Below are 72,089 nucleotides of genomic sequence, written 5' to 3' on the forward strand. Positions count from 1 at the left end.
CCAATAGATAGCTTTATTTTCTTTGTTTACTAAAATATTGAATGCTTATGTCTTATAAATTTAGTAGGAAAGTATTCTAATGTTTTGCTTATGACACCCCATAGAATATATTCTGTTTAGTACCTTGGACACTGTAGCTTATTCACTTAAATCTCTGATAAATTGTGCATCTGGTATGCACAGTCTGGTTAGCACAGTTAGTAAGATGTTGGTTTTTTTTCACTATCAAATTAAAGCTGTCATTGGTTCGAATCCCATGTTATCATGTTTTTATTTTACTAGTGTGGTTTGTGGCTCTATAATATGAATGCCTATGTCTTTTAACAACAATAGTCAAGTCTTCCAATGGACTTTTTAGTGAAACCCAATAGATAGCTTTATTTTCTCTTTGTTTACTCAAATATTGAATGCTTATGTCTTGTAAATTTAGTAGGAAAGTATTCTAATGACTTGCTTATGACACCCCATAGAATATATTATGTTTAGTACCTTGGTTACTGTAGCTTATTCACTTAAATCTCTGATAAATTGTGCTTCTGGTATGCACACTCTGGTTAGCACAGTTAGTAAGGTGTTGGGTTTGCACTATAAAATTAAGACTGTCATTGGTTCGAATCCCATGTTACCATGTTTTTATTTTACTAGTGTGGTTTGTGGCTCTATAATATGAATGCCTATGTCTTTTAACAACAATAGTCAAGTCTTCCAATGGACTTTTTAGTGAAACCCAATAGATAGCTTTATTTTCTCTTTGTTTACTAAAATATTGAATGCTTATGTCTTATAAATTTAGTAGGAAAGTATTCTAATGACTTGCTTATGACACCCCATAGAATATATTATGTTTAGTACCTTGGACACTGTAGCTTATTCACTTAAATCTCTGATAAATTGTGTGTCTGGTATGCACAGTCTGGTTTGCACAGTTAGTAAGGTGTTGGGTTTGCACTATCAAATTACGACTGTCATTGGTTTGAATCCCATGTTATCATGTTTTTATTTTACTAGTGTGGTTTGTGGCTCTATAATATGAATGCCTATGTCTTTTAACAACAATAGTCAAGTCTTCCAATGGACTTTTTAGTGAAACCCAATAGATAGCTTTATTTTCTCTTTGTTTACTCAAATATTGAATGCTTATGTCTTATAAATTTAGTAGGAAAGTATTCTAATGACTTGCTTATGACACCCCATAGAATATATTATGTTTAGTACCTTGGACACTGTAGCTTATTCACTTAAATCTCTGATAAATTGTTAGTCTGGTATGCACAGTCTGGATAGCACAGTTAGTAAGGTTTTGGGTTTGCACTATCAAATTAAGACTGTCATTGGTTCAATTCCCATGTTATCATGTTTTTATTTTACTAGTGTGGTTTGTATCTCTATAATATGAATGCCTATGTCTTTTAACAACAATAGTCAAGTCTTCCAATGGACTTTTTAGTGAAACCCAATAGATAGCTTTATTTTCTCTTTGTTTACTCAAATATTGAATGCTTATGTCTTATAAATTTAGTAGGAAAGTATTCTAATGACTTGCTTATGACACCTCAAAGAATATATTATGTTTAGTACCTTGGTTACTGTAGCTTATTCACTAAAATCTCTGATAAATTGTGTGTCTGGTATGCACAGTCTGGTTAGCACAGTTAGTATGGTGTTAGGTTTGCACTATGAAATTAAGACTGTCATTGGTTCGAATCCCATGTTATCATGTTTTTATTTTACTAGTGTGGTTTGTGGCTCTATAATATGAATGCCTAAGTCTTTTAACAACAATAGTCAAGTCTTCCAATGGACTTTTTAGTGAAACCCAATAGATAGCTTTATTTTCTCTTTGTTTACTAAAATATTGAATGCTTATGTCTTATAAATTTAGTAGCAAAGTATTCTAATAACTTGCTTATGACACCTCAAAGAATATATTATGTTTAGTACCTTGGACACTGTAGCTTATTCACTTAAATCTCTGAATAATTGGGGGCCTGGTATGCACAGTCTGGTTAGCACATTTAGTAAAGTGTTGGGTTTGCACTATCAAATTAAGACAGTCATTGGTTCGAATCCCATGTTATCATGTTTTTATTTTACTAGTGTGGTTTGTATCTCTATAATATGAATGCCTATGTCTTTTAACAACAATAATCAAGTCTTCCAATGGACTTTTTAGTGAAACCCAATAGATAGCTTTATTTTCTCTTTGTTTACTAAAATATTGAATGCTTATGTCTTATAAATTTAGTAGGAAAGTATTCTAATGACTTGCTTATGACACCCCATAGAATATATTATGTTTAGTACCTTGGACACTGTAGCTTATTCACTTAAATCTCTGATAAATTGTGTGTCTGGTATGCACAGTCTGGTTTGCACAGTTAGTAAGGTGTTGGGTTTGCACTATCAAATTACGACTGTCATTGGTTTGAATCCCATGTTATCATGTTTTTATTTTACTAGTGTGGTTTGTGGCTCTATAATATGAATGCCTATGTTTTTTAACAACAATAGTCAAGTCTTCCAATGGACTTTTTAGTGAAACCCAATAGATAGCTTTATTTTCTCTTTGTTTACTCAAATATTGAATGCTTATGTCTTGTAAATTTAGTAGGAAAGTATTCTAATGACTTGCTTATGACACCCCATAGAATATATTATGTTTAGTACCTTGGTTACTGTAGCTTATTCACTTAAATCTCTGATAAATTGTGCATCTGGTATGCACACTCTGGTTAGCACAGTTAGTATGGTGTTGGGTTTGCACTATAAAATTAAGACTGTCATTGGTTCGAATCCCATTTTATCATGTTTTTATTTTACTAGTGTGGTTTGTGGCTCTATAATATGAATGCCTATGTCTTTTAACAACAATAGTCAAGTCTTCCAATGGACTTTTTAGTGAAACCCAATAGATAGCTTTATTTTCTCTTTGTTTACTAAAATATTGAATGCTTATGTCTTATAAATTTAGTAGGAAAGTATTCTAATGACTTGCTTATGACACCCCATAGAATATATTATGTTTAGTACCTTGGACACTGTAGCTTATTCACTTAAATCTCTGATAAATTGTGTGTCTGGTATGCACAGTCTGGTTAGCACAGTTAGTAAGGTGTTGGGTTTGCACTATCAAATTACGACTGTCATTGGTTCGAATCCCATGTTATCATGTTTTTATTTTACTAGTGTGGTTTGTGGCTCTATAATATGAATGCCTATGTCTTTTAACAACAATAGTCAAGTCTTCCAATGGACTTTTTAGTGAAACCCAATAGATAGCTTTATTTTCTCTTTGTTTACTCAAATATTGAATGCTTATGTCTTATAAATTTAGTAGGAAAGTATTCTATGGACTTGATTATGACACCCCATAGAATATATTATGTTTAGTACCTTGGACACTGCAGCTTATTCACTTAAATCTCTGATAAATTGTGTGTCTGGTATGCACAGTCTGGTTAGCACAGTTAGTATGGTGTTGGGTTTGCACTATGAAATTAAGACTGTCATTGGTTCGAACCCCATGTTATCATGTTTTTATTTTACTAGTGTGGTTTGTGGCTCTATAATATGAATGCCTATGTCTTTTAACAACAATAGTCAAGTCTTCCAATGGACTTTTTAGTGAAACCCAATAGATAGCTTTATTTTCTCTTTGTTTACTAAAATATTGAATGCTTATGTCTTATAAATTTAGTAGGTAAGTATTCTAATGTTTTGCTTATGACACCCCATAGAATATATTCTGTTTAGTACCTTGGACACTGTAGCTTGTTCACTTAAATCTCTGATAAATTGGGTGTCTGATATGCACAGTCTGGTTAGCACAGTTAGTAATTTGTTGGGTTTGCACTATCAAATTAAGACTGTCAGTGGTTCAAATCCCATGTTATCATGTTTTTATTTTAATAAAGTGTGGTTTGTGACTCTATAATATGAATACCTATGTCTTTTAACAACAATAGTCAAGTCTTCCAATGGACTTTTTAGTGAAACCCAATAGATAGCTTTATTTTCTCTTTGTTTACTAAAATATTGAATGCTTATGTCTTGTAAATTTAGTAGGAAAGTATTCCAATGACTTGCTTATGACATCCCATAGAATATATTATGTTTAGTACCTTGGACACTGTAGCTTATTCACTTAAATCTCTGATAAATTGTGAGTATGGTATGCACAGTCTGGATAGCACAGTTAGTAAGGTGTTGGGTTTGCACTATCAAATTAAGGGTGTCATTGGTTCGAATCCCATATGATCATGTTTTTATTTTACTAGGGTGGTTTGTGGCTCTATAATATGAATGCCTATGTCTTTTAACAACAATAGTCAAGTCTTCCAAAGGACTTTTTAGTGAAACCCAATAGATAGCTTTATTTTCTCTTTGTTTACTAAAATATTGAATGCTTATGTCTTATAAATTTAGTAGGAAAGTATTCTAATAACTTGCTTATGACACCTCATAGAATATATTATGTTTAGTACCTTGGACACTGTAGCTTATTTACTTAAATCTCTGATAAATTGGGTGTCTGGTATGCACAGTCTGGTTAGCACAGTTAGTAATTTGTTGGGTTTGCACTATCAAATTAAGACTGTCATTGGTACGAGTCCCATGTTATCATGTTTTTATTTTACTAGTGTGGTTTGTATCTCTATAATATGAATGCCTATGTCTTTTAACAACAATAGTCAAGTCTTCCAATGGACTTTTTAGTGAAACCCAATAGATAACTTTATTTTCTCTTTGTTTACTAAAATATTGAATGCTTATGTCTTATAAATTTAGTAGGAAAGTATTCTAATGACTTGCTTATGACACCCCATAGAATATATTATGTTTAGTACCTTGGACACTGTAGCTTATTCACTTAAATCTCTGATAAATTGTGTGTCTGGTATGCACAGTCTGGTTTGCACAGTTAGTAAGGTGTTGGGTTTGCACTATCAAATTACGACTGTCATTGGTTTGAATCCCATGTTATCATGTTTTTATTTTACTAGTGTGGTTTGTGGCTCTATAATATGAATGCCTATGTCTTTTAACAACAATAGTCAAGTCTTCCAATGGACTTTTTAGTGAAACCCAATAGATAGCTTTATTTTCTCTTTGTTTACTCAAATATTGAATGCTTATGTCTTATAAATTTAGTAGGAAAGTATTCTAATGACTTGCTTATGACACCCCATAGAATATATTATGTTTAGTACCTTGGACACTGTAGCTTATTCACTTAAATCTCTGATAAATTGTGTGTCTGGTATGCACAGTCTGGTTAGCACAGTTAGTAAGGTGTTGGGTTTGCACTATCAAATTACGACTGTCATTGGTTCGAATCCCATGTTATCATGTTTTTATTTTACTAGTGTGGTTTGTGGCTCTATAATATGAATGCCTATGTCTTTTAACAACAATAGTCAAGTCTTCCAATGGACTTTTTAGTGAAACCCAATAGATAGCTTTATTTTCTCTTTGTTTACTCAAATATTGAATGCTTATGTCTTATAAATTTAGTAGGAAAGTATTCTATGGACTTGATTATGACACCCCATAGAATATATTATGTTTAGTACCTTGGACACTGCAGCTTATTCACTTAAATCTCTGATAAATTGTGTGTCTGGTATGCACAGTCTGGTTAGCACAGTTAGTATGGTGTTGGGTTTGCACTATGAAATTAAGACTGTCATTGGTTCGAACCCCATGTTATCATGTTTTTATTTTACTAGTGTGGTTTGTGGCTCTATAATATGAATGCCTATGTCTTTTAACAACAATAGTCAAGTCTTCCAATGGACTTTTTAGTGAAACCCAATAGATAGCTTTATTTTCTCTTTGTTTACTAAAATATTGAATGCTTATGTCTTATAAATTTAGTAGGTAAGTATTCTAATGTTTTGCTTATGACACCCCATAGAATATATTCTGTTTAGTACCTTGGACACTGTAGCTTGTTCACTTAAATCTCTGATAAATTGGGTGTCTGATATGCACAGTCTGGTTAGCACAGTTAGTAATTTGTTGGGTTTGCACTATCAAATTAAGACTGTCAGTGGTTCAAATCCCATGTTATCATGTTTTTATTTTAATAAAGTGTGGTTTGTGACTCTATAATATGAATACCTATGTCTTTTAACAACAATAGTCAAGTCTTCCAATGGACTTTTTAGTGAAACCCAATAGATAGCTTTATTTTCTCTTTGTTTACTAAAATATTGAATGCTTATGTCTTGTAAATTTAGTAGGAAAGTATTCCAATGACTTGCTTATGACATCCCATAGAATATATTATGTTTAGTACCTTGGACACTGTAGCTTATTCACTTAAATCTCTGATAAATTGTGAGTATGGTATACACAGTCTGGATAGCACAGTTAGTAAGGTGTTGGGTTTGCACTATCAAATTAAGGGTGTCATTGGTTCGAATCCCATATGATCATGTTTTTATTTTACTAGGGTGGTTTGTGGCTCTATAATATGAATGCCTATGTCTTTTAACAACAATAGTCAAGTCTTCCAAAGGACTTTTTAGTGAAACCCAATAGATAGCTTTATTTTCTCTTTGTTTACTAAAATATTGAATGCTTATGTCTTATAAATTTAGTAGGAAAGTATTCTAATAACTTGCTTATGACACCTCATAGAATATATTATGTTTAGTACCTTGGACACTGTAGCTTATTTACTTAAATCTCTGATAAATTGGGTGTCTGGTATGCACAGTCTGGTTAGCACAGTTAGTAATTTGTTGGGTTTGCACTATCAAATTAAGACTGTCATTGGTACGAGTCCCATGTTATCATGTTTTTATTTTACTAGTGTGGTTTGTATCTCTATAATATGAATGCCTATGTCTTTTAACAACAATAGTCAAGTCTTCCAATGGACTTTTTAGTGAAACCCAATAGATAGCTTTATTTTCTCTTTGTTTACTAAAATATTGAATGCTTATGTCTTATAAATTTAGTAGGAAAGTATTCTAATGACTTGCTTATGACACCCCATAGAATATATTATGTTTAGTACCTTGGACACTGTAGCTTATTCACTTAAATCTCTGATAAATTGTGTGTCTGGTATGCACAGTCTGGTTTGCACAGTTAGTAAGGTGTTGGGTTTGCACTATCAAATTACGACTGTCATTGGTTTGAATCCCATGTTATCATGTTTTTATTTTACTAGTGTGGTTTGTGGCTCTATAATATGAATGCCTATGTCTTTTAACAACAATAGTCAAGTCTTCCAATGGACTTTTTAGTGAAACCCAATAGATAGCTTTATTTTCTCTTTGTTTACTCAAATATTGAATGCTTATGTCTTATAAATTTAGTAGGAAAGTATTCTAATGACTTGCTTATGACACCCCATAGAATATATTATGTTTAGTACCTTGGACACTGTAGCTTATTCACTTAAATCTCTGATAAATTGTTAGTCTGGTATGCACAGTCTGGATAGCACAGTTAGTAAGGTTTTGGGTTTGCACTATCAAATTAAGACTGTCATTGGTTCAATTCCCATGTTATCATGTTTTTATTTTACTAGTGTGGTTTGTATCTCTATAATATGAATGCCTATGTCTTTTAACAACAATAGTCAAGTCTTCCAATGGACTTTTTAGTGAAACCCAATAGATAGCTTTATTTTCTCTTTGTTTACTCAAATATTGAATGCTTATGTCTTATAAATTTAGTAGGAAAGTATTCTAATGACTTGCTTATGACACCTCAAAGAATATATTATGTTTAGTACCTTGGTTACTGTAGCTTATTCACTAAAATCTCTGATAAATTGTGTGTCTGGTATGCACAGTCTGGTTAGCACAGTTAGTATGGTGTTAGGTTTGCACTATGAAATTAAGACTGTCATTGGTTCGAATCCCATGTTATCATGTTTTTATTTTACTAGTGTGGTTTGTGGCTCTATAATATGAATGCCTAAGTCTTTTAACAACAATAGTCAAGTCTTCCAATGGACTTTTTAGTGAAACCCAATAGATAGCTTTATTTTCTCTTTGTTTACTAAAATATTGAATGCTTATGTCTTATAAATTTAGTAGCAAAGTATTCTAATAACTTGCTTATGACACCTCAAAGAATATATTATGTTTAGTACCTTGGACACTGTAGCTTATTCACTTAAATCTCTGAATAATTGGGGGCCTGGTATGCACAGTCTGGTTAGCACATTTAGTAAAGTGTTGGGTTTGCACTATCAAATTAAGACAGTCATTGGTTCGAATCCCATGTTATCATGTTTTTATTTTACTAGTGTGGTTTGTATCTCTATAATATGAATGCCTATGTCTTTTAACAACAATAATCAAGTCTTCCAATGGACTTTTTAGTGAAACCCAATAGATAGCTTTATTTTCTCTTTGTTTACTAAAATATTGAATGCTTATGTCTTATAAATTTAGTAGGAAAGTATTCTAATGACTTGCTTATGACACCCCATAGAATATATTATGTTTAGTACCTTGGACACTGTAGCTTATTCACTTAAATCTCTGATAAATTGTGTGTCTGGTATGCACAGTCTGGTTTGCACAGTTAGTAAGGTGTTGGGTTTGCACTATCAAATTACGACTGTCATTGGTTTGAATCCCATGTTATCATGTTTTTATTTTACTAGTGTGGTTTGTGGCTCTATAATATGAATGCCTATGTTTTTTAACAACAATAGTCAAGTCTTCCAATGGACTTTTTAGTGAAACCCAATAGATAGCTTTATTTTCTCTTTGTTTACTCAAATATTGAATGCTTATGTCTTGTAAATTTAGTAGGAAAGTATTCTAATGACTTGCTTATGACACCCCATAGAATATATTATGTTTAGTACCTTGGTTACTGTAGCTTATTCACTTAAATCTCTGATAAATTGTGCATCTGGTATGCACACTCTGGTTAGCACAGTTAGTATGGTGTTGGGTTTGCACTATAAAATTAAGACTGTCATTGGTTCGAATCCCATTTTATCATGTTTTTATTTTACTAGTGTGGTTTGTGGCTCTATAATATGAATGCCTATGTCTTTTAACAACAATAGTCAAGTCTTCCAATGGACTTTTTAGTGAAACCCAATAGATAGCTTTATTTTCTCTTTGTTTACTAAAATATTGAATGCTTATGTCTTATAAATTTAGTAGGAAAGTATTCTAATGACTTGCTTATGACACCCCATAGAATATATTATGTTTAGTACCTTGGACACTGTAGCTTATTCACTTAAATCTCTGATAAATTGTGTGTCTGGTATGCACAGTCTGGTTAGCACAGTTAGTAAGGTGTTGGGTTTGCACTATCAAATTACGACTGTCATTGGTTCGAATCCCATGTTATCATGTTTTTATTTTACTAGTGTGGTTTGTGGCTCTATAATATGAATGCCTATGTCTTTTAACAACAATAGTCAAGTCTTCCAATGGACTTTTTAGTGAAACCCAATAGATAGCTTTATTTTCTCTTTGTTTACTCAAATATTGAATGCTTATGTCTTATAAATTTAGTAGGAAAGTATTCTATGGACTTGATTATGACACCCCATAGAATATATTATGTTTAGTACCTTGGACACTGCAGCTTATTCACTTAAATCTCTGATAAATTGTGTGTCTGGTATGCACAGTCTGGTTAGCACAGTTAGTATGGTGTTGGGTTTGCACTATGAAATTAAGACTGTCATTGGTTCGAACCCCATGTTATCATGTTTTTATTTTACTAGTGTGGTTTGTGGCTCTATAATATGAATGCCTATGTCTTTTAACAACAATAGTCAAGTCTTCCAATGGACTTTTTAGTGAAACCCAATAGATAGCTTTATTTTCTCTTTGTTTACTAAAATATTGAATGCTTATGTCTTATAAATTTAGTAGGTAAGTATTCTAATGTTTTGCTTATGACACCCCATAGAATATATTCTGTTTAGTACCTTGGACACTGTAGCTTGTTCACTTAAATCTCTGATAAATTGGGTGTCTGATATGCACAGTCTGGTTAGCACAGTTAGTAATTTGTTGGGTTTGCACTATCAAATTAAGACTGTCAGTGGTTCAAATCCCATGTTATCATGTTTTTATTTTAATAAAGTGTGGTTTGTGACTCTATAATATGAATACCTATGTCTTTTAACAACAATAGTCAAGTCTTCCAATGGACTTTTTAGTGAAACCCAATAGATAGCTTTATTTTCTCTTTGTTTACTAAAATATTGAATGCTTATGTCTTGTAAATTTAGTAGGAAAGTATTCCAATGACTTGCTTATGACATCCCATAGAATATATTATGTTTAGTACCTTGGACACTGTAGCTTATTCACTTAAATCTCTGATAAATTGTGAGTATGGTATGCACAGTCTGGATAGCACAGTTAGTAAGGTGTTGGGTTTGCACTATCAAATTAAGGGTGTCATTGGTTCGAATCCCATATGATCATGTTTTTATTTTACTAGGGTGGTTTGTGGCTCTATAATATGAATGCCTATGTCTTTTAACAACAATAGTCAAGTCTTCCAAAGGACTTTTTAGTGAAACCCAATAGATAGCTTTATTTTCTCTTTGTTTACTAAAATATTGAATGCTTATGTCTTATAAATTTAGTAGGAAAGTATTCTAATAACTTGCTTATGACACCTCATAGAATATATTATGTTTAGTACCTTGGACACTGTAGCTTATTTACTTAAATCTCTGATAAATTGGGTGTCTGGTATGCACAGTCTGGTTAGCACAGTTAGTAATTTGTTGGGTTTGCACTATCAAATTAAGACTGTCATTGGTACGAGTCCCATGTTATCATGTTTTTATTTTACTAGTGTGGTTTGTATCTCTATAATATGAATGCCTATGTCTTTTAACAACAATAGTCAAGTCTTCCAATGGACTTTTTAGTGAAACCCAATAGATAGCTTTATTTTCTCTTTGTTTACTAAAATATTGAATGCTTATGTCTTGTAAATTTAGTAGGAAAGTATTCTAATGACTTGCTTATGACATCCCGTAGAATATATTATGTTTAGTACCTTGGACACTGTAGCTTATTCACTTAAATCTCTGATAAATTGTGCATCTGATATGCACAGTCTGGTTAGCACAGTTAGTAAGGTGTTGGGTTTGCACTATAAAATTAAGACTGTCATTGGTTCGAATCCCATGTTACCATGTTTTTATTTTACTAGTGTGGTTTGTGGCTCAATAATATGAATGCCTATGTCTTTTAACAACAATAGTCAAGTCTTCCAATGGACTTTTTAGTGAAACCCAATAGATAGCTTTATTTTCTCTTTGTTTACTAAAATATTGAATGCTTATGTCTTATAAATTTAGTAGGAAAGTATTCTAATGACTTGCTTATGACACCCCATAGAATATATTATGTTTAGTACCTTGGACACTGTAGCTTATTCACTTAAATCTCTGATAAATTGTGTGTCTGGTATGCACAGTCTGGTTTGCACAGTTAGTAAGGTGTTGGGTTTGCACTATCAAATTACGACTGTCATTGGTTTGAATCCCATGTTATCATGTTTTTATTTTACTAGTGTGGTTTGTGGCTCTATAATATGAATGCCTATGTTTTTTAACAACAATAGTCAAGTCTTCCAATGGACTTTTTAGTGAAACCCAATAGATAGCTTTATTTTCTCTTTGTTTACTCAAATATTGAATGCTTATGTCTTGTAAATTTAGTAGGAAAGTATTCTAATGACTTGCTTATGACACCCCATAGAATATATTATGTTTAGTACCTTGGTTACTGTAGCTTATTCACTTAAATCTCTGATAAATTGTGCATCTGGTATGCACACTCTGGTTAGCACAGTTAGTATGGTGTTGGGTTTGCACTATAAAATTAAGACTGTCATTGGTTCGAATCCCATTTTATCATGTTTTTATTTTACTAGTGTGGTTTGTGGCTCTATAATATGAATGCCTATGTCTTTTAACAACAATAGTCAAGTCTTCCAATGGACTTTTTAGTGAAACCCAATAGATAGCTTTATTTTCTCTTTGTTTACTAAAATATTGAATGCTTATGTCTTATAAATTTAGTAGGAAAGTATTCTAATGACTTGCTTATGACACCCCATAGAATATATTATGTTTAGTACCTTGGACACTGTAGCTTATTCACTTAAATCTCTGATAAATTGTGTGTCTGGTATGCACAGTCTGGTTAGCACAGTTAGTAAGGTGTTGGGTTTGCACTATCAAATTACGACTGTCATTGGTTCGAATCCCATGTTATCATGTTTTTATTTTACTAGTGTGGTTTGTGGCTCTATAATATGAATGCCTATGTCTTTTAACAACAATAGTCAAGTCTTCCAATGGACTTTTTAGTGAAACCCAATAGATAGCTTTATTTTCTCTTTGTTTACTCAAATATTGAATGCTTATGTCTTATAAATTTAGTAGGAAAGTATTCTATGGACTTGATTATGACACCCCATAGAATATATTATGTTTAGTACCTTGGACACTGCAGCTTATTCACTTAAATCTCTGATAAATTGTGTGTCTGGTATGCACAGTCTGGTTAGCACAGTTAGTATGGTGTTGGGTTTGCACTATGAAATTAAGACTGTCATTGGTTCGAACCCCATGTTATCATGTTTTTATTTTACTAGTGTGGTTTGTGGCTCTATAATATGAATGCCTATGTCTTTTAACAACAATAGTCAAGTCTTCCAATGGACTTTTTAGTGAAACCCAATAGATAGCTTTATTTTCTCTTTGTTTACTCAAATATTGAATGCTTATGTCTTGTAAATTTAGTAGGAAAGTATTCTAATGACTTGCTTATGACACCCCATAGAATATATTATGTTTAGTACCTTGGTTACTGTAGCTTATTCACTTAAATCTCTGATAAATTGTGCATCTGGTATGCACACTCTGGTTAGCACAGTTAGTATGGTGTTGGGTTTGCACTATAAAATTAAGACTGTCATTGGTTCGAATCCCATTTTATCATGTTTTTATTTTACTAGTGTGGTTTGTGGCTCTATAATATGAATGCCTATGTCTTTTAACAACAATAGTCAAGTCTTCCAATGGACTTTTTAGTGAAACCCAATAGATAGCTTTATTTTCTCTTTGTTTACTAAAATATTGAATGCTTATGTCTTATAAATTTAGTAGGAAAGTATTCTAATGACTTGCTTATGACACCCCATAGAATATATTATGTTTAGTACCTTGGACACTGTAGCTTATTCACTTAAATCTCTGATAAATTGTGTGTCTGGTATGCACAGTCTGGTTAGCACAGTTAGTAAGGTGTTGGGTTTGCACTATCAAATTACGACTGTCATTGGTTCGAATCCCATGTTATCATGTTTTTATTTTACTAGTGTGGTTTGTGGCTCTATAATATGAATGCCTATGTCTTTTAACAACAATAGTCAAGTCTTCCAATGGACTTTTTAGTGAAACCCAATAGATAGCTTTATTTTCTCTTTGTTTACTCAAATATTGAATGCTTATGTCTTATAAATTTAGTAGGAAAGTATTCTATGGACTTGATTATGACACCCCATAGAATATATTATGTTTAGTACCTTGGACACTGCAGCTTATTCACTTAAATCTCTGATAAATTGTGTGTCTGGTATGCACAGTCTGGTTAGCACAGTTAGTATGGTGTTGGGTTTGCACTATGAAATTAAGACTGTCATTGGTTCGAACCCCATGTTATCATGTTTTTATTTTACTAGTGTGGTTTGTGGCTCTATAATATGAATGCCTATGTCTTTTAACAACAATAGTCAAGTCTTCCAATGGACTTTTTAGTGAAACCCAATAGATAGCTTTATTTTCTCTTTGTTTACTAAAATATTGAATGCTTATGTCTTATAAATTTAGTAGGTAAGTATTCTAATGTTTTGCTTATGACACCCCATAGAATATATTCTGTTTAGTACCTTGGACACTGTAGCTTGTTCACTTAAATCTCTGATAAATTGGGTGTCTGATATGCACAGTCTGGTTAGCACAGTTAGTAATTTGTTGGGTTTGCACTATCAAATTAAGACTGTCAGTGGTTCAAATCCCATGTTATCATGTTTTTATTTTAATAAAGTGTGGTTTGTGACTCTATAATATGAATACCTATGTCTTTTAACAACAATAGTCAAGTCTTCCAATGGACTTTTTAGTGAAACCCAATAGATAGCTTTATTTTCTCTTTGTTTACTAAAATATTGAATGCTTATGTCTTGTAAATTTAGTAGGAAAGTATTCCAATGACTTGCTTATGACATCCCATAGAATATATTATGTTTAGTACCTTGGACACTGTAGCTTATTCACTTAAATCTCTGATAAATTGTGAGTATGGTATGCACAGTCTGGATAGCACAGTTAGTAAGGTGTTGGGTTTGCACTATCAAATTAAGGGTGTCATTGGTTCGAATCCCATATGATCATGTTTTTATTTTACTAGGGTGGTTTGTGGCTCTATAATATGAATGCCTATGTCTTTTAACAACAATAGTCAAGTCTTCCAAAGGACTTTTTAGTGAAACCCAATAGATAGCTTTATTTTCTCTTTGTTTACTAAAATATTGAATGCTTATGTCTTATAAATTTAGTAGGAAAGTATTCTAATAACTTGCTTATGACACCTCATAGAATATATTATGTTTAGTACCTTGGACACTGTAGCTTATTTACTTAAATCTCTGATAAATTGGGTGTCTGGTATGCACAGTCTGGTTAGCACAGTTAGTAATTTGTTGGGTTTGCACTATCAAATTAAGACTGTCATTGGTACGAGTCCCATGTTATCATGTTTTTATTTTACTAGTGTGGTTTGTATCTCTATAATATGAATGCCTATGTCTTTTAACAACAATAGTCAAGTCTTCCAATGGACTTTTTAGTGAAACCCAATAGATAGCTTTATTTTCTCTTTGTTTACTAAAATATTGAATGCTTATGTCTTGTAAATTTAGTAGGAAAGTATTCTAATGACTTGCTTATGACATCCCGTAGAATATATTATGTTTAGTACCTTGGACACTGTAGCTTATTCACTTAAATCTCTGATAAATTGTGTGTCTGGTATGCACAGTCTGGTTAGCCCAGTTAGTAAGGTGTTGGGTTTGCACTATCAAATTAAGACTGTCATTGGTTTGAATCCCATGTTATCATGTTTTTATTTTACTAGTGTGGTTTGTGGCTCTATAATATGAATGCCTATGTCTTTTAACAACAATAGTCAATTCTTCCAATGGACTTTTTAGTGAAACCCAATAGATAGCTTTATTTTCTCTTTGTTTACTCAAATATTGAATGCTTATGTCTTGTAAATTTAGTAGGAAAGTATTCTAATGACTTGCTTATGACACCCCATAGAATATATTATGTTTAGTACCTTGGTTACTGTAGCAGATTCACTTAAATCTCTGATAAATTGTGCTTCTGGTATGCACACTCTGGTTAGCACAGTTAGTAAGGTGTTGGGTTTGCACTATAAAATTAAGACTGTCATTGGTTCGAATCCCATGTTACCATGTTTTTATTTTACTAGTGTGGTTTGTGGCTCTATAATATGAATGCCTATGTCTTTTAACAACAATAGTCAAGTCTTCCAATGGACTTTTTAGTGAAACCCAATAGATAGCTTTATTTTCTCTTTGTTTACTAAAATATTGAATGCTTATGTCTTATAAATTTAGTAGGAAAGTATTCTAATGACTTGCTTATGACACCCCATAGAATATATTATGTTTAGTACCTTGGACACTGTAGCTTATTCACTTAAATCTCTGATAAATTGGTAGTCTGGTATGCACAGTCTGGATAGCACAGTTAGAAAGGTTTTGGGTTTGCACTATCAAATTAAGACTGTCATTGGTTCAAATCCCATGTTATCATGTTTTTATTTTACTAGTGTGGTTTGTATCTCTATAATATGAATGCCTATGTCTTTTAACAACAATAGTCAAGTCTTCCAATGGACTTTTTAGTGAAACCCAATAGATAGCTTTATTTTCTCTTTGTTTACTCAAATATTGAATGCTTATGTCTTATAAATTTAGTAGGAAAGTATTCTAATGACTTGCTTATGACACCCCATAGAATATATTATGTTTAGTACCTTGGACACTGTAGCTTATTCACTTAAATCTCTGATAAATTGTGTGTCTGGTATGCACAGTCTGGTTAGCACAGTTAGTAAGGTGTTGGGTTTGCACTATCAAATTACGACTGTCATTGGTTCGAATCCCATGTTATCATGTTTTTATTTTACTAGTGTGGTTTGTGGCTCTATAATATGAATGCCTATGTCTTTTAACAACAATAGTCAAGTCTTCCAATGGACTTTTTAGTGAAACCCAATAGATAGCTTTATTTTCTCTTTGTTTACTCAAATATTGAATGCTTATGTCTTATAAATTTAGTAGGAAAGTATTCTATGGACTTGATTATGACACCCCATAGAATATATTATGTTTAGTACCTTGGACACTGCAGCTTATTCACTTAAATCTCTGATAAATTGTGTGTCTGGTATGCACAGTCTGGTTAGCACAGTTAGTATGGTGTTGGGTTTGCACTATGAAATTAAGACTGTCATTGGTTCGAACCCCATGTTATCATGTTTTTATTTTACTAGTGTGGTTTGTGGCTCTATAATATGAATGCCTATGTCTTTTAACAACAATAGTCAAGTCTTCCAATGGACTTTTTAGTGAAACCCAATAGATAGCTTTATTTTCTCTTTGTTTACTAAAATATTGAATGCTTATGTCTTATAAATTTAGTAGGTAAGTATTCTAATGTTTTGCTTATGACACCCCATAGAATATATTCTGTTTAGTACCTTGGACACTGTAGCTTGTTCACTTAAATCTCTGATAAATTGGGTGTCTGATATGCACAGTCTGGTTAGCACAGTTAGTAATTTGTTGGGTTTGCACTATCAAATTAAGACTGTCAGTGGTTCAAATCCCATGTTATCATGTTTTTATTTTAATAAAGTGTGGTTTGTGACTCTATAATATGAATACCTATGTCTTTTAACAACAATAGTCAAGTCTTCCAATGGACTTTTTAGTGAAACCCAATAGATAGCTTTATTTTCTCTTTGTTTACTAAAATATTGAATGCTTATGTCTTGTAAATTTAGTAGGAAAGTATTCCAATGACTTGCTTATGACATCCCATAGAATATATTATGTTTAGTACCTTGGACACTGTAGCTTATTCACTTAAATCTCTGATAAATTGTGAGTATGGTATGCACAGTCTGGATAGCACAGTTAGTAAGGTGTTGGGTTTGCACTATCAAATTAAGGGTGTCATTGGTTCGAATCCCATATGATCATGTTTTTATTTTACTAGGGTGGTTTGTGGCTCTATAATATGAATGCCTATGTCTTTTAACAACAATAGTCAAGTCTTCCAAAGGACTTTTTAGTGAAACCCAATAGATAGCTTTATTTTCTCTTTGTTTACTAAAATATTGAATGCTTATGTCTTATAAATTTAGTAGGAAAGTATTCTAATAACTTGCTTATGACACCTCATAGAATATATTATGTTTAGTACCTTGGACACTGTAGCTTATTTACTTAAATCTCTGATAAATTGGGTGTCTGGTATGCACAGTCTGGTTAGCACAGTTAGTAATTTGTTGGGTTTGCACTATCAAATTAAGACTGTCATTGGTACGAGTCCCATGTTATCATGTTTTTATTTTACTAGTGTGGTTTGTATCTCTATAATATGAATGCCTATGTCTTTTAACAACAATAGTCAAGTCTTCCAATGGACTTTTTAGTGAAACCCAATAGATAGCTTTATTTTCTCTTTGTTTACTAAAATATTGAATGCTTATGTCTTGTAAATTTAGTAGGAAAGTATTCTAATGACTTGCTTATGACATCCCGTAGAATATATTATGTTTAGTACCTTGGACACTGTAGCTTATTCACTTAAATCTCTGATAAATTGTGTGTCTGGTATGCACAGTCTGGTTAGCCCAGTTAGTAAGGTGTTGGGTTTGCACTATCAAATTAAGACTGTCATTGGTTTGAATCCCATGTTATCATGTTTTTATTTTACTAGTGTGGTTTGTGGCTCTATAATATGAATGCCTATGTCTTTTAACAACAATAGTCAATTCTTCCAATGGACTTTTTAGTGAAACCCAATAGATAGCTTTATTTTCTCTTTGTTTACTCAAATATTGAATGCTTATGTCTTGTAAATTTAGTAGGAAAGTATTCTAATGACTTGCTTATGACACCCCATAGAATATATTATGTTTAGTACCTTGGTTACTGTAGCAGATTCACTTAAATCTCTGTTAAATTGTGCTTCTGGTATGCACACTCTGGTTAGCACAGTTAGTAAGGTGTTGGGTTTGCACTATAAAATTAAGACTGTCATTGGTTCGAATCCCATGTTACCATGTTTTTATTTTACTAGTGTGGTTTGTGGCTCTATAATATGAATGCCTATGTCTTTTAACAACAATAGTCAAGTCTTCCAATGGACTTTTTAGTGAAACCCAATAGATAGCTTTATTTTCTCTTTGTTTACTAAAATATTGAATGCTTATGTCTTATAAATTTAGTAGGAAAGTATTCTAATGACTTGCTTATGACACCCCATAGAATATATTATGTTTAGTACCTTGGACACTGTAGCTTATTCACTTAAATCTCTGATAAATTGGTAGTCTGGTATGCACAGTCTGGATAGCACAGTTAGAAAGGTTTTGGGTTTGCACTATCAAATTAAGACTGTCATTGGTTCAAATCCCATGTTATCATGTTTTTATTTTACTAGTGTGGTTTGTATCTCTATAATATGAATGCCTATGTCTTTTAACAACAATAGTCAAGTCTTCCAATGGACTTTTTAGTGAAACCCAATAGATAGCTTTATTTTCTCTTTGTTTACTCAAATATTGAATGCTTATGTCTTATAAATTTAGTAGGAAAGTATTCTAATGACTTGCTTATGACACCTCAAAGAATATATTATGTTTAGTACCTTGGTTACTGTAGCTTATTCACTTAAATCTCTGATAAATTGTGTGTCTGGTATGCACAGTCTGGTTAGCACAGTTAGTATGGTGTTAGGTTTGCACTATGAAATTAAGACTGTCATTGGTTCGAATCCCATGTTATCATGTTTTTATTTTACTAGTGTGGTTTGTGGCTCTATAATATGAATGCCTAAGTCTTTTAACAACAATAGTCAAGTCTTCCAATGGACTTTTTAGTGAAACCCAATAGATAGCTTTATTTTCTCTTTGTTTACTAAAATATTGAATGCTTATGTCTTATAAATTTAGTAGCAAAGTATTCTAATAACTTGCTTATGACACCTCAAAGAATATATTATGTTTAGTACCTTGGACACTGTAGCTTATTCACTTAAATCTCTGAATAATTGGGGGTCTGGTATGCACAGTCTGGTTAGCACATTTAGTAAAGTGTTGGGTTTGTACTATCAAATTAAGACAGTCATTGGTTCGAATCCCATGTTATCATGTTTTTATTTTACTAGTGTGGTTTGTATCTCTATAATATGAATGCCTATGTCTTTTAACAACAATAATCAAGTCTTCCAATGGACTTTTTAGTGAAACCCAATAGATAGCTTTATTTTCTCTTTGTTTACTAAAATATTGAATGCTTATGTCTTATAAATTTAGTAGGAAAGTATTCTAATGTTTTGCTTATGACACCCCATAGAATATATTCTGTTTAGTACCTTGGACACTGTAGCTTATTCACTTAAATCTCTGATAAATTGTGCATCTGGTATGCACAGTCTGGTTAGCACAGTTAGTAAGATGTTGGTTTTTTTTCACTATCAAATTAAAGCTGTCATTGGTTCGAATCCCATGTTATCATGTTTTTATTTTACTAGTGTGGTTTGTGGCTCTATAATATGAATGCCTATGTCTTTTAACAACAATAGTCAAGTCTTCCAATGGACTTTTTAGTGAAACCCAATAGATAGCTTTATTTTCTCTTTGTTTACTAAAATATTGAATGCTTATGTCTTATAAATTTAGTAGGAAAGTATTCTAATGACTTGCTTATGACACCCCATAGAATATATTATGTTTAGTACCTTGGACACTGTAGATTATTCACTTAAATCTCTGATAAATTGTGTGTCTGGTATGCACAGTCAGGTTAGCACAGTTAGTAAGGTGTTGGGTTTGCACTATCATATTAAGACTGTCATTGGTTCGAATATCATGTTTTTATTTTACTAGTGTGGTTTGTGGCTCTATAATATGAATGCCTATGTCTTTTAACAACAATAGTCAAGTCTTCCAATGGACTTTTTAGTGAAACCCAATAGATAGCTTTATTTTCTCTTTGTTTACTCAAATATTGAATGCTTATGTCTTATAAATTTAGTAGGAAAGTATTCTAATGACTTGCTTATGACACCCCATAGAATATATTATGTTTAGTACCTTGGACACTGTAGCTTATTCACTTAAATCTCTGATAAATTGTGTGTCTGGTATGCACAGTCTGGTTAGCACAGTTAGTATTGTGTTGGTTTTGCACTATCAAATTAAGACTGTCATTGGTTCAAATCCCATGTTATCATGTTTTTATTTTAATAAAGTGTGGTTTGTGGCTCTATAATATGAATGCCTATGTCTTTTAACAACAATAGTCAAGTCTTCCAATGGACTTTTTAGTGAAACCCAATAGATAGCTTTATTTTCTCTTTGTTTACTAAAATATTGAATGCTTATGTCTTATAAATTTAGTAGGAAAGTATTCTAATGACTTGCTTATGACATCCCATAGAATATATTATGTTTAGTGCCTTGGACACTGTAGCTTATTCACTTAAATCTCTGATAAATTGTGAGTATGGTATGCACAGTCTGGATAGCACAGTTAGTAAGGTGTTGGGTTTGCACTATCAAATTAAGACTGTCATTGGTACGAATCCCATGTTATCATGTTTTTATTTTACTAGTGTGGTTTGTATCTCTATAATATGAATGCCTATGTCTTTTAACAACAATAGTCAAGTCTTCCAATGGACTTTATAGTGAAACCCAATAGATAGCTTTAATTTCTCTTTGTTTACTCAAATATTGAATGCTTATGTCTTATAAATTTAGTAGGAAAGTATTCTAATGACTTGCTTATGACACCTCAAAGAATAAATTATGTTTTGTACCTTGGACACTGTAGCTTATTCACTTAAATCTCTGATAAATTGCATGTCTGGTATGCACAGTCTGGTGAGCACAGTTAGTAAGGTGTTGGGTTTGCACTATCAAACTAAGACTGTCATTGGTTCGAATCCCATATGATCATGTTTTTATTTTATTAGGGTGGTTTGTGGCTCTATAATATGAATGCCTATGTCTTTTAACAACAATAGTCAAGTCTTCCAATTGACTATTTAGTGAAACCCAATAGATAGCTTTATTTTCTCTTTGTTTACTAAAATATTGAATGCTTATGTCTTATAAATTTAGTAGGAAAGTATTCTAATAACTTGCTTATGACACCTCATAGAATATATTATGTTTAGTACCTTGGACACTGTAGCTTATTCACTTAAATCTCTGAAAAATTGGGTGTCTGGTATGCACAGTCTGGTTAGCACAGTTAGTAATTTGTTGGGTTTGCACTATCAAATTAAGACTGTCATTGGTACGAATCCCATGTTATCATGTTTTTATTTTACTAGTGTGGTTTGTATCTCTATAATATGAATGCCTATGTCTTTTAACAACAATAGTCAAGTCTTCCAATGGACTTTTTAGTGAAACCCAATAGATAGCTTTATTTTCTCTTTGTTTACTAAAATATTGAATGCTTATGTCTTGTAAATTTAGTAGGAAAGTATTCTAATGACTTGCTTATGACATCCCATAGAATATATTATGTTTAGTACCTTGGACACTGTAGCTTATTCACTTAAATCTCTGATAAATTGTGCATCTGGTATGCACACTCTGGTTAGCACAGTTAGAAAGGTGTTGGGTTTGCACTATAAAATTAAGACTGTCATTGGTTCGAATCCCATGTTATCATGTTTTTATTTTACTAGTGTGGTTTGTGGCTCTATAATATGAATGCCTATGTCTTTTAACAACAATAGTCAAGTCTTCCAATGGACTTTTTAGTGAAACCCAATAGATAGCTTTATTTTCTCTTTGTTTACTAAAATATTGAATGCTTATGTCTTATAAATTTAGTAGGAAAGTATTCTAATGACTTGCTTATGACACCCCATAGAATATATTATGTTTAGTACCTTGGACACTGTAGCTTATTCACTTAAATCTCTGATAAATTGTGTGTCTGGTATGCACAGTCTGGTTAGCACAGTTAGTAAGGTGTTGGGTTTGCACTATCAAATTACGACTGTCATTGGTTCGAATCCCATGTTATCATGTTTTTATTTTACTAGTGTGGTTTGTGGCTCTATAATATGAATGCCTATGTCTTTTAACAACAATAGTCAAGTCTTCCAATGGACTTTTTAGTGAAACCCAATAGATAGCTTTATTTTCTCTTTGTTTACTCAAATATTGAATGCTTATGTCTTATAAATTTAGTAGGAAAGTATTCTAATGACTTGCTTATGACACCCCATAGAATATATTATGTTTAGTACCTTGGACACTGTAGCTTATTCACTTAAATCTCTGATAAATTGTGTGTCTGGTATGCACAGTCTGGTTAGCACAGTTAGTAATTTGTTGGGTTTGCACTATCAAATTAAGACTGTCATTGGTACGAATCCCATGTTATCATGTTTTTATTTTACTAGTGTGGTTTGTATCTCTATAATATGAATGCCTATGTCTTTTAACAACAATAGTCAAGTCTTCCAATGGACTTTTTAGTGAAACCCAATAGATAGCTTTATTTTCTCTTTGTTTACTAAAATATTGAATGCTTATGTCTTGTAAATTTAGTAGGAAAGTATTCTAATGACTTGCTTATGACATCCCATAGAATATATTATGTTTAGTACCTTGGACACTGTAGCTTATTCACTTAAATCTCTGATAAATTGTGTGTCTGGTATGCACAGTCTGGTTAGCACAGTTAGTAAGGTGTTGGGTTTGCACTTTCAAATTAAGACTGTCATTGGTTCGAATCCCATGTTATCATGTTTTTATTTTACTAGTGTGGTTTGTGGCTCTATAATATGAATGCCTATGTCTTTTAACAACAATAGTCAAGTCTTCCAATGGACTTTTTAGTGAAACCCAATAGATAGCTTTATTTTCTCTTTGTTTACTCAAATATTGAATGCTTATGTCTTGTAAATTTAGTAGGAAAGTATTCTAATGACTTGCTTATGACACCCCATAGAATATATTATGTTTAGTACCTTGGTTACTGTAGCTTATTCACTTAAATCTCTGATAAATTGTGCATCTGGTATGCACACTCTGGTTAGCACAGTTAGAAAGGTGTTGGGTTTGCACTATAAAATTAAGACTGTCATTGGTTCGAATCCCATTTTATCATGTTTTTATTTTACTAGTGTGGTTTGTGGCTCTATAATATGAATGCCTATGTCTTTTAACAACAATAGTCAAGTCTTCCAATGGACTTTTTAGTGAAACCCAATAGATAGCTTTATTTTCTCTTTGTTTACTAAAATATTGTATGCTTATGTCTTATAAATTTAGTAGGAAAGTATTCTAATGACTTGCTTATGACACCCCATAGAATATATTATGTTTAGTACCTTGGACACTGTAGCTTATTCACTTAAATCTCTGATAAATTGTGTGTCTGGTATGCACAGTCTGGTTAGCACAGTTAGTAAGGTGTTGAGTTTGCACTATCAAATTACGACTGTCATTGGTTCGAATCCCATGTTATCATGTTTTTATTTTACTAGTGTGGTTTGTGGCTCTATAATATGAATGCCTATGTCTTTTAACAACAATAGTCAAGTCTTCCAATGGACTTTTTAGTGAAACCCAATAGATAGCTTTATTTTCTCTTTGTTTACTCAAATATTGAATGCTTATGTCTTATAAATTTAGTAGGAAAGTATTCTATGGACTTGCTTATGACACCCCATAGAATATATTATGTTTAGTACCTTGGACACTGTAGCTTATTCACTTAAATCTCTGATAAATTGTGAGTATGGTATGCACAGTCTGGATAGCACAGTTAGTAAGGTGTTGGGTTTGCACTATCAAATTAAGACTGTCATTGGTACGAATCCCATGTTATCATGTTTTTATTTTACTAGTGTGGTTTGTATCTCTATAATATGAATGCCTATGTCTTTTAACAACAATAGTCAAGTCTTCCAATGGACTTTATAGTGAAACCCAATAGATAGCTTTATTTTCTCTTTGTTTACTCAAATATTGAATGCTTATGTCTTATAAATTTAGTAGGAAAGTATTCTAATGACTTGCTTATGACACCTCAAAGAATATATTATGTTTTGTACCTTGGACACTGTAGCTTATTCACTTAAATCTCTGATAAATTGCGTGTCTGGTATGCACAGTCTGGTGAGCACAGTTAGTAAGGTGTTGGGTTTGCACTCTCAAACTAAGACTGTCATTGGTTCGAATCCCATATGATCATGTTTTTATTTTATTAGGGTGGTTTGTGGCTCTATAATATGAATGCCTATGTCTTTTAACAACAATAGTCAAGTCTTCCAATTGACTATTTAGTGAAACCCAATAGATAGCTTTATTTTCTCTTTGTTTACTAAAATATTGAATGCTTATGTCTTATAAATTTAGTAGGAAAGTATTCTAATAACTTGCTTATGACACCTCATAGAATATATTATGTTTAGTACCTTGGACACTGTAGCTTATTCACTTAAATCTCTGATAAATTGGGTGTCTGGTATGCACAGTCTGGTTAGCACAGTAAGTAATTTGTTGGGTTTGCACTATCAAATTAAGACTGTCATTGGTACGAATCCCATGTTATCATGTTTTTATTTTACTAGTGTGGTTTGTATCTCTATAATATGAATGCCTATGTCTTTTAACAACAATAGTCAAGTCTTCCAATGGACTTTTTAGTGAAACCCAATAGATAGCTTTATTTTCTCTTTGTTTACTAAAATATTGAATGCTTATGTCTTGTAAATTTAGTAGGAAATTATTCTAATGACTTGCTTATGACATCCCATAGAATATATTATGTTTAGTACCTTGGACACTGTAGCTTATTCACTTAAATCTCTGATAAATTGTGTGTCTGGTATGCACAGTCTGGTTAGCACAGTTAGTAAGGTGTTGGGTTTGCACTATCAAATTAAGACTGTCATTGGTTCGAATCCCATGTTATCTTGTTTTTATTTTACTAGTGTGGTTTGTGGCTGTATAATATGAATGACTATGTCTTTTAACAACAATAGTCAAGTCTTCCAATGGACTTTTTAGTGAAACCCAATAGATAGCTTTATTTTCTCTTTGTTTACTCAAATATTGAATGCTTATGTCTTGTAAATTTAGTAGGAAAGTATTCTAATGACTTGCTTATGACACCCCATAGAATATATTATGTTTAGTACCTTGGTTACTGTAGCTTATTCACTTAAATCTCTGATAAATTGTGCATCTGGTATGCACACTCTGGTTAGCACAGTTAGAAAGGTGTTGGGTTTGCACTATAAAATTAAGACTGTCATTGGTTCGAATCCCATGTTATCATGTTTTTATTTTACTAGTGTGGTTTGTGGCTCTATAATATGAATGCCTATGTCTCTTAACAACAATAGTCAAGTCTTCCAATGGACTTTTTAGTGAAACCCAATAGATAGCTTTATTTTCTCTTTGTTTACTAAAATATTGAATGCTTATGTCTTATAAATTTAGTAGGAAAGTATTCTAATGACTTGCTTATGACACCCCATAGAATATATTATGTTTAGTAGTTGGACACTGTAGCTTATTCACTTAAATCTCTGATAAATTGTGTGTCTGGTATGCACAGTCTGGTTAGCACAGTTAGTAAGGTGTTGGGTTTGCACTATCAAATTACGACTGTCATTGGTTCGAATCCCATGTTATCATGTTTTTATTTTACTAGTGTGGTTTGTGGCTCTATAATATGAATGCCTATGTCTTTTAACAACAATAGTCAAGTCTTCCAATGGACTTTTTAGTGAAACCCAATAGATAGCTTTATTTTCTCTTTGTTTACTCAAATATTGAATGCTTATGTCTTATAAATTTAGTAGGAAAGTATTCTAATGACTTGCTTATGACACCCCATAGAATATATTATGTTTAGTACCTTGGACACTGTAGCTTATTCACTTAAATCTCTGATAAATTGTGTGTCTGGTATGCACAGTCTGGTTAGCACAGTTAGTAATTTGTTGGGTTTGCACTATCAAATTAAGACTGTCATTGGTACGAATCCCATGTTATCATGTTTTTATTTTACTTGTGTGGTTTGTATCTCTATAATATGAATGCCTATGTCTTTTAACAACAATAGTCAAGTCTTCCAATGGACTTTTTAGTGAAACCCAATAGATAGCTTTATTTTCTCTTTGTTTACTAAAATATTGAATGCTTATGTCTTGTAAATTTAGTAGGAAAGTATTCTAATGACTTGCTTATGACACCCCATAGAATATATTATGTTTAGTACCTTGGTTACTGTAGCTTATTCACTTAAATCTCTGATAAATTGTGTGTCTGTTATGCACAGTCTGGTTAGCACAGTTAGTAAGGTGTTGGGTTTACACTATCAAATTAAGACTGTCATTGGTTCGAATCCCATGTTATCATGTTTTTATTTTACTAGTGTGGTTTGTGGCTCTATAATATGAATGCCTATGTCTTTTAACAACAATAGTCAAGTCTTCCAATGGACTTTTTAGTGAAACCCAATAGATAGCTTTATTTTCTCTTTGTTTACTCAAATATTGAATGCTTATGTCTTGTAAATTTAGTAGGAAAGTATTCTAATGACTTGCTTATGACACCCCATAGAATATATTATGTTTAGTACCTTGGTTACTGTAGCTTATTCACTTAAATCTCTGATAAATTGTGCATCTGGTATGCACACTCTGGTTAGCACAGTTAGAAAGGTGTTGGGTTTGCACTATAAAATTAAGACTGTCATTGGTTCGAATCCAATTTTATCATGTTTTTATTTTACTAGTGTGGTTTGTGGCTCTATAATATGAATGCCTATGTCTTTTAACAACAATAGTCAAGTCTTCCAATGGACTTTTTAGTGAAACCCAATAGATAGCTTTATTTTCTCTTTGTTTACTAAAATATTGTATGCTTATGTCTTATAAATTTAGTAGGAAAGTATTCTAATGACTTGCTTATGACACCCCATAGAATATATTATGTTTAGTACCTTGGACACTGTAGCTTATTCACTTAAATCTCTGATAAATTGTGTGTCTGGTATGCACAGTCTGGTTAGCACAGTTAGTAAGGTGTTGGGTTTGCACTATCAAATTACGACTGTCATTGGTTCGAATCCCATGTTATCATGTTTTTATTTTACTAGTGTGGTTTGTGGCTCTATAATATGAATGCCTATGTCTTTTAACAACAATAGTCAAGTCTTCCAATGGACATTTTAGTGAAACCCAATAGATAGCTTTATTTTCTCTTTGTTTACTCAAATATTGAATGCTTATGTCTTATAAATTAAGTAGGAGAGTATTCTATGGACTTGCTTATGACACCCCATAGAATATATTATGTTTAGTACCTTGGACACTGCAGCTTATTCACTTAAATCTCTGATAAATTGTGTGTCTGGTATGCACAGTCTGGTTAGCACAGTTAGTATGGTGTTGGGTTTGCACTATGAAATTAAGACTGTCATTGGTTCGAACCCCATGTTATCATGTTTTTATTTTACTAGTGTGGTTTGTGGCTCTATAATATGAATGCCTATGTCTTTTAACAACAATAGTCAAGTCTTCCAATGGACTTTTTAGTGAAACCCAATAGATAGCTTTATTTTCTCTTTGTTTACTAAAATATTGAATGCTTATGTCTTATAAATTTAGTAGGAAAGTATTCTATGGACTTGCTTATGACACCCCATAGAATATATTATGTTTAGTACCTTGGACACTGTAGCTTATTCACTTAAATCTCTGATAAATTGTGAGTATGGTATGCACAGTCTGGATAGCACAGTTAGTAAGGTGTTGGGTTTGCACTATCAAATTAAGACTGTCATTGGTACGAATCCCATGTTATCATGTTTTTATTTTACTAGTGTGGTTTGTATCTCTATAATATGAATGCCTATGTCTTTTAACAACAATAGTCAAGTCTTCCAATGGACTTTATAGTGAAACCCAATAGATAGCTTTATTTTCTCTTTGTTTACTCAAATATTGAATGCTTATGTCTTATAAATTTAGTAGGAAAGTATTCTAATGACTTGCTTATGACACCTCAAAGAATATATTATGTTTTGTACCTTGGACACTGTAGCTTATTCACTTAAATCTCTGATAAATTGCGTGTCTGGTATGCACAGTCTGGTGAGCACAGTTAGTAAGGTGTTGGGTTTGCACTCTCAAACTAAGACTGTCATTGGTTCGAATCCCATAGGATCATGTTTTTATTTTATTAGGGTGGTTTGTGGCTCTATAATATGAATGCCTATGTCTTTTAACAACAATAGTCAAGTCTTCCAATTGACTATTTAGTGAAACCCAATAGATAGCTTTATTTTCTCTTTGTTTACTAAAATATTGAATGCTTATGTCTTATAAATTTAGTAGGAAAGTATTCTAATAACTTGCTTATGACACCTCATAGAATATATTATGTTTAGTACCTTGGACACTGTAGCTTATTCACTTAAATCTCTGATAAATTGGGTGTCTGGTATGCACAGTCTGGTTAGCACAGTAAGTAATTTGTTGGGTTTGCACTATCAAATTAAGACTGTCATTGGTACGAATCCCATGTTATCATGTTTTTATTTTACTAGTGTGGTTTGTATCTCTATAATATGAATGCCTATGTCTTTTAACAACAATAGTCAAGTCTTCCAATGGACTTTTTAGTGAAACCCAATAGATAGCTTTATTTTCTCTTTGTTTACTAAAATATTGAATGCTTATGTCTTGTAAATTTAGTAGGAAATTATTCTAATGACTTGCTTATGACATCCCATAGAATATATTATGTTTAGTACCTTGGACACTGTAGCTTATTCACTTAAATCTCTGATAAATTGTGTGTCTGGTATGCACAGTCTGGTTAGCACAGTTAGTAAGGTGTTGGGTTTGCACTATCAAATTAAGACTGTCATTGGTTCGAATCCCATGTTATCTTGTTTTTATTTTACTAGTGTGGTTTGTGGCTGTATAATATGAATGACTATGTCTTTTAACAACAATAGTCAAGTCTTCCAATGGACTTTTTAGTGAAACCCAATAGATAGCTTTATTTTCTCTTTGTTTACTCAAATATTGAATGCTTATGTCTTGTAAATTTAGTAGGAAAGTATTCTAATGACTTGCTTATGACACCCCATAGAATATATTATGTTTAGTACCTTGGTTACTGTAGCTTATTCACTTAAATCTCTGATAAATTGTGCATCTGGTATGCACACTCTGGTTAGCACAGTTAGAAAGGTGTTGGGTTTGCACTATAAAATTAAGACTGTCATTGGTTCGAATCCCATGTTATCATGTTTTTATTTTACTAGTGTGGTTTGTGGCTCTATAATATGAATGCCTATGTCTCTTAACAACAATAGTCAAGTCTTCCAATGGACTTTTTAGTGAAACCCAATAGATAGCTTTATTTTCTCTTTGTTTACTAAAATATTGAATGCTTATGTCTTATAAATTTAGTAGGAAAGTATTCTAATGACTTGCTTATGACACCCCATAGAATATATTATGTTTAGTAGTTGGACACTGTAGCTTATTCACTTAAATCTCTGATAAATTGTGTGTCTGGTATGCACAGTCTGGTTAGCACAGTTAGTAAGGTGTTGGGTTTGCACTATCAAATTACGACTGTCATTGGTTCGAATCCCATGTTATCATGTTTTTATTTTACTAGTGTGGTTTGTGGCTCTATAATATGAATGCCTATGTCTTTTAACAACAATAGTCAAGTCTTCCAATGGACTTTTTAGTGAAACCCAATAGATAGCTTTATTTTCTCTTTGTTTACTCAAATATTGAATGCTTATGTCTTATAAATTTAGTAGGAAAGTATTCTAATGACTTGCTTATGACACCCCATAGAATATATTATGTTTAGTACCTTGGACACTGTAGCTTATTCACTTAAATCTCTGATAAATTGTGTGTCTGGTATGCACAGTCTGGTTAGCACAGTTAGTAATTTGTTGGGTTTGCACTATCAAATTAAGACTGTCATTGGTACGAATCCCATGTTATCATGTTTTTATTTTACTTGTGTGGTTTGTATCTCTATAATATGAATGCCTATGTCTTTTAACAACAATAGTCAAGTCTTCCAATGGACTTTTTAGTGAAACCCAATAGATAGCTTTATTTTCTCTTTGTTTACTAAAATATTGAATGCTTATGTCTTGTAAATTTAGTAGGAAAGTATTCTAATGACTTGCTTATGACATCCCATAGAATATATTATGTTTAGTACCTTGGACACTGTAGCTTATTCACTTAAATCTCTGATAAATTGTGTGTCTGTTATGCACAGTCTGGTTAGCACAGTTAGTAAGGTGTTGGGTTTACACTATCAAATTAAGACTGTCATTGGTTCGAATCCCATGTTATCATGTTTTTATTTTACTAGTGTGGTTTGTGGCTCTATAATATGAATGCCTATGTCTTTTAACAACAATAGTCAAGTCTTCCAATGGACTTTTTAGTGAAACCCAATAGATAGCTTTATTTTCTCTTTGTTTACTCAAATATTGAATGCTTATGTCTTGTAAATTTAGTAGGAAAGTATTCTAATGACTTGCTTATGACACCCCATAGAATATATTATGTTTAGTACCTTGGTTACTGTAGCTTATTCACTTAAATCTCTGATAAATTGTGCATCTGGTATGCACACTCTGGTTAGCACAGTTAGAAAGGTGTTGGGTTTGCACTATAAAATTAAGACTGTCATTGGTTCGAATCCAATTTTATCATGTTTTTATTTTACTAGTGTGGTTTGTGGCTCTATAATATGAATGCCTATGTCTTTTAACAACAATAGTCAAGTCTTCCAATGGACTTTTTAGTGAAACCCAATAGATAGCTTTATTTTCTCTTTGTTTACTAAAATATTGTATGCTTATGTCTTATAAATTTAGTAGGAAAGTATTCTAATGACTTGCTTATGACACCCCATAGAATATATTATGTTTAGTACCTTGGACACTGTAGCTTATTCACTTAAATCTCTGATAAATTGTGTGTCTGGTATGCACAGTCTGGTTAGCACAGTTAGTAAGGTGTTGGGTTTGCACTATCAAATTACGACTGTCATTGGTTCGAATCCCATGTTATCATGTTTTTATTTTACTAGTGTGGTTTGTGGCTCTATAATATGAATGCCTATGTCTTTTAACAACAATAGTCAAGTCTTCCAATGGACATTTTAGTGAAACCCAATAGATAGCTTTATTTTCTCTTTGTTTACTCAAATATTGAATGCTTATGTCTTATAAATTAAGTAGGAGAGTATTCTATGGACTTGCTTATGACACCCCATAGAATATATTATGTTTAGTACCTTGGACACTGCAGCTTATTCACTTAAATCTCTGATAAATTGTGTGTCTGGTATGCACAGTCTGGTTAGCACAGTTAGTATGGTGTTGGGTTTGCACTATGAAATTAAGACTGTCATTGGTTCGAACCCCATGTTATCATGTTTTTATTTTACTAGTGTGGTTTGTGGCTCTATAATATGAATGCCTATGTCTTTTAACAACAATAGTCAAGTCTTCCAATGGACTTTTTAGTGAAACCCAATAGATAGCTTTATTTTCTCTTTGTTTACTAAAATATTGAATGCTTATGTCTTATAAATTTAGTAGGTAAGTATTCTAATGTTTTGCTTATGACACCCCATAGAATATATTCTGTTTAGTACCTTGGACACTGTAGCTTGTTCACTTAAATCTCTGATAAATTGGGTGTTTGATATGCACAGTCTGGTTAGCACAGTTAGTAATTTGTTGGGTTTGCACTATCAAATTAAGACTGTCATTGGTTCAAATCCCATGTTATCATGTTTTTATTTTAATAAAGTGTGGTTTGTGACTCTATAATATGAATACCTATGTCTTTTAACAACAATAGTCAAGTCTTCCAATGGACTTTTTAGTGAAACCCAATAGATAGCTTTATTTTCTCTTTGTTTACTAAAATATTGAATGCTTATGTCTTGTAAATTTAGTAGGAAAGTATTCTAATGACTTGCTTATGACATCCCATAGAATATATTATGTTTAGTACCTTGGACACTGTAGCTTATTCACTTAAATCTCTGATAAATTGTGAGTATGGTATGCACAGTCTGGATAGCACAGTTAGTAAGGTGTTGGGTTTGCACTATCAAATTAAGGGTGTCATTGGTTCGAATCCCATATGATCATGTTTTTATTTTACTAGGGTGGTTTGTGGCTCTATAATATGAATGCCTATGTCTTTTAACAACAATAGTCAAGTCTTCCAAAGGACTTTTTAGTGAAACCCAATAGATAGCTTTATTTTCTCTTTGTTTACTAAAATATTGAATGCTTATGTCTTATAAATTTAGTAGGAAAGTATTCTAATAACTTGCTTATGACACCTCATAGAATATATTATGTTTAGTACCTTGGACACTGTAGCTTATTTACTTAAATCTCTGATAAATTGGGTGTCTGGTATGCACAGTCTGGTTAACACAGTTAGTAATTTGTTGGGTTTGCACTATCAAATTAAGACTGTCATTGGTACGAATCCCATGTTATCATGTTTTTATTTTACTAGTGTGGTTTGTGGCTCTATAATATGAATGCCTATGTCTTTTAACAACAATAGTCAAGTCTTCCAATGGACTTTTTAGTGAAACCCAATAGATAGCTTTATTTTCTCTTTGTTTTCTAAAATATTGAATGCTTATGTCTTGTAAATTTAGTAGGAAAGTATTCTAATGACTTGCTTATGACATCCCGTAGAATATATTATGTTTAGTACCTTGGACACTGTAGCTTATTCACTTAAAACTCTGATAAATTGTGTGTCTGGTATGCACAGTCTGGTTAGCCCAGTTAGTAAGGTGTTGGGTTTGCACTATCAAATTAAGACTGTCATTGGTACGAATCCCATGTTATCATGTTTTTATTTTACTAGTGTGGTTTGTGGCTCTATAATATGAATGCCTATGTCTTTTAACAACAATAGTCAAGTCTTCCAATGGACTTTTTAGTGAAACCCAATAGATAGCTTTATTTTCTCTTTGTTTACTCAAATATTGAATGCTTATGTCTTGTAAATTTAGTAGGAAAGTATTCTAATGACTTGCTTATGACACCCCATAGAATATATTATGTTTAGTACCTTGGTTACTGTAGCTTATTCACTTAAATCTCTGATAAATTGTGCATCTGATATGCACAGTCTGGTTAGCACAGTTAGTAAGGTGTTGGGTTTGCACTATAAAATTAAGACTGTCATCGGTTCGAATCCCATGTTACCATGTTTTTATTTTACTAGTGTGGTTTGTGGCTCAATAATATGAATGCCTATGTCTTTTAACAACAATAGTCAAGTCTTCCAATGGACTTTTTAGTGAAACCCAATAGATAGCTTTATTTTCTCTTTGTTTACTCAAATATTGAATGCTTATGTCTTATAAATTTAGTAGGAAAGTATTCTAATGACTTGCTTATGACACCCCATAGAATATATTATGTTTAGTACCTTGGACACTGTAGCTTATTCACTTAAATCTCTGATAAATTGTGTGTCTTGTATGCACAGTCTGGTTTGCACAGTTAGTAAGGTGTTGGGTTTGCACTATCAAATTACGACTGTCATTGGTTTGAATCCCATGTTATCATGTTTTTATTTTACTAGTGTGGTTTGTGGCTCTATAATATGAATGCCTATGTCTTTTAACAACAATAGTCAAGTCTTCCAATGGACTTTTTAGTGAAACCCAATAGATAGCTTTATTTTCTCTTTGTTTACTCAAATATTGAATGCTTATGTCTTATAAATTTAGTAGGAAAGTATTCTAATGACTTGCTTATGACACCCCATAGAATATATTATGTTTAGTACCTTGGACACTGTAGCTTATTCACTTAAATCTCTGATAAATTGTGTGTCTGGTATGCACAGTCTGGTTCGCACAGTTAGTATGGTGTTGGGTTTGCACTATGAAATTAAGACTGTCATTGGTTCGAATCCCATGTTATCATGTTTTTATTTTACTAGTGTGGTTTGTGGCTCTATAATATGAATGCCTATGTCTTTTAACAACAATAGTCAAGTATTCCAATGGACTTTTTAGTGAAACCCAATAGATAGCTTTATTTTCTCTTTGTTTACTCAAATATTGAATGCTTATGTCTTATAAATTTAGTAGGAAAGTATTCTAATGACTTGCTTATGACACCTCGTAGAATATATTATGTTTTGTACCTTGGCCACTGTAGCTTATTCACTTAAATCTCTGATAAATTGTGCGTCTGGTATGCACAGTCTGGTTAGCACAGTTAGTAAGGTGTTGGGTTTGTACTATCAAATTTAGACTGTCATTGGTTCAAATCCCATATTATCATGTTTTTATTTTACTAGGGTGGTTTGTGGCTCTATAAAATGAATGCCTATGTCTTTTAACAACAACAATAGTCAAGTCTTCCAATGGACTTTTTAGTGAAACCCAATAGATAGCTTTATTTTCTCTTTGTTTACTAAAATATTGAATGCTTATGTCTAATAAATTTAGTAGGAAAGTATTGTAATGACTTGCTTATGACATCCCATAGAATATATTATGTTTAGTACCTTGAACACTGTAGCTTATTCACTTAAATCTCTGATAAATTGTGGGTCTGGTATGCACAGTCTGGATAGCACAGTTAGTAAGGTGTTGGGTTTGCACTATCAAATTAAGACTGTCATTGGTTCGAATCCCATGTTATCATGTTTTTATTTTACTAGTGTGGTTTGTATCTCTATAATATGAATGCCTATGTCTTTTAACAACAATAGTCAAGTCTTCCAATGGACTTTTTAGTGAAACCCAATAGATAGCTTTATTTTCTCTTTGTTTACTCAAATATTGAATGCTTATGTCTTATAAATTTAGTAGGAAAGTATTCTAATGACTTGCTTATGACACCTCAAAGAATATATTATGTTTAGTACCTTGGACACTGTAGCTTATTCACTTAAATCTCTGATAAATTGGGGGTCTGGTATGCACAGTCTGGTTAGCACAGTTAGTAATTTGTTGGGTTTGCACTATCAAATTAAGACTGTCATTGGTTCAAATCCCATGTTATCATGTTTTTATTTTACTAGGGTGGTTTGTGGCTCTATAATATGAATGCCTATGTCTTTTAACAACAATAGTCAAGTCTTCCAATGGACTTTTTAGTGAAACCCAATAGATAGCTTTATTTTCTCTTTGTTTACTCAAATATTGAATGCTTATGTCTTATAAATTTAGTAGGAAAGTATTCTAATGACTTGCTTATGACACCCCATAGAATATATTATGTTTAGTACCTTGGACACTGTAGCTTATTCACTTAAATCTCTGATAAATTGGGTGTCTGGTATGCACAGTCTGGTTAGCACAGTTAGTAATTTGTTGGGTTTGCACTATCAAATTAAGACTGTCATTGGTACGAATCCCATGTTATCATGTTTTTATTTTACTAGTGTGGTTTGTGGCTCTATAATATGAATGCCTATGTCTTTTAACAACAATAGTCAAGTCTTCCAATGGACTTTTTAGTGAAACCCAATAGATAGCTTTATTTTCTCTTTGTTTTCTAAAATATTGAATGCTTATGTCTTGTAAATTTAGTAGGAAAGTATTCTAATGACTTGCTTATGACATCCCGTAGAATATATTATGTTTAGTACCTTGGACACTGTAGCTTATTCACTTAAAACTCTGATAAATTGTGTGTCTGGTATGCACAGTCTGGTTAGCCCAGTTAGTAAGGTGTTGGGTTTGCACTATCAAATTAAGACTGTCATTGGTACAAATCCCATGTTATCATGTTTTTATTTTACTAGTGTGGTTTGTGGCTCTATAATATGAATGCCTATGTCTTTTAACAACAATAGTCAAGTCTTCCAATGGACTTTTTAGTGAAACCCAATAGATAGCTTTATTTTCTCTTTGTTTACTCAAATATTGAATGCTTATGTCTTGTAAATTTAGTAGGAAAGTATTCTAATGACTTGCTTATGACACCCCATAGAATATATTATGTTTAGTACCTTGGTTACTGTAGCTTATTCACTTAAATCTCTGATAAATTGTGCATCTGATATGCACAGTCTGGTTAGCACAGTTAGTAAGGTGTTGGGTTTGCACTATAAAATTAAGACTGTCATTGGTTCGAATCCCATGTTACCATGTTTTTATTTTACTAGTGTGGTTTGTGGCTCAATAATATGAATGCCTATGTCTTTTAACAACAATAGTCAAGTCTTCCAATGGACTTTTTAGTGAAACCCAATAGATAGCTTTATTTTCTCTTTGTTTACTCAAATATTGAATGCTTATGTCTTATAAATTTAGTAGGAAAGTATTCTAATGACTTGCTTATGACACCCCATAGAATATATTATGTTTAGTACCTTGGACACTGTAGCTTATTCACTTAAATCTCTGATAAATTGTGTGTCTGGTATGCACAGTCTGGTTTGCACAGTTAGTAAGGTGTTGGGTTTGCACTATCAAATTACGACTGTCATTGGTTTGAATCCCATGTTATCATGTTTTTATTTTACTAGTGTGGTTTGTGGCTCTATAATATGAATGCCTATGTCTTTTAACAACAATAGTCAAGTCTTCCAATGGACTTTTTAGTGAAACCCAATAGATAGCTTTATTTTCTCTTTGTTTACTCAAATATTGAATGCTTATGTCTTATAAATTTAGTAGGAAAGTATTCTAATGACTTGCTTATGACACCCCATAGAATATATTATGTTTAGTACCTTGGACACTGTAGCTTATTCACTTAAATCTCTGATAAATTGTGTGTCTGGTATGCACAGTCTGGTTCGCACAGTTAGTATGGTGTTGGGTTTGCACTATGAAATTAAGACTGTCATTGGTTCGAATCCCATGTTATCATGTTTTTATTTTACTAGTGTGGTTTGTGGCTCTATAATATGAATGCCTATGTCTTTTAACAACAATAGTCAAGTATTCCAATGGACTTTTTAGTGAAACCCAATAGATAGCTTTATTTTCTCTTTGTTTACTCAAATATTGAATGCTTATGTCTTATAAATTTAGTAGGAAAGTATTCTAATGACTTGCTTATGACACCTCGTAGAATATATTATGTTTTGTACCTTGGCCACTGTAGCTTATTCACTTAAATCTCTGATAAATTGTGCGTCTGGTATGCACAGTCTGGTTAGCACAGTTAGTAAGGTGTTGGGTTTGTACTATCAAATTTAGACTGTCATTGGTTCAAATCCCATATTATCATGTTTTTATTTTACTAGGGTGGTTTGTGGCTCTATAAAATGAATGCCTATGTCTTTTAACAACAACAATAGTCAAGTCTTCCAATGGACTTTTTAGTGAAACCCAATAGATAGCTTTATTTTCTCTTTGTTTACTAAAATATTGAATGCTTATGTCTAATAAATTTAGTAGGAAAGTATTGTAATGACTTGCTTCTGACATCCCATAGAATATATTATGTTTAGTACCTTGAACACTGTAGCTTATTCACTTAAATCTCTGATAAATTGTGGGTCTGGTATGCACAGTCTGGATAGCACAGTTAGTAAGGTGTTGGGTTTGCACTATCAAATTAAGACTGTCATTGGTTCGAATCCCATGTTATCATGTTTTTATTTTACTAGTGTGGTTTGTATCTCTATAATATGAATGCCTATGTCTTTTAACAACAATAGTCAAGTCTTCCAATGGACTTTTTAGTGAAACCCAATAGATAGCTTTATTTTCTCTTTGTTTACTCAAATATTGAATGCTTATGTCTTATAAATTTAGTAGGAAAGTATTCTAATGACTTGCTTATGACACCTCAAAGAATATATTATGTTTAGTACCTTGGACACTGTAGCTTATTCACTTAAATCTCTGATAAATTGGGGGTCTGGTATGCACAGTCTGGTTAGCACAGTTAGTAATTTGTTGGGTTTGCACTATCAAATTAAGACTGTCATTGGTTCAAATCCCATGTTATCATGTTTTTATTTTACTAGGGTGGTTTGTGGCTCTATAATATGAATGCCTATGTCTTTTAACAACAATAGTCAAGTCTTCCAATGGACTTTTTAGTGAAACCCAATAGATAGCTTTATTTTCTCTTTGTTTACTCAAATATTGAATGCTTATGTCTTATAAATTTAGTAGGAAAGTATTCTAATGACTTGCTTATGACACCCCATAGAATATATTATGTTTAGTACCTTGGACACTGTAGCTTATTCACTTAAATCTCTGATAAATTGGGTGTCTGGTATGCACAGTCTGGTTAGCACAGTTAGTAATTTGTTGGGTTTGCACTATCAAATTAAGACTGTCATTGGTACGAATCCCATGTTATCATGTTTTTATTTTACTAGTGTGGTTTGTATCTCTATAATATGAATGCCTATGTCTTTTAACAACAATAGTCAAGTCTTCCAATGGACTTTTTAGTGAAACCCAATAGATAGCTTTATTTTCTCTTTGTTTACTCAAATATTGAATGCTTATGTCTTGTAAATTTAGTAGGAAAGTATTCTAATGACTTGCTTATGACACCCCATAGAATATATTATGTTTAGTACCTTGGTTACTGTAGCTTATTCACTTAAATCTCTGATAAATTGTGCATCTGGTATGCACACTCTGGTTAGCACAGTTAGAAAGGTGTTGGGTTTGCACTATAAAATTAAGACTGTCATTGGTTCGAATCCCATTTTATCATGTTTTTATTTTACTAGTGTGGTTTGTGGCTCTATAATATGAATGCCTATGTCTTTTAACAACAATAGTCAAGTCTTCCAATGGACTTTTTAGTGAAACCCAATAGATAGCTTTATTTTCTCTTTGTTTACTAAAATATTGAATGCTTATGTCTTATAAATTTAGTAGGAAAGTATTCTAATGACTTGCTTATGACACCCCATAGAATATATTATGTTTAGTACCTTGGACACTGTAGCTTATTCACTTAAATCTCTGATAAATTGTGTGTCTGGTATGCACAGTCTGGTTAGCACAGTTAGTAAGGTGTTGGGTTTGCACTATCAAATTACGACTGTCATTGGTTCGAATCCCATGTTATCATGTTTTTATTTTACTAGTGTGGTTTGTGGCTCTATAATATGAATGCCTATGTCTTTTAACAACAATAGTCAAGTCTTCCAATGGACTTTTTAGTGAAACCCAATAGATAGCTTTATTTTCTCTTTGTTTACTCAAATATTGAATGCTTATGTCTTATAAATTTAGTAGGAAAGTATTCTAATGACTTGCTTATGACACCTCGTAGAATATATTATGTTTTGTACCTTGGCCACTGTAGCTTATTCACTTAAATCTCTGATAAATTGTGCGTCTGGTATGCACAGTCTGGTTAGCACAGTTAGTAAGGTGTTGGGTTTGTACTATCAAATTTAGACTGTCATTGGTTCAAATCCCATATTATCATGTTTTTATTTTACTAGGGTGGTTTGTGGCTCTATAAAATGAATGCCTATGTCTTTTAACAACAACAATAGTCAAGTCTTCCAATGGACTTTTTAGTGAAACCCAATAGATAGCTTTATTTTCTCTTTGTTTACTAAAATATTGAATGCTTATGTCTAATAAATTTAGTAGGAAAGTATTGTAATGACTTGCTTATGACATCCCATAGAATATATTATGTTTAGTACCTTGAACACTGTAGCTTATTCACTTAAATCTCTGATAAATTGTGGGTCTGGTATGCACAGTCTGGATAGCACAGTTAGTAAGGTGTTGGGTTTGCACTATCAAATTAAGACTGTCATTGGTTCGAATCCCATGTTATCATGTTTTTATTTTACTAGTGTGGTTTGTATCTCTATAATATGAATGCCTATGTCTTTTAACAACAATAGTCAAGTCTTCCAATGGACTTTTTAGTGAAACCCAATAGATAGCTTTATTTTCTCTTTGTTTACTCAAATATTGAATGCTTATGTCTTATAAATTTAGTAGGAAAGTATTCTAATGACTTGCTTATGACACCTCAAAGAATATATTATGTTTAGTACCTTGGACACTGTAGCTTATTCACTTAAATCTCTGATAAATTGGGGGTCTGGTATGCACAGTCTGGTTAGCACAGTTAGTAATTTGTTGGGTTTGCACTATCAAATTAAGACTGTCATTGGTTCAAATCCCATGTTATCATGTTTTTATTTTACTAGGGTGGTTTGTGGCTCTATAATATGAATGCCTATGTCTTTTAACAACAATAGTCAAGTCTTCCAATGGACTTTTTAGTGAAACCCAATAGATAGCTTTATTTTCTCTTTGTTTACTCAAATATTGAATGCTTATGTCTTATAAATTTAGTAGGAAAGTATTCTAATGACTTGCTTATGACACCCCATAGAATATATTATGTTTAGTACCTTGGACACTGTAGCTTATTCACTTAAATCTCTGATAAATTGGGTGTCTGGTATGCACAGTCTGGTTAGCACAGTTAGTAATTTGTTGGGTTTGCACTATCAAATTAAGACTGTCATTGGTACGAATCCCATGTTATCATGTTTTTATTTTACTAGTGTGGTTTGTATCTCTATAATATGAATGCCTATGTCTTTTAACAACAATAGTCAAGTCTTCCAATGGACTTTTTAGTGAAACCCAATAGATAGCTTTATTTTCTCTTTGTTTACTCAAATATTGAATGCTTATGTCTTGTAAATTTAGTAGGAAAGTATTCTAATGACTTGCTTATGACACCCCATAGAATATATTATGTTTAGTACCTTGGTTACTGTAGCTTATTCACTTAAATCTCTGATAAATTGTGCATCTGGTATGCACACTCTGGTTAGCACAGTTAGAAAGGTGTTGGGTTTGCACTATAAAATTAAGACTGTCATTGGTTCGAATCCCATTTTATCATGTTTTTATTTTACTAGTGTGGTTTGTGGCTCTATAATATGAATGCCTATGTCTTTTAACAACAATAGTCAAGTCTTCCAATGGACTTTTTAGTGAAACCCAATAGATAGCTTTATTTTCTCTTTGTTTACTAAAATATTGAATGCTTATGTCTTATAAATTTAGTAGGAAAGTATTCTAATGACTTGCTTATGACACCCCATAGAATATATTATGTTTAGTACCTTGGACACTGTAGCTTATTCACTTAAATCTCTGATAAATTGTGTGTCTGGTATGCACAGTCTGGTTAGCACAGTTAGTAAGGTGTTGGGTTTGCACTATCAAATTACGACTGTCATTGGTTCGAATCCCATGTTATCATGTTTTTATTTTACTAGTGTGGTTTGTGGCTCTATAATATGAATGCCTATGTCTTTTAACAACAATAGTCAAGTCTTCCAATGGACTTTTTAGTGAAACCCAATAGATAGCTTTATTTTCTCTTTGTTTACTAAAATATTGAATGCTTATGTCTTATAAATTTAGTAGGAAAGTATTCTAATGACTTGCTTATGACACCCCATAGAATATATTATGTTTAGTACCTTGGACACTGCAGCTTATTCACTTAAATCTCTGATAAATTGTGTGTCTGGTATGCACAGTCTGGTTAGCCCAGTTAGTATGGTGTTGGGTTTGCACTATAAAATTAAGACTGTCATTGGTTCGAATCCCATGTTACCATGTTTTTATTTTACTAGTGTGGTTTGTGGCTCTATAATATGAATGCCTATGTCTTTTAACAACAATAGTCAAGTCTTCCAATGGACTTTTTAGTGAAACCCAATAGATAGCTTTATTTTCTCTTTGTTTACTAAAATATTGAATGCTTATGTCTTATAAATTTAGTAGGAAAGTATTCTAATGACTTGCTTATGACACCCCATAGAATATATTATGTTTAGTACCTTGGACACTGTAGCTTATTCACTTAAATCTCTGATAAATTGTGTGTCTGGTATGCACAGTCTGGTTTGCACAGTTAGTAAGGTGTTGGGTTTGCACTATCAAATTACGACTGTCATTGGTTTGAATCCCATGTTATCATGTTTTTATTTTACTAGTGTGGTTTGTGGCTCTATAATATGAATGCCTATGTCTTTTAACAACAATAGTCAAGTATTCCAATGGACTTTTTAGTGAAACCCAATAGATAGCTTTATTTTCTCTTTGTTTACTCAAATATTGAATGCTTATGTCTTATAAATTTAGTAGGAAAGTATTCTAATGACTTGCTTATGACACCTCGTAGAATATATTATGTTTTGTACCTTGGCCACTGTAGCTTATTCACTTAAATCTCTGATAAATTGTGTGTATGGTATGCACAGTCTGGTTAGCACAGTTAGCAAAGTGTTGGGTTTGCACTATCAAATTAAGACTGTCATTGGTTCGAATCCCATGTTATCATGTTTTTATTTTACTAGTGTGGTTTGTATCTCTATAATATGAATGCCTATGTCTTTTAACAACAATAGTCAAGTCTTCCAATGGACTTTTTAGTGAAACCCAATAGATAGCTTTATTTTCTCTTTGTTTACTCAAATATTGAATGCTTATGTCTTATAAAATTAGTAGGAAAGTATTCTAATGACTTGCTTATGACACCTCAAAGAATATATTATGTTTAGTACCTTGGACACTGTAGCTTATTCACTTAAATCTCTGATAAATTGGGGGTCTGGTATGCACAGTCTGGTTAGCACAGTTAGTAATTTGTTGGGTTTGCACTATCAAATTAAGACTGTCATTGGTTCAAATCCCATTTTATCATGTTTTTATTTTACTAGGGTGGTTTGTGGCTCTATAATATGAATGCCTATGTCTTTTAACAACAATAGTCAAGTCTTCCAATGGACTTTTTAGTGAAACCCAATAGATAGCTTTATTTTCTCTTCGTTTACTAAAATATTGAATGCTTATGTCTTGTAAATTTAGTAGGAAAGTATTCTAATGACTTGCTTATGACATCCCATAGAATATATTATGTTTAGTACCTTGGACACTGCAGCTTATTCACTTAAATCTCTGATAAATTGTGTGTGTGGTATGCACAGTCTGGTTAGCACAGTTAGTAAGGTGTTGGGTTTGCACTATCAAATTAAGACTGTCATTGGTTCGAATCCCATGTTATCATGTTTTTATTTTACTAGTGTGGTTTGTGGCTCTATAATATGAATGCCTATGTCTTTTAACAACAATAGTCAAGTCTTCCAATGGACTTTTTAGTGAAACCCAATCGATAGCTTTATTTTCTCTTTGTTTACTCAAATATTGAATGCTTATGTCTTATAAATTTAGTAGGAAAGTATTCTAATGACTTGCTTATGACACCCCATAGAATATATTATGTTTAGTACCTTGGACACTGTAGCTTATTCACTTAAATCTCTGATAAATTGTGTGTCTGGTATGCACAGTCTGGTTAGCACAGTTAGTATGGTGTTGGGTTTGTACTACGAAATTAAGACTGTCATTGGTTCGAATCCCATGTTATCATGTTTTTATTTTACTAGTGTGGTTTGTGGCTCTATAATATGAATGCCTATGTCTTTTAACAACAATAGTCAAGTCTTCCAATGGACTTTTTAGTGAAACCCAATAGATAGCTTTATTTTCTCTTTGTTTACTCAAATATTGAATGCTTATGTCTTATAAATTTAGTAGGAAAGTATTCTAATGACTTGCTTATGACACCTCGTAGAATATATTATGTTTTGTACCTTGGACACTGTAGCTTATTCACTTAAATCTCTGATAAATAGTGTGTCTGGTATGCACAGTCTGGTTAGCACAGTTAGTAAGGTGTTGGGTTTGTACTATCAAATTAAGACTGTCATTGGTTCAAATCCCATATTATCATGTTTTTATTTTACTAGGGTGGTTTGTGGCTCTATAAAATGAATGCCTATGTCTTTTAACAACAATAGTCAAGTCTTCCAATGGACTTTTTAGTGAAACCCAATAGATAGCTTTATTTTCTCTTTGTTTACTAAAATATTGAATGCTAATGTCTTATAAATTTAGTAGGAAAGTATTCTAATAACTTGCTTATGACACCTCAAAGAATATATTATGTTTAGTACCTTGGACACTGTAGCTTATTCACTTAAATCTCTGATAAATTGTGTGTCTGGTATGCACAGTCTGTATAGCACAGTTAGTAACGTGTTGGGTTTGCACTCTGAAATTTAGACTGTCATTGGTTCGAATCCCATGTTATCATGTTTTTATTTTGCTAGTGTGGTTTTTGGCTCTATAATATGAATGCCTATGTCTTTTAACAACAATAGTCAAGTCTTCCAATGGACTTTTTAGTGAAACCCAATAGATAGCTTTATTTTCTCTTTGTTACTAAAATATTGAATGCTTATGTCTTATAAATTTAGTAGGAAAGTATTCTAATGACTTGCAAATGACACCCCATAGAATATATTATGTTTAGTACCTTGGACACTGTAGCTTATTCACTTAAATCTCTGAAAAATTGTGTGTCTGGTATGCACAGTCTGGTTAGCACAGTTAGTAATTTGTTGGGTTAGCACTATCAAATTAAGACTGTCATTGGTTCGAATCCCATGTTATCATGTTTTTATTTTACTAGTGTGGTTGGTGGCTCTATAATATGAATGCCTATGTCTTTTAACAACAATAGTCAAGTCTTCCAATGGACTTTTTAGTGAAACCCAATAGATAGCTTTATTTTCTCTTTGTTTACTAAAAAATTGAATGCTTATGTCTTATAAATTTAGTAGGAAAGTATTCTAATAACTTGCTTATGACACCTCATAGAATATATTATGTTTAGTACCTTGGACACTGTAGCTTATTCACTTAAATCTCTGATAAATTGAGAGTCTGGTATGCACAGTCTGGTTAGCACAGTTAGTAAAGTGTTGGGTTTGCACCATCAAATTAAGATAGTCATTGGTTCGAATCCCATGTTATCATGTTTTTATTTTACTAGTGTGGTTTGTGGCTCTATAATATGAATGCCTATGTCTTTTAACAACAATAGTCAAGTCTTCCAATGGACTTTTTAGTGAAACCCAATAGATAGCTTTATTTTCTCTTTGTTTACTAAAAAATTGAATGCTTATGTCTTATAAATTTAGTAGGAAAGTATTCTAATAACTTGCTTATGACACCTCATAGAATATATTATGTTTAGTACCTTGGACACTGTAGCTTATTCACTTAAATCTCTGATAAATTGTGCATCTGGTATGCACACTCTGGTTAGCACAGTTAGAAAGGTGTTGGGTTTGCACTATAAAATTAAGACTGTCATTGGTTTGAATCCCATTTTATCATGTTTTTATTTTACTAGTGTGGTTTGTGGCTCTATAATATGAATGCCTATGTCTTTTAACAACAATAGTCAAGTCTTCCAATGGACTTTTTAGTGAAACCCAATAGATAGCTTTATTTTCTCTTTGTTTACTAAAATATTGAATGCTTATGTCTTATAAATTTAGTAGGAAAGTATTCTAATGACTTGCTTATGACACCCCATAGAATATATTATGTTTAGTACCTTGGACACTGTAGCTTATTCACTTAAATCTCTGATAAATTGTGTGTCTGGTATGCACAGTCTGGTTAGCACAGTTAGTAAGGTGTTGGGTTTGCACTATCAAATTACGACTGTCATTGGTTCGAATCCCATGTTATCATGTTTTTATTTTACTAGTGTGGTTTGTGGCTCTATAATATGAATGCCTATGTCTTTTAACAACAATAGTCAAGTCTTCCAATGGACTTTTTAGTGAAACCCAATAGATAGCTTTATTTTCTCTTTGTTTACTAAAATATTGAATGCTTATGTCTTATAAATTTAGTTGGAAAGTATTCTAATGACTTGCTTATGACACCCCATAGAATATATTATGTTTAGTACCTTGGACACTGCAGCTTATTCACTTAAATCTCTGATAAATTGTGTGTCTGGTATGCACAGTCTGGTTAGCCCAGTTAGTATGGTGTTGGGTTTGCACTATAAAATTAAGACTGTCATTGGTTCGAATCCCATTTTATCATGTTTTTATTTTACTAGTGTGGTTTGTGGCTCTATAATATGAATGCCTATGTCTTTTAACAACAATAGTCAAGTCTTCCAATGGACTTTTTAGTGAAACCCAATAGATAGCTTTATTTTCTCTTTGTTTACTAAAATATTGAATGCTTATGTCTTATAAATTTAGTAGGAAAGTATTCTAATGACTTGCTTATGACACCCCATAGAATATATTATGTTTAGTACCTTGGACACTGTAGCTTATTCACTTAAATCTCTGATAAATTGTGTGTCTGGTATGCACAGTCTGGTTAGCACAGTTAGTAAGGTGTTGGGTTTGCACTATCAAATTACGATTGTCATTGGTTCGAATCCCATGTTATCATGTTTTTATTTTACTAGTGTGGTTTGTGGCTCTATAATATGAATGCCTATGTCTTTTAACAACAATAGTCAAGTCTTCCAATGGACTTTTTAGTGAAACCCAATAGATAGCTTTATTTTCTCTTTGTTTACTAAAATATTGAATGCTTATGTCTTATAAATTTAGTAGGAAAGTATTCTAATGACTTGCTTATGACACCCCATAGAATATATTATGTTTAGTACCTTGGACACTGCAGCTTATTCACTTAAATCTCTGATAAATTGTGTGTCTGGTATGCACAGTCTGGTTAGCCCAGTTAGTATGGTGTTGGGTTTGCACTATAAAATTAAGACTGTCATTGGTTCGAATCCCATGTTACCATGTTTTTATTTTACTAGTGTGGTTTGTGGCTCTATAATATGAATGCCTATGTCTTTTAACAACAATAGTCAAGTCTTCCAATGGACTTTTTAGTGAAACCCAATAGATAGCTTTATTTTCTCTTTGTTTACTAAAATATTGAATGCTTATGTCTTATAAATTTAGTAGGAAAGTATTCTAATGACTTGCTTATGACACCCCATAGAATATATTATGTTTAGTACCTTGGACACTGTAGCTTATTCACTTAAATCTCTGATAAATTGTGTGTCTGGTATGCACAGTCTGGTTTGCACAGTTAGTAAGGTGTTGGGTTTGCACTATCAAATTACGACTGTCATTGGTTTGAATCCCATGTTATCATGTTTTTATTTTACTAGTGTGGTTTGTGGCTCTATAATATGAATGCCTATGTCTTTTAACAACAATAGTCAAGTATTCCAATGGACTTTTTAGTGAAACCCAATAGATAGCTTTATTTTCTCTTTGTTTACTCAAATATTGAATGCTTATGTCTTATAAATTTAGTAGGAAAGTATTCTAATGACTTGCTTATGACACCTCGTAGAATATATTATGTTTTGTACCTTGGCCACTGTAGCTTATTCACTTAAATCTCTGATAAATTGTGTGTATGGTATGCACAGTCTGGTTAGCACAGTTAGCAAAGTGTTGGGTTTGCACTATCAAATTAAGACTGTCATTGGTTCGAATCCCATGTTATCATGTTTTTATTTTACTAGTGTGGTTTGTATCTCTATAATATGAATGCCTATGTCTTTTAACAACAATAGTCAAGTCTTCCAATGGACTTTTTAGTGAAACCCAATAGATAGCTTTATTTTCTCTTCGTTTACTAAAATATTGAATGCTTATGTCTTGTAAATTTAGTAGGAAAGTATTCTAATGACTTGCTTATGACATCCCATAGAATATATTATGTTTAGTACCTTGGACACTGTAGCTTATTCACTTAAATCTCTGATAAATTGGGGGTCTGGTATGCACAGTCTGGTTAGCACAGTTAGTAATTTGTTGGGTTTGCACTATCAAATTAAGACTGTCATTGGTTCAAATCCCATGTTATCATGTTTTTATTTTACTAGGGTGGTTTGTGGCTCTATAATATGAATGCCTATGTCTTTTAACAACAATAGTCAAGTCTTCCAATGGACTTTTTAGTGAAACCAAATAGATAGCTTTATTTTCTCTTCGTTTACTAAAATATTGAATGCTTATGTCTTGTAAATTTAGTAGGAAAGTATTCTAATGACTTGCTTATGACATCCCATAGAATATATTATGTTTAGTACCTTGGACACTGCAGCTTATTCACTTAAATCTCTGATAAATTGTGTGTGTGGTATGCACAGTCTGGTTAGCACAGTTAGTAAGGTGTTGGGTTTGCACTATCAAATTAAGACTGTCATTGGTTCGAATCCCATGTTATCATGTTTTTATTTTACTAGTGTGGTTTGTGGCTCTATAATATGAATGCCTATGTCTTTTAACAACAATAGTCAAGTCTTCCAATGGACTTTTTAGTGAAACCCAATAGATAGCTTTATTTTCTCTTTGTTTACTCAAATATTGAATGCTTATGTCTTATAAATTTAGTAGGAAAGTATTCTAATGACTTGCATATGACACCCCATAGAATATATTATGTTTAGTACCTTGGACACTGTAGCTTATTCACTTAAATCTCTGATAAATGGTGCGTCTGGTATGCACAGTCTGGTTAGCACAGTTAGTATGGTGTTGGGTTTGCACTACGAAATTAAGACTGTCATTGGTTCGAATCCCATGTTATCATGTTTTTATTTTACTAGTGTGGTTTGTGGCTCTATAATATGAATGCCTATGTCTTTTAACAACAATAGTCAAGTCTTCCAATGGACTTTTTAGTGAAACCCAATAGATAGCTTTATTTTCTCTTTGTTTACTCAAATATTGAATGCTTATGTCTTATAAATTTAGTAGGAAAGTATTCTAATGACTTGCTTATGACACCTCGTAGAATATATTATGTTTTGTACCTTGGACACTGTAGCTTATTCACTTAAATCTCTGATAAATTGTGTGTCTGGTATGCACAGTCTGGTTAGCACAGTTAGTAAGGTGTTGGGTTTGTACTATCAAATTAAGACTGTCATTGGTTCAAATCCCATATTATCATGTTTTTATTTTACTAGGGTGGTTTGTGGCTCTATAAAATGAATGCCTATGTCTTTTAACAACAATAGTCAAGTCTTCCAATGGACTTTTTAGTGAAACCCAATAGATAGCTTTATTTTCTCTTTGTTTACTAAAATATTGAATGCTAATGTCTTATAAATTTAGTAGGAAAGTATTCTAATAACTTGCTTATGACACCTCAAAGAATATATTATGTTTAGTACCTTGGACACTGTAGCTTATTCACTTAAATCTCTGATAAATTGTGTGTCTGGTATGCACAGTCTGTATAGCACAGTTAGTAACGTGTTGGGTTTGCACTCTGAAATTTAGACTGTCATTGGTTCGAATCCCATGTTATCATGTTTTTATTTTGCTAGTGTGGTTTTTGGCTCTATAATATGAATGCCTATGTCTTTTAACAACAATAGTCAAGTCTTCCAATGGACTTTTTAGTGAAACCCAATAGATAGCTTTATTTTCTCTTTGTTACTAAAATATTGAATGCTTATGTCTTATAAATTTAGTAGGAAAGTATTCTAATGACTTGCTTATGACACCCCATAGAATATATTATGTTTAGTACCTTGGACACTGTAGCTTATTCACTTAAATCTCTGAAAAATTGTGTGTCTGGTATGCACAGTCTGGTTAGCACAGTTAGTAATTTGTTGTGTTTGCACTATCAAATTAAGACTGTCATTTGTTCGAATCCCATGTTATCATGTTTTTATTTTACTAGTGTGGTTGGTGGCTCTATAATATGAATGCCTATGTCTTTTAACAACAATAGTCAAGTCTTCCAATGGACTTTTTAGTGAAACCCAATAGATAGCTTTATTTTCTCTTTGTTTACTAAAAAATTGAATGCTTATGTCTTATAAATTTAGTAGGAAAGTATTCTAATAACTTGCTTATGACACCTCATAGAATATATTATGTTTAGTACCTTGGACACTGTAGCTTATTCACTTAAATCTCTGATAAATTGAGAGTCTGGTATGCACAGTCTGGTTAGCACAGTTAGTAAAGTGTTGGGTTTGCACCATCAAATTAAGATAGTCATTGGTTCGAATCCCATGTTATCATGTTTTTATTTTACTAGTGTGGTTTGTGGCTCTATAATATGAATGCCTATGTCTTTTAACAACAATAGTCAAGTCTTCCAATGGACTTTTTAGTGAAACCCAATAGATAGCTTTATTTTCTCTTTGTTTACTCAAATATTGAATGCTTATGTCTTATAAATTTAGTAGGAAAGTATTCTAATGACTTGCTTATGACACCTCAAAGAATATATTATGTTTAGTACCTTGGTTACTGTAGCTTATTCACTTAAATCTCTGATAAATTGTGCATCTGGTATGCACACTCTGGTTAGCACAGTTAGTAAGGTGTTGGGTTTGCACTATAAAATTAAGACTGTCATTGGTTCGAATCCCATGTTATCATGTTTTTATTTTACTAGTGTGGTTTGTGGCTCTATAATATGAATGCCTATGTCTTTTAACAACAATAGTCAAGTCTTCCAATGGACTTTTTAGTGAAACCCAATAGATAGCTTTATTTTCTCTTTGTTTACTAAAATATTGAATGATTATGTCTTATAAATTTAGTAGGAAAGTATTCTAATGACTTGCTTATGACACCCCATAGAATATATTATGTTTAGTACCTTGGACACTGTAGCTTATTAACTTAAATCTCTGATAAATTGTGTGTCTGGTATGCACAGTCTAGTTAGCACAGTTTGTAAGGTGTTGGGTTTGTACTATCAAATTAAGACTGTCATTGGTTCAAATCCCATATTATCATGTTTTTATTTTACTAGGGTGGTTTGTGGCTCTATAAAATGAATGTCTATGTCTTTTAACAACAATAGTCAAGTCTTCCAATGGACTTTTTAGTGAAACCCAATAGATAGCTTTATTTTCTCTTTGTTTACTAAAATATTGAATGCTAATGTCTTATAAATTTAGTAGGAAAGTATTCTAATAACTTGCTTATGACACCTCAAAGAATATATTATGTTTAGTACCTTGGACACTGTAGCTTATTCACTTAAATCTCTGATAAATTGTGTGTCTGGTATGCACAGTCTGGTTAGCACAGTTAGTAACGTGTTGGGTTTGCACTCTGAAATTTAGACTGTCATTGGTTCGAATTCCATGTTATCATGTTTTTATTTTGCTAGTGTGGTTTGTGGCTCTATAATATGAATGCCTATGTCTTTTAACAACAATAGTCAAGTCTTCCAATGGACTTTTTAGTGAAACCCAATAGATAGCTTTATTTTCTCTTTGTTACTAAAATATTGAATGCTTATGTCTTATAAATTTAGTAGGAAAGTATTCTAATGACTTGCTTATGACACCTCATAGAATATATTATGTTTAGTACCTTGGACACTGTAGCTTATTCACTTAAATCTCTGATAAATTGAGTGTCTGGTATGCACAGTCTGGTTAGCACAGTTAGCAAAGTGTTGGGTTTGCACTATCAAATTAAGACAGTCATTGGTTCGAATCCCATGTTATCATGTTTTTATTTTACTAGTGTGGTTTGTATCTCTATAATATGAATGCCTATGTCTTTTAACAACAATAGTCAAGTCTTCCAATGGACTTTTTAGTGAAACCCAATAGATAGCTTTATTTTCTCTTTGTTTACTAAAATATTGAATGATTATGTCTTATAAATTTAGTAGGAAAGTATTCTAATGACTTGCTTATGACACCCCATAGAATATATTATGTTTAGTACCTTGGACACTGTAGCTTATTAACTTAAATCTCTGATAAATTGTGTGTCTGGTATGCACAGTCTGGTTAGCACAGTTTGTATGGTGTTGGGTTTGCACTATGAAATTAAGACTGTCATTGGTTCGAATCCCATGTTATCATGTTTTTATTTTACTAGTGTGGTTTGTGGCTCTATAATATGAATGCCTATGTCTTTTAACAACAATAGTCAAGTCTTCCAATGGACTTTTTAGTGAAACCCAATAGATAGCTTTATTTTCTCTTTGTTTACTCAAATATTGAATGCTTATGTCTTATAAATTTAGTAGGAAAGTATTCTAATAACTTGCTTATGACACCTCATAGAATATATTATGTTTAGTACCTTGGACACTGTAGCTTATTCACTTAAATCTCTGATAAATTTGGTGTCTGGTATGCACAGTCTGGTTAGCACAGTTAGTAATTTGTTGGGTTTGCACTATCAAATTAAGACTGTCATTGGTTCAAATCCCATGTTATCATGTTTTTATTTTACTAGTGTGGTTTGTGGCTCTATAGTATGAATGCCTATGTCTTTTAACAACAATAGTCAAGTCTTCCAATGGACTTTTTAGTGAAACCCAATAGATAGCTTTATTTTCTCTTTGTTTACTAAAATATTGAATGCTTATGTCTTGTAAATTTAGTAGGAAAGTATTCTAATGACTTGCTTATGACATCCCATAGAATATATTATGTTTAGTACCTTGGACACTGTAGCTTATTCACTTAAATCTATGATAAATTGTGTGTCTGGTATGCAAAGTCTGGTTAGCACAGTTAGTAAGGTGTTAGGTTTGCACTATCAAATTAAGACTGTCCTTGGTTCGAATCCCATGTTATCATGTTTTTATTTTACTAGTGTGGTTTGTGGCTCTATAATATGAATGCCTATGTCTTTTAACAACCATAGTCAAGTCTTCCAATGGACTTTTTAGTGAAACCCAATAGATAGCTTTATTTTCTCTTTGTTTACTCAAATATTGAATGCTTATGTCTTGTAAATTTAGTAGGAAAGTATTCTAATGACTTGCTTATGACACCCCATAGAATATATTATGTTTAGTACCTTGGTAACTGTAGCTTATTCACTTAAATCTCTGATAAATTGTGTGTTTGGTATGCACAGTCTGGTTAGCACAGTTAGTATGGCGTTGGGTTTGCACTATGAAATTAAGACTGTCATTGGTTCGAATCCCATGTTATCATGTTTTTATTTTCCTAGTGTGGTTTGTGGCTCTATAATATGAATGCCTATGTCTTTTAACAACAATAGTCAAGTCTTCCAATGGACTTTTTAGTGAAACCCAATAGATAGCTTTATTTTCTCTTTGTTTACTCAAATATTGAATGCTTATGTCTTATAAATTTAGTAGGAAAGTATTCTAATGACTTGCTTATGACACCTCGTAGAATATATTATGTTTTGTACCTTGGACACTGTAGCTTATTCACTTAAATCTCTGATAAATTGTGTGTCTGGTATGCACAGTCTAGTTAGCACAGTTTGTAAGGTGTTGGGTTTGTACTATCAAATTAAGACTGTCATTGATTCAAATCCCATATTATCATGTTTTTATTTTACTAGGGTGGTTTGTGGCTCTATAAAATGAATGCCTATGTCTTTTAACAACAATAGTCAAGTCTTCCAATGGACTTTTTAGTGAAACCCAATAGATAGCTTTATTTTCTCTTTGTTTACTCAAATATTGAATGCTTATGTCTTGTAAATTTTGTAGGAAAGTATTCTAATAACTTGCTTATGACACCTCAAAGAATATATTATGTTTAGTACCTTGGACACTGTAGCTTATTCACTTAAATCTCTGATAAATTGTGTGTCTGGTATGCACAGTCTGGTTAGCACAGTTAGTAACGTGTTGGGTTTGCACTCTGAAATTTAGACTGTCATTGGTTCGAATTCCATGTTATCATGTTTTTATTTTGCTAGTGTGGTTTGTGGCTCTATAATATGAATGCCTATGTCTTTTAACAACAATAGTCAAGTCTTCCAATGGACTTTTTAGTGAAACCCAATAGATAGCTTTATTTTCTCTTTGTTTACTCAAATATTGAATGCTTATGTCTTATAAATTTAGTAGGAAAGTATTCTAATGACTTGCTTATGACACCTCAAAGAATATATTATGTTTAGTACCTTGGTTACTGTAGCTTATTCACTTAAATCTCTGATAAATTGTGCATCTGGTATGCACACTCTGGTTAGCACAGTTAGTAAGGTGTTGGGTTTGCACTATAAAATTAAGACTGTCATTGGTTCGAATCCCATGTTATCATGTTTTTATTTTACTAGTGTGGTTTGTGGCTCTATAATATGAATGCCTATGTCTTTTAACAACAATAGTCAAGTCTTCCAATGGACTTTTTAGTGAAACCCAATAGATAGCTTTATTTTCTCTTTGTTTACTAAAATATTGAATGATTATGTCTTATAAATTTAGTAGGAAAGTATTCTAATGACTTGCTTATGACACCCCATAGAATATATTATGTTTAGTACCTTGGACACTGTAGCTTATTAACTTAAATCTCTGATAAATTGTGTGTCTGGTATGCACAGTCTAGTTAGCACAGTTTGTAAGGTGTTGGGTTTGTACTATCAAATTAAGACTGTCATTGGTTCAAATCCCATATTATCATGTTTTTATTTTACTAGGGTGGTTTGTGGCTCTATAAAATGAATGTCTATGTCTTTTAACAACAATAGTCAAGTCTTCCAATGGACTTTTTAGTGAAACCCAATAGATAGCTTTATTTTCTCTTTGTTTACTAAAATATTGAATGCTAATGTCTTATAAATTTAGTAGGAAAGTATTCTAATAACTTGCTTATGACACCTCAAAGAATATATTATGTTTAGTACCTTGGACACTGTAGCTTATTCACTTAAATCTCTGATAAATTGTGTGTCTGGTATGCACAGTCTGGTTAGCACAGTTAGTAACGTGTTGGGTTTGCACTCTGAAATTTAGACTGTCATTGGTTCGAATTCCATGTTATCATGTTTTTATTTTGCTAGTGTGGTTTGTGGCTCTATAATATGAATGCCTATGTCTTTTAACAACAATAGTCAAGTCTTCCAATGGACTTTTTAGTGAAACCCAATAGATAGCTTTATTTTCTCTTTGTTACTAAAATATTGAATGCTTATGTCTTATAAATTTAGTAGGAAAGTATTCTAATGACTTGCTTATGACACCTCATAGAATATATTATGTTTAGTACCTTGGACACTGTAGCTTATTCACTTAAATCTCTGATAAATTGAGTGTCTGGTATGCACAGTCTGGTTAGCACAGTTAGCAAAGTGTTGGGTTTGCACTATCAAATTAAGACAGTCATTGGTTCGAATCCCATGTTATCATGTTTTTATTTTACTAGTGTGGTTTGTATCTCTATAATATGAATGCCTATGTCTTTTAACAACAATAGTCAAGTCTTCCAATGGACTTTTTAGTGAAACCCAATAGATAGCTTTATTTTCTCTTTGTTTACTAAAATATTGAATGATTATGTCTTATAAATTTAGTAGGAAAGTATTCTAATGACTTGCTTATGACACCCCATAGAATATATTATGTTTAGTACCTTGGACACTGTAGCTTATTAACTTAAATCTCTGATAAATTGTGTGTCTGGTATGCACAGTCTGGTTAGCACAGTTTGTATGGTGTTGGGTTTGCACTATGAAATTAAGACTGTCATTGGTTCGAATCCCATGTTATCATGTTTTTATTTTACTAGTGTGGTTTGTGGCTCTATAATATGAATGCCTATGTCTTTTAACAACAATAGTCAAGTCTTCCAATGGACTTTTTAGTGAAACCCAATAGATAGCTTTATTTTCTCTTTGTTTACTCAAATATTGAATGCTTATGTCTTATAAATTTAGTAGGAAAGTATTCTAATAACTTGCTTATGACACCTCATAGAATATATTATGTTTAGTACCTTGGACACTGTAGCTTATTCACTTAAATCTCTGATAAATTTGGTGTCTGGTATGCACAGTCTGGTTAGCACAGTTAGTAATTTGTTGGGTTTGCACTATCAAATTAAGACTGTCATTGGTTCAAATCCCATGTTATCATGTTTTTATTTTACTAGTGTGGTTTGTGGCTCTATAGTATGAATGCCTATGTCTTTTAACAACAATAGTCAAGTCTTCCAATGGACTTTTTAGTGAAACCCAATAGATAGCTTTATTTTCTCTTTGTTTACTAAAATATTGAATGCTTATGTCTTGTAAATTTAGTAGGAAAGTATTCTAATGACTTGCTTATGACATCCCATAGAATATATTATGTTTAGTACCTTGGACACTGTAGCTTATTCACTTAAATCTATGATAAATTGTGTGTCTGGTATGCAAAGTCTGGTTAGCACAGTTAGTAAGGTGTTAGGTTTGCACTATCAAATTAAGACTGTCCTTGGTTCGAATCCCATGTTATCATGTTTTTATTTTACTAGTGTGGTTTGTGGCTCTATAATATGAATGCCTATGTCTTTTAACAACCATAGTCAAGTCTTCCAATGGACTTTTTAGTGAAACCCAATAGATAGCTTTATTTTCTCTTTGTTTACTCAAATATTGAATGCTTATGTCTTGTAAATTTAGTAGGAAAGTATTCTAATGACTTGCTTATGACACCCCATAGAATATATTATGTTTAGTACCTTGGTAACTGTAGCTTATTCACTTAAATCTCTGATAAATTGTGTGTTTGGTATGCACAGTCTGGTTAGCACAGTTAGTATGGCGTTGGGTTTGCACTATGAAATTAAGACTGTCATTGGTTCGAATCCCATGTTATCATGTTTTTATTTTCCTAGTGTGGTTTGTGGCTCTATAATATGAATGCCTATGTCTTTTAACAACAATAGTCAAGTCTTCCAATGGACTTTTTAGTGAAACCCAATAGATAGCTTTATTTTCTCTTTGTTTACTCAAATATTGAATGCTTATGTCTTATAAATTTAGTAGGAAAGTATTCTAATGACTTGCTTATGACACCTCGTAGAATATATTATGTTTTGTACCTTGGACACTGTAGCTTATTCACTTAAATCTCTGATAAATTGTGTGTCTGGTATGCACAGTCTAGTTAGCACAGTTTGTAAGGTGTTGGGTTTGTACTATCAAATTAAGACTGTCATTGATTCAAATCCCATATTATCATGTTTTTATTTTACTAGGGTGGTTTGTGGCTCTATAAAATGAATGCCTATGTCTTTTAACAACAATAGTCAAGTCTTCCAATGGACTTTTTAGTGAAACCCAATAGATAGCTTTATTTTCTCTTTGTTTACTCAAATATTGAATGCTTATGTCTTGTAAATTTTGTAGGAAAGTATTCTAATAACTTGCTTATGACACCTCAAAGAATATATTATGTTTAGTACCTTGGACACTGTAGCTTATTCACTTAAATCTCTGATAAATTGTGTGTCTGGTATGCACAGTCTGGTTAGCACAGTTAGTAACGTGTTGGGTTTGCACTCTGAAATTTAGACTGTCATTGGTTCGAATTCCATGTTATCATGTTTTTATTTTGCTAGTGTGGTTTGTGGCTCTATAATATGAATGCCTATGTCTTTTAACAACAATAGTCAAGTCTTCCAATGGACTTTTTAGTGAAACCCAATAGATAGCTTTATTTTCTCTTTGTTACTAAAATATTGAATGCTTATGTCTTATAAATTTAGTAGGAAAGTATTCTAATGACTTGCTTATGACACCTCATAGAATATATTATGTTTAGTACCTTGGACACTGTAGCTTATTCACTTAAATCTCTGATAAATTGAGTGTCTGGTATGCACAGTCTGGTTAGCACAGTTAGCAAAGTGTTGGGTTTGCACTATCAAATTAAGACAGTCATTGGTTCGAATCCCATGTTATCATGTTTTTATTTTACTAGTGTGGTTTGTATCTCTATAATATGAATGCCTATGTCTTTTAACAACAATAGTCAAGTCTTCCAATGGACTTTTTAGTGAAACCCAATAGATAGCTTTATTTTCTCTTTGTTTACTCAAATATTGAATGCTTATGTCTTATAAATTTAGTAGGAAAGTATTCTAATGACTTGCTTATGACACCTCAAAGAATATATTATGTTTAGTACCTTGGTTACTGTAGCTTATTCACTTAAATCTCTGATAAATTGTGCATCTGGTATGCACACTCTGGTTATCACAGTTAGTAAGGTGTTGGGTTTGCACTATAAAATTAAGACTGTCATTGGTTCGAATCCCATGTTATCATGTTTTTATTTTACTAGTGTGGTTTGTGGCTCTATAATATGAATGCCTATGTCTTTTAACAACAATAGTCAAGTCTTCCAATGGACTTTTTAGTGAAACCCAATAGATAGCTTTATTTTCTCTTTGTTTACGAAAATATTGAATGCTTATGTCTTATAAATTTAGTAGGAAAGTATTCTAATGACTTGCTTATGACACCCCATAGAATATATTATGTTTAGTACCTTGGACACTGTAGCTTATTAACTTAAATCTCTGATAAATTGTGTGTCTGGTATGCACAGTCTGGTTTGCACAGTTAGTAAGGTGTTGGGTTTGCACTATGAAATTAAGACTGTCATTGGTTCGAATCCCATGTTATCATGTTTTTATTTTACTAGTGTGGTTTGTGGCTCTATAATACGAATGCCTATGTCTTTTAACAACAATAGTCAAGTCTTCCAATGGACTTTTTAGTGAAACCCAATAGATAGCTTTATTTTCTCTTTGTTTACTCAAATATTGAATGCTTATGTCTTATAAATTTAGTAGGAAAGTATTCTAATGACTTGCTTATGACACCTCAAAGAATATATTGTGTTTTGTACCTTGGACACTGTAGCTTATTCACTTAAATCTCTGATAAATTGTGTGTCTGGTACGCACAGTCTGGTTAGCACAGTTGGTAAGGTGTTGGGTTTGCACTATCAAATTACGACTGTCATTGGTTCAAATCCCATGTTATCATGTTTTTATTTTACTAGTGTGGTTTGTGGCTCTATAATATGAATGCCTATGTCTTTTAACAACAATAGTCAAGTCTTCCAATGGACTTTTTAGTGAAACCCAATAGATAGCTTTATTTTCTCTTTGTTTACTAAAATATTGAATGCTTATGTCTTGTAAATTTAGTAGGAAAGTATTCTAATGACTTGCTTATGACACCCCATAGAATATATTATGTTTAGTACCTTGGACACTGTAGCTTATTAACTTAAATCTCTGATAAATTGTGTGTCTGGTATGCACAGTCTGGTTAGCACAGTTTGTATGGTGTTGGGTTTGCACTATGAAATTAAGACTGTCATTGGTTCGAATCCCATGTTATCATGTTTTTATTTTACTAGTGTGGTTTGTGGCTCTATAATATGAATGCCTATGTCTTTTAACAACAATAGTCAAGTCTTCCAATGGACTTTTTAGTGAAACCCAATAGATAGCTTTATTTTCTCTTTGTTTACTCAAATATTGAATGCTTATGTCTTATAAATTTAGTAGGAAAGTATTCTAATAACTTGCTTATGACACCTCATAGAATATATTATGTTTAGTACCTTGGACACTGTAGCTTATTCACTTAAATCTCTGATAAATTTGGTGTCTGGTATGCACAGTCTGGTTAGCACAGTTAGTAATTTGTTGGGTTTGCACTATCAAATTAAGACTGTCATTGGTTCAAATCCCATGTTATCATGTTTTTATTTTACTAGTGTGGTTTGTGGCTCTATAGTATGAATGCCTATGTCTTTTAACAACAATAGTCAAGTCTTCCAATGGACTTTTTAGTGAAACCCAATAGATAGCTTTATTTTCTCTTTGTTTACTAAAATATTGAATGCTTATGTCTTGTAAATTTAGTAGGAAAGTATTCTAATGACTTGCTTATGACATCCCATAGAATATATTATGTTTAGTACCTTGGACACTGTAGCTTATTCACTTAAATCTATGATAAATTGTGTGTCTGGTATGCAAAGTCTGGTTAGCACAGTTAGTAAGGTGTTAGGTTTGCACTATCAAATTAAGACTGTCCTTGGTTCGAATCCCATGTTATCATGTTTTTATTTTACTAGTGTGGTTTGTGGCTCTATAATATGAATGCCTATGTCTTTTAACAACCATAGTCAAGTCTTCCAATGGACTTTTTAGTGAAACCCAATAGATAGCTTTATTTTCTCTTTGTTTACTCAAATATTGAATGCTTATGTCTTGTAAATTTAGTAGGAAAGTATTCTAATGACTTGCTTATGACACCCCATAGAATATATTATGTTTAGTACCTTGGTAACTGTAGCTTATTCACTTAAATCTCTGATAAATTGTGTGTTTGGTATGCACAGTCTGGTTAGCACAGTTAGTATGGCGTTGGGTTTGCACTATGAAATTAAGACTGTCATTGGTTCGAATCCCATGTTATCATGTTTTTATTTTCCTAGTGTGGTTTGTGGCTCTATAATATGAATGCCTATGTCTTTTAACAACAATAGTCAAGTCTTCCAATGGACTTTTTAGTGAAACCCAATAGATAGCTTTATTTTCTCTTTGTTTACTCAAATATTGAATGCTTATGTCTTATAAATTTAGTAGGAAAGTATTCTAATGACTTGCTTATGACACCTCGTAGAATATATTATGTTTTGTACCTTGGACACTGTAGCTTATTCACTTAAATCTCTGATAAATTGTGTGTCTGGTATGCACAGTCTAGTTAGCACAGTTTGTAAGGTGTTGGGTTTGTACTATCAAATTAAGACTGTCATTGATTCAAATCCCATATTATCATGTTTTTATTTTACTAGGGTGGTTTGTGGCTCTATAAAATGAATGCCTATGTCTTTTAACAACAATAGTCAAGTCTTCCAATGGACTTTTTAGTGAAACCCAATAGATAGCTTTATTTTCTCTTTGTTTACTCAAATATTGAATGCTTATGTCTTGTAAATTTAGTAGGAAAGTATTCTAATAACTTGCTTATGACACCTCAAAGAATATATTATGTTTAGTACCTTGGACACTGTAGCTTATTCACTTAAATCTCTGATAAATTGTGTGTCTGGTATGCACAGTCTGGTTAGCACAGTTAGTAACGTGTTGGGTTTGCACTCTGAAATTTAGACTGTCATTGGTTCGAATTCCATGTTATCATGTTTTTATTTTGCTAGTGTGGTTTGTGGCTCTATAATATGAATGCCTATGTCTTTTAACAACAATAGTCAAGTCTTCCAATGGACTTTTTAGTGAAACCCAATAGATAGCTTTATTTTCTCTTTGTTACTAAAATATTGAATGCTTATGTCTTATAAATTTAGTAGGAAAGTATTCTAATGACTTGCTTATGACACCTCATAGAATATATTATGTTTAGTACCTTGGACACTGTAGCTTATTCACTTAAATCTCTGATAAATTGAGTGTCTGGTATGCACAGTCTGGTTAGCACAGTTAGCAAAGTGTTGGGTTTGCACTATCAAATTAAGACAGTCATTGGTTCGAATCCCATGTTATCATGTTTTTATTTTACTAGTGTGGTTTGTATCTCTATAATATGAATGCCTATGTCTTTTAACAACAATAGTCAAGTCTTCCAATGGACTTTTTAGTGAAACCCAATAGATAGCTTTATTTTCTCTTTGTTTACTCAAATATTGAATGCTTATGTCTTATAAATTTAGTAGGAAAGTATTCTAATGACTTGCTTATGACACCTCAAAGAATATATTATGTTTAGTACCTTGGTTACTGTAGCTTATTCACTTAAATCTCTGATAAATTGTGCATCTGGTATGCACACTCTGGTTATCACAGTTAGTAAGGTGTTGGGTTTGCACTATAAAATTAAGACTGTCATTGGTTCGAATCCCATGTTATCATGTTTTTATTTTACTAGTGTGGTTTGTGGCTCTATAATATGAATGCCTATGTCTTTTAACAACAATAGTCAAGTCTTCCAATGGACTTTTTAGTGAAACCCAATAGATAGCTTTATTTTCTCTTTGTTTACGAAAATATTGAATGCTTATGTCTTATAAATTTAGTAGGAAAGTATTCTAATGACTTGCTTATGACACCCCATAGAATATATTATGTTTAGTACCTTGGACACTGTAGCTTATTAACTTAAATCTCTGATAAATTGTGTGTCTGGTATGCACAGTCTGGTTTGCACAGTTAGTAAGGTGTTGGGTTTGCACTATGAAATTAAGACTGTCATTGGTTCGAATCCCATGTTATCATGTTTTTATTTTACTAGTGTGGTTTGTGGCTCTATAATACGAATGCCTATGTCTTTTAACAACAATAGTCAAGTCTTCCAATGGACTTTTTAGTGAAACCCAATAGATAGCTTTATTTTCTCTTTGTTTACTCAAATATTGAATGCTTATGTCTTATAAATTTAGTAGGAAAGTATTCTAATGACTTGCTTATGACACCTCAAAGAATATATTGTGTTTTGTACCTTGGACACTGTAGCTTATTCACTTAAATCTCTGATAAATTGTGTGTCTGGTACGCACAGTCTGGTTAGCACAGTTGGTAAGGTGTTGGGTTTGCACTATCAAATTACGACTGTCATTGGTTCAAATCCCATGTTATCATGTTTTTATTTTACTAGTGTGGTTTGTGGCTCTATAATATGAATGCCTATGTCTTTTAACAACAATAGTCAAGTCTTCCAATGGACTTTTTAGTGAAACCCAATAGATAGCTTTATTTTCTCTTTGTTTACTAAAATATTGAATGCTTATGTCTTGTAAATTTAGTAGGAAAGTATTCTAATGACTTGCTTATGACATCCCATAGAATATATTATGTTTAGTACCTTGGACACTGTAGCTTATTCACTTAAATCTCTGATAAATTGGGTGTCTGGTATGCAAAATCTGGTTAGCACAGTTAGTAAGGTGTTAGGTTTGCACTATCAAATTAAGACTGTCATTGGTTCGAATCCCATGTTATCATGTTTTTATTTTACTAGTGTGGTTTGTGGCTCTATAATATGAATGCCTATGTCTTTTAACAACAATAGTCAAGTCTTCCAATGGACTTTTTAGTGAAACCCAATAGATAGCTTTATTTTCTCTTTGTTTACTCAAATATTGAATGCTTATGTCTTATAAATTTAGTAGGAAAGTATTCTAAAGACTTGCTTATGACACCTCAAAGAATATATTATGTTTTGTACCTTGGACACTGTAGCTTATTCACTTAAATCTCTGATAAATTGTGAGTTTGGTATGCACAGTCTGGTTAGCACAGTTAGTAAAGTGTTGGGTTTGCACTATCAAATTAAGACTGTCATTGGTTCGAATTCCATGTTATCATGTTTTTATTTTACTAATGTGGTTTGTGGCTCTATAATATGAATGCCTATGTCTTTTAACAACAATAGTCAAGTCTTCTAATGGACTTTTTGGTGAAACCCAATAGATTGCTTTATTTTCTCTTTGTTTACTCAAATATTGAATGCTTATGTCTTATAAATTTAGTAGGAAAGTATTCTAATGACTTGCTTATGACACCTCAAAGAATATATTATGTTTAGTACCTTGGTTACTGTAGCTTATTCACTTAAATCTCTGATAAATTGTTCATCTGGTATGCACACTCTGGTTAGCACAGTTAGTAAGGTGTTGGGTTTGCACTATAAAATTAAGACTGTCATTGGTTCGAATCCCATGTTATCATGTTTTTATTTTACTAGTGTGGTTTGTGGCTCTATAATATGAATGCCTATGTCTTTTAACAACAATAGTCAAGTCTTCCAATGGACTTTTTAGTGAAACCCAATAGATAGCTTTATTTTCTCTTTGTTTACTAAAATATTGAATGATTATGTCTTATAAATTTAGTAGGAAAGTATTCTAATGACTTGCTTATGACACCCCATAGAATATATTATGTTTAGTACCTTGGACACTGTAGCTTATTTACTTAAATCTCTGATAAATTGTGTGTCTGGTATGCATAGTCTAGTTAGCACAGTTTGTAAGGTGTTGGGTTTGTACTATCAAATTAAGACTGTCATTGGTTCAAATCCCATATTATCATGTTTTTATTTTACTAGGGTGGTTTGTGGCTCTATAAAATGAATGTCTATGTCTTTTAACAACAATAGTCAAGTCTTCCAATGGACTTTTTAGTGAAACCCAATAGATAGCTTTATTTTCTCTTTGTTTACTAAAATATTGAATGCTAATGTCTTATAAATTTAGTAGGAAAGTATTCTAATAACTTGCTTATGACACCTCAAAGAATATATTATGTTTAGTACCTTGGACACTGTAGCTTATTCACTTAAATCTCTGATAAATTGTGTGTCTGGTATGCACAGTCTGGTTAGCACAGTTAGTAACGTGTTGGGTTTGCACTCTGAAATTTAGACTGTCATTGGTTCGAATTCCATGTTATCATGTTTTTATTTTGCTAGTGTGGTTTGTGGCTCTATAATATGAATGCCTATGTCTTTTAACAACAATAGTCAAGTCTTCCAATGGACTTTTTAGTGAAACCCAATAGATAGCTTTATTTTCTCTTTGTTACTAAAATATTGAATGCTTATGTCTTATAAATTTAGTAGGAAAGTATTCTAATGACTTGCTTATGACACCTCATAGAATATATTATGTTTAGTACCTTGGACACTGTAGCTTATTCACTTAAATCTCTGATAAATTGAGTGTCTGGTATGCACAGTCTGGTTAGCACAGTTAGCAAAGTGTTGGGTTTGCACTATCAAATTAAGACAGTCATTGGTGCGAATCCCATGTTATCATGTTTTTATTTTACTAGTGTGGTTTGTATCTCTATAATATGAATGCCTATGTCTTTTAACAACAATAGTCAAGTCTTCCAATGGACTTTTTAGTGAAACCCAATAGATAGCTTTATTTTCTCTTTGTTTACTAAAATATTGAATGATTATGTCTTATAAATTTAGTAGGAAAGTATTCTAATGACTTGCTTATGACACCCCATAGAATATATTATGTTTAGTACCTTGGACACTGTAGCTTATTAACTTAAATCTCTGATAAATTGTGTGTCTGGTATGCACAGTCTGGTTAGCACAGTTTGTATGGTGTTGGGTTTGCACTATGAAAATAAGACTGTCATTGGTTCGAATCCCATGTTATCATGTTTTTATTTTACTAGTGTGGTTTGTGGCTCTATAATATGAATGCCTATGTCTTTTAACAACAATAGTCAAGTCTTCCAATGGACTTTTTAGTGAAACCCAATAGATAGCTTTATTTTCTCTTTGTTTACTCAAATATTGAATGCTTATGTCTTATAAATTTAGTAGGAAAGTATTCTAATAACTTGCTTATGACACCTCATAGAATATATTATGTTTAGTACCTTGGACACTGTAGCTTATTCACTTAAATCTCTGATAAATTTGGTGTCTGGTATGCACAGTCTGGTTAGCACAGTTAGTAATTTGTTGGGTTTGCACTATCAAATTAAGACTGTCATTGGTTCAAATCCCATGTTATCATGTTTTTATTTTACTAGTGTGGTTTGTGGCTCTATAGTATGAATGCCTATGTCTTTTAACAACAATAGTCAAGTCTTCCAATGGACTTTTTAGTGAAACCCAATAGATAGCTTTATTTTCTCTTTGTTTACTAAAATATTGAATGCTTATGTCTTGTAAATTTAGTAGGAAAGTATTCTAATGACTTGTTTATGACATCCCATAGAATATATTATGTTTAGTACCTTGGACACTGTAGCTTATTCACTTAAATCTATGATAAATTGTGTGTCTGGTATGCAAAGTCTGGTTAGCACAGTTAGTAAGGTGTTAGGTTTGCACTATCAAATTAAGACTGTCCTTGGTTCGAATCCCATGTTATCATGTTTTTATTTTACTAGTGTGGTTTGTGGCTCTATAATATGAATGCCTATGTCTTTTAACAACCATAGTCAAGTCTTCCAATGGACTTTTTAGTGAAACCCAATAGATAGCTTTATTTTCTCTTTGTTTACTCAAATATTGAATGCTTATGTCTTGTAAATTTAGTAGGAAAGTATTCTAATGACTTGCTTATGACACCCCATAGAATATATTATGTTTAGTACCTTGGTAACTGTAGCTTATTCACTTAAATCTCTGATAAATTGTGTGTTTGGTATGCACAGTCTGGTTAGCACAGTTAGTATGGCGTTGGGTTTGCACTATGAAATTAAGACTGTCATTGGTTCGAATCCCATGTTATCATGTTTTTATTTTCCTAGTGTGGTTTGTGGCTCTATAATATGAATGCCTATGTCTTTTAACAACAATAGTCAAGTCTTCCAATGGACTTTTTAGTGAAACCCAATAGATAGCTTTATTTTCTCTTTGTTTACTCAAATATTGAATGCTTATGTCTTATAAATTTAGTAGGAAAGTATTCTAATGACTTGCTTATGACACCTCGTAGAATATATTATGTTTTGTACCTTGGACACTGTAGCTTATTCACTTAAATCTCTGATAAATTGTGTGTCTGGTATGCACAGTCTAGTTAGCACAGTTTGTAAGGTGTTGGGTTTGTACTATCAAATTAAGACTGTCATTGATTCAAATCCCATATTATCATGTTTTTATTTTACTAGGGTGGTTTGTGGCTCTATAAAATGAATGCCTATGTCTTTTAACAACAATAGTCAAGTCTTCCAATGGACTTTTTAGTGAAACCCAATAGATAGCTTTATTTTCTCTTTGTTTACTAAATATTGAATGCTAATGTCTTATAAATTTAGTAGGAAAGTATTCTAATAACTTGCTTATGACACCTCAAAGAATATATTATGTTTAGTACCTTGGACACTGTAGCTTATTCACTTAAATCTCTGATAAATTGTGTGTCTGGTATGCACAGTCTGGTTAGCACAGTTAGTAACGTGTTGGGTTTGCACTCTGAAATTTAGACTGTCATTGGTTCGAATTCCATGTTATCATGTTTTTATTTTGCTAGTGTGGTTTGTGGCTCTATAATATGAATGCCTATGTCTTTTAACAACAATAGTCAAGTCTTCCAATGGACTTTTTAGTGAAACCCAATAGATAGCTTTATTTTCTCTTTGTTACTAAAATATTGAATGCTAATGTCTTATAAATTTAGTAGGAAAGTATTCTAATGACTTGCTTATGACACCTCATAGAATATATTATGTTTAGTACCTTGGACACTGTAGCTTATTCACTTAAATCTCTGATAAATTGGGTGTCTGGTATGCACAGTCTGGTTAGCACAGTTAGTAATTTGTTGGGTTTGCACTATCAAATTAAGACTGTCATTGGTTCGAATCCCATGTTATCATGTTTTTATTTTACTAGTGTGGTTTGTGGCTCTATAATATGAATGCCTATGTCTTTTAACAACAATAGTCAAGTCTTCCAATGGACTTTTTAGTGAAACCCAATAGATAGCTTTATTTTCTCTTTGTTTACTAAAATATTGAATGATTATGTCTTATAAATTTAGTAGGAAAGTATTCTAATGACTTGCTTATGACACCCCATAGAATATATTATGTTTAGTACCTTGGACACTGTAGCTTATTAACTTAAATCTCTGATAAATTGTGTGTCTGGTATGCACAGTCTAGTTAGCACAGTTTGTAAGGTGTTGGGTTTGTACTATCAAATTAAGACTGTCATTGGTTCAAATCCCATATTATCATGTTTTTATTTTACTAGGGTGGTTTGTGGCTCTATAAAATGAATGTCTATGTCTTTTAACAACAATAGTCAAGTCTTCCAATGGACTTTTTAGTGAAACCCAATAGATAGCTTTATTTTCTCTTTGTTTACTAAAATATTGAATGCTAATGTCTTATAAATTTAGTAGGAAAGTATTCTAATAACTTGCTTATGACACCTCAAAGAATATATTATGTTTAGTACCTTGGACACTGTAGCTTATTCACTTAAATCTCTGATAAATTGTGTGTCTGGTATGCACAGTCTGGTTAGCACAGTTAGTAACGTGTTGGGTTTGCACTCTGAAATTTAGACTGTCATTGGTTCGAATTCCATGTTATCATGTTTTTATTTTGCTAGTGTGGTTTGTGGCTCTATAATATGAATGCCTATGTCTTTTAACAACAATAGTCAAGTCTTCCAATGGACTTTTTAGTGAAACCCAATAGATAGCTTTATTTTCTCTTTGTTACTAAAATATTGAATGCTTATGTCTTATAAATTTAGTAGGAAAGTATTCTAATGACTTGCTTATGACACCTCATAGAATATATTATGTTTAGTACCTTGGACACTGTAGCTTATTCACTTAAATCTCTGATAAATTGAGTGTCTGGTATGCACAGTCTGGTTAGCACAGTTAGCAAAGTGTTGGGTTTGCACTATCAAATTAAGACAGTCATTGGTTCGAATCCCATGTTATCATGTTTTTATTTTACTAGTGTGGTTTGTATCTCTATAATATGAATGCCTATGTCTTTTAACAACAATAGTAAAGTCTTCCAATGGACTTTTTAGTGAAACCCAATAGATAGCTTTATTTTCTCTTTGTTTACTAAAATATTGAATGATTATGTCTTATAAATTTAGTAGGAAAGTATTCTAATGACTTGCTTATGACACCCCATAGAATATATTATGCTTAGTACCTTGGACACTGTAGCTTATTAACTTAAATCTCTGATAAATTGTGTGTCTGGTATGCACAGTCTGGTTAGCACAGTTTGTATGGTGTTGGGTTTGCACTATGAAATTAAGACTGTCATTGGTTCGAATCCCATGTTATCATGTTTTTATTTTACTAGTGTGGTTTGTGGCTCTATAATATGAATGCCTATGTCTTTTAACAACAATAGTCAAGTCTTCCAATGGACTTTTTAGTGAAACCCAATAGATAGCTTTATTTTCTCTTTGTTTACTCAAATATTGAATGCTTATGTCTTATAAATTTAGTAGGAACGTATTCTAATAACTTGCTTATGACACCTCATAGAATATATTATGTTTAGTACCTTGGACACTGTAGCTTATTCACTTAAATCTCTGATAAATTTGGTGTCTGGTATGCACAGTCTGGTTAGCACAGTTAGTAATTTGTTGGGTTTGCACTATCAAATTAAGACTGTCATTGGTTCAAATCCCATGTTATCATGTTTTTATTTTACTAGTGTGGTTTGTGGCTCTATAGTATGAATGCCTATGTCTTTTAACAACAATAGTCAAGTCTTCCAATGGACTTTTTAGTGAAACCCAATAGATAGCTTTATTTTCTCTTTGTTTACTAAAATATTGAATGCTTATGTCTTGTAAATTTAGTAGGAAAGTATTCTAATGACTTGCTTATGACATCCCATAGAATATATTATGTTTAGTACCTTGGACACTGTAGCTTATTCACTTAAATCTATGATAAATTGTGTGTCTGGTATGCAAAGTCTGGTTAGCACAGTTAGTAAGGTGTTAGGTTTGCACTATCAAATTAAGACTGTCCTTGGTTCGAATCCCATGTTATCATGTTTTTATTTTACTAGTGTGGTTTGTGGCTCTATAATATGAATGCCTATGTCTTTTAACAACCATAGTCAAGTCTTCCAATGGACTTTTTAGTGAAACCCAATAGATAGCTTTATTTTCTCTTTGTTTACTCAAATATTGAATGCTTATGTCTTGTAAATTTAGTAGGAAAGTATTCTAATGACTTGCTTATGACACCCCATAGAATATATTATGTTTAGTACCTTGGTAACTGTAGCTTATTCACTTAAATCTCTGATAAATTGTGTGTTTGGTATGCACAGTCTGGTTAGCACAGTTAGTATGGCGTTGGGTTTGCACTATGAAATTAAGACTGTCATTGGTTCGAATCCCATGTTATCATGTTTTTATTTTCCTAGTGTGGTTTGTGGCTCTATAATATGAATGCCTATGTCTTTTAACAACAATAGTCAAGTCTTCCAATGGACTTTTTAGTGAAACCCAATAGATAGCTTTATTTTCTCTTTGTTTACTCAAATATTGAATGCTTATGTCTTATAAATTTAGTAGGAAAGTATTCTAATGACTTGCTTATGACACCTCGTAGAATATATTATGTTTTGTACCTTGGACACTGTAGCTTATTCACTTAAATCTCTGATAAATTGTGTGTCTGGTATGCACAGTCTAGTTAGCACAGTTTGTAAGGTGTTGGGTTTGTACTATCAAATTAAGACTGTCATTGATTCAAATCCCATATTATCATGTTTTTATTTTACTAGGGTGGTTTGTGGCTCTATAAAATGAATGCCTATGTCTTTTAACAACAATAGTCAAGTCTTCCAATGGACTTTTTAGTGAAACCCAATAGATAGCTTTATTTTCTCTTTGTTTACTCAAATATTGAATGCTTATGTCTTATAAATTTAGTAGGAAAGTATTCTAATAACTTGCTTATGACACCTCAAAGAATATATTATGTTTAGTACCTTGGTTACTGTAGCTTATTCACTTAAATCTCTGATAAATTGTGCATCTGGTATGCACACTCTGGTTATCACAGTTAGTAAGGTGTTGGGTTTGCACTATAAAATTAAGACTGTCATTGGTTCGAATCCTATGTTATCATGTTTTTATTTTACTAGTGTGGTTTGTGGCTCTATAATATGAATGCCTATGTCTTTTAACAACAATAGTCAAGTCTTCCAATGGACTTTTTAGTGAAACCCAATAGATAGCTTTATTTTCTCTTTGTTTACGAAAATATTGAATGCTTATGTCTTATAAATTTAGTAGGAAAGTATTCTAATGACTTGCTTATGACACCCCATAGAATATATTATGTTTAGTACCTTGGACACTGTAGCTTATTAACTTAAATCTCTGATAAATTGTGTGTCTGGTATGCACAGTCTGGTTTGCACAGTTAGTAAGGTGTTGGGTTTGCACTATGAAATTAAGACTGTCATTGGTTCGAATCCCATGTTATCATGTTTTTATTTTACTAGTGTGGTTTGTGGCTCTATAATACGAATGCCTATGTCTTTTAACAACAATAGTCAAGTCTTCCAATGGACTTTTTAGTGAAACCCAATAGATAGCTTTATTTTCTCTTTGTTTACTCAAATATTGAATGCTTATGTCTTATAAATTTAGTAGGAAAGTATTCTAATGACTTGCTTATGACACCTCAAAGAATATATTGTGTTTTGTACCTTGGACACTGTAGCTTATTCACTTAAATCTCTGATAAATTGTGCGTCTGGTACGCACAGTCTGGTTAGCACAGTTAGTAAGGTGTTGGGTTTGCACTATCAAATTACGACTGTCATTGGTTCAAATCCCATGTTATCATGTTTTTATTTTACTAGTGTGGTTTGTGGCTCTATAATATGAATGCCTATGTCTTTTAACAACAATAGTCAAGTCTTCCAATGGACTTTTTAGTGAAACCCAATAGATAGCTTTATTTTCTCTTTGTTTACTAAAATATTGAATGCTTATGTCTTGTAAATTTAGTAGGAAAGTATTCTAATGACTTGCTTATGACATCCCATAGAATATATTATGTTTAGTACCTTGGACACTGTAGCTTATTCACTTAAATCTCTGATAAATTGGGTGTCTGGTATGCACAGTCTGGTTAGCACACTTAGTAATTTGTTGGGTTTGCACTATCAAATTAAGACTGTCATTGGTTCAAATCCCATGTTATCATGTTTTTATTTTACTAGTGTGGTTTGTGGCTCTATAATATGAATGCCTATGTCTTTTAACAACAATAGTCAAGTCTTCCAATGGACTTTTTAGTGAAACCCAATAGATAGCTTTATTTTCTCTTTGTTTACTAAAATATTGAATGCTTATGTCTTGTAAATTTAGTAGGAAAGTATTCTAATGACTTGCTTATGACATCCCATAGAATATATTATGTTTAGTACCTTGGACACTGTAGCTTATTCACTTAAATCTCTGATAAATTGGGTATCTGGTATGCAAAATCTGGTTAGCACAGTTAGTAAGG

This window comes from Pseudophryne corroboree, chromosome 6 (genome assembly GCF_028390025.1).
Source record: "Pseudophryne corroboree isolate aPseCor3 chromosome 6, aPseCor3.hap2, whole genome shotgun sequence".
Lineage (NCBI taxonomy): Eukaryota > Metazoa > Chordata > Amphibia > Anura > Myobatrachidae > Pseudophryne > Pseudophryne corroboree.